Consider the following 72,089-nt stretch of genomic DNA (forward strand, 5'->3'; position numbering starts at 1 on the left):
AATATTGTTTTCTCAATTTTTAATATTTTCTTTCTTATATGTTTTTACCCCATTAATAAGGATGGGGCGGGGGCGAGTTGCTTTAGAACTTGCCCCCTACTCGGCCTCACCAATAGGGCGAGTCACTTAAGGCTGGTCTTGACTGCAGGATAACCCACCAAATACTAGAACAAACAACGGACTAAGCTTTACGAAAACAAAGTAAAGCCTCACTGCGAGTCATCATTTGAAAATAATTTAGGCATCATAAATCTCTACAGTAGCTTAAAATCAATTCACAAAAATTGAAATTTGAAGCTCAATAACTAATAAAAATTTTACAATCTATGAACAACCATTTTTAACGCAAATTCGACAGTACACTGTGTTACATTATCTACTATATTTAGCGTTTGACATTCTCTTTTTTTTTTGTTTTTTTCAACAAACATAATGGTCAGGATGATATTTGCCACCAAAATTACAGTTTTTGGTAATTTTTTGAGGTGACGCTTAACTTAGTTTGATTTGAGCGCCACCCTATAAAAACATTTTGAAATTTAATTTGTGGAAGGCGGCCTTTCTCCTGACAAGTGACGCAACTTCTAAAACCACCACAAAATGTATGAAGAAAAAGGCATTAAATATCAATTGTGTACTGCTATTGCAGCAATAATGGAGTCAAATAAGGCAAGCAAAAAAACAATAATTGAAGATAAAACAAAATAAAATAAAGGACTTTAAGAAAGAGAGGAGAAGAACAAGGGAAATAAGTGATTTTATTGTAAGATTGAGGTGCCATGAGTGGAGTGGTGGTAGATGCAGCTGCAACAATTCTGTTATGTGCTCTTCATCTTCTTCTTCTGTGTATTGTTGAATGTGCTCCTCAGGGTGCAGAGGTGCTTCGATTTCCTGGCTTTGATGGCGATCTCCCTTCCAAGCATTATGCAGGGTTGGTTCTTCTCTCCTTTTTTTTTCGTTTGGCTTCTTGAATTGTGATGAGCCTCTCTCTCTCTCGACCCTTAATTGAATTTCCATGCAACCTTTCTCTCTCTCTCTTTGCATATACAATTGTAATGGGAAAGTCTTCTCTTTCAATCATGATATTATTATAGAGTGAATTACTCTAAAAAATTTTTCTAAAATATGAAATACTCTATTTATAATTCTAAAATATGAAATTATAAGTGGAAATCACAGAGAAAGTTAACAAATTACATTCAGACCTTCTTTGATGACCTTTTTCTAAAAAAAAAAGTTCGTGTTTTTTTGTACCTGACAGCTCTCTCATACATTTCCCCTATATTTTCGAAAGAGTTCCTTTTTTGGATTCTTTCACGCATTGAACTCCCTATTTCCACTCTCTTTCTCTCTCTCTTCCCTTTCGATCTATTTGCATTTCTCTCGCCTCTCTCTCTCTAGAAAGGGCAGCTCGTAGAGATCTGAGACAACTAGAGTCTCTCTCTAGAAATGGCAGCATGTAGAGCTCTGAGACAACTAATGCACAGCCTAACCAGACCGCTGAATCCCAGGCCCACCTCCGTCTACACAAGCAAACTCCCGAAAGTTGCCGGAAAACCTGCCGATTTCCAGTGAGAAGCAAAATTTTGGGCGATTTTTGCAGCACCGAGACATTTTTAGGTGTCCACCTCGCCGGAGATCTTCTCCCTCACCTTGGGCGACATGCTCATGGAGAAGATCAGGAACCAATATCTCTCCGTCTCTGACAGATGCCAGCAGATTCGAAGATTGGAACCAAAATTGAACTTCATTGGCCTCTCTCTCTCTCAATCGAAATCCACACAAGCCTCACCTGATAATATCATGGCAGAGCAAAGAGATCAGGCTAGAAAGAGAGCCACTGGAATCCTTCTCTCTATATAACCCTATAAAACCACTTCTCTTAGATACCCCATTTCCACCAATTCCACCCACGAGTATGTTGGTACGAGTGTGTGGCCGTGGGCTTTTAAATCGTGCAATATTTCTCTTTCTAATAATTTAATGTTTATCTTTATAAAAGGAATAACTTTTTAGAGAGAAAAAGTGCCGTTATCTCATGGCTAAAACGTAATAACCCACTTTTTAAGATTACAGGAGTACAAGTAATCACCCACTTTCTAATATTGGAAAATGGCTTCCTCCATCCCGCTTTAAGAACGATTTCGAATGGCTTCCTCCATCCCTCTTTAAGAACGATTTCATGGGCATAGAGAGGTACATTAAAATTTACAGAGTTCTCATAGTTCTGGTAAAAGCCTAATTTTTACAATCGATAGTCTCATGACACTGTAAGCATGATCTTTACAATCGATAGTCTCACGACATTGCCCCTAATCCTAAAAGTGGGTCCATCTCTTCCCTCAAGTTTTTCAAAATTGGTACTAGAGCCTTTTGTGGAAGCATGGTATGCTCATAACCTACCGTTCCCAAGTTCTACTATTTATTTATTTATTTTTAATTTAATTCTTGCACATAACCCACAAGTCTCAAGATCAAAATCAATTATTTGGTTTATTGTGAGTTTGTATTTTATTGAACAATATCTCTCTTAATTTTATTTTAATATCAATTCTCTATTTACTCTGTTAAAATTTGTCATCTCTGATAAAGTTGATTTCATAAGCCATGAGTCAATTTATTATTTATTCGTTATTATCTCTAAGATAATTGTTCCCTTGTTGGGTTTATCTTATTGTTGTAAAAATTATCTGAATCCTTTGTTATCAATCTGTTGCTATTTTCTCTCATAAATTATTATACCTTTCACAAGTTAATAGGCGTACTTTGTTAAAGCAACAAAAGTAGACGCACATTGATTTAAACCATTTGCACTTTTGATATACGTACTTTGTAAATAGGGATTTAATCACATATTTTTTATTCTCTCGTGGCCTTTATTTCTTGCTCATTATCAAGGTAACATTTTTTTTTATCGCTGATTTTTTGTATTTTTTTTTTGTATGCCTCTGTGTAACCAAATTTTTTTTTTTTGAGGCGAACTTTTTCAATAGAAATCGTTGCTGATGGTTATAAAAATAAAAAAATAAAATAAATAAATAAATAAATAAATAAAAAGTTAATGAAATTTTAGAGAGAGATAAAAACACACATAATTGCTGAAATCAGTTGGCTTGCACCTTTCTTTCTTCCATATTTTATTGCTGAAAATTTGTGCATAATTTTATTGGATTATTGAAAATTGTTATGCACACAACAACTATTCAAGTAAAGGTTGTTATACCAATTGCATGCATTTTTTTTATGGCTTATAATTTAGGGATTTACTACATATTTTATTTGCATAATAATTGTCATTACATTGCATAATTATCCTATGTTTGGGTCTTTTTAAGTTATAAAATTTCTTGATCTTGATTTTGTGAATTCATTATTTTTATGATTATGCGATGCCATATTTTTGTTGAAAATATCAAAATATCATTGTAGACTCTCTCTTTTGTGCTAAAACATATTCATATATTTATAAAACTTATTTTTATGCAAGATTTGATATAAAGTAGTTGTTGCCTTACTTTATTAATTTTTTGTTGCATCACAGCAGTGCGAACATAAAATGTTTGAGAAATTTTTTTTTTTTTTGAGGTCCCTGCTCACTGAGACTCGGCAAACCTATTGAGTTAACTGGCAGACAACCTTTTCTTAAACATAATTAACTTTTTTTTTTTTTTTTTTGGAACTTTTAGGTATTATCTAAAAATTTAAAATGACATCTAGGCTAGTTATGTCAGAACTATCTAAACTGGAAAAACTCAATGGGACCAATTTTTCTATGTGGAAAAGAAAAATTGGATATATTCTTTTTCAAGAAAGGGTAGATTATGACCTAGAAACAGAACCACCAGTTTTAGAGCCTAATGCCATTGGATAAGCTAGAAAGCGACTTGAACAATGGTTAGAAGATGACAAAGTAGCTAAGACTACTATGTTGAGCTTTATGGAAGATGATTTAATTAGATTCTTTGAGGATTACACCGCAGCTCAAAGTATGATGGGCGCCCTTTCTGAAAAGTATGGGACCACTTCTGAGACCCATGTACAATTGTTGTTAGAAAAATACAATTCTTGTAGAATGAAAGAAACAGACTCAGTGACCGAGCATGTCAATAAAATGACAGTGCTCGCAAAAGTCCTTGCTGCAGCTGGGAATCCAGTCCCCGATCGCATGCAAGTGTCTATTGTCCTTAACAGTCTCCCTCCATCTTGGGAATCTGTTGTAATTGCATTGAACCATTCTGCACACGGGATAACCATGTTAAATCTTCTCATGCATCTTAATATTGAAGCTGAGAGAAGAATGAGGAAGAAGTCAACTGAGCTCCATTTTGCCCAAAGTTCATCTTCTCAAATCCCCAAGAAACCTTTCACTTATCAGAAAAATAATAGGTATAAGGGAAATGGGAAAAATTTTAAAAATCAAAAGAATAAGGTTGAGAAGACCTGTTTTTATTGTAAAGAAATTGGACACATCGAGTTTAATTGTCTTCAGCTGAAAAATAAAAATAGGAACTAAAATAACAACCTTGCTCGAAATAATCAAAATAAGAGAAAGGACTTAATCTACGTAGTCTTAGAATCAATAGTTGTCGATCATGACCTGAGAAATTGGTGGGTCGACTCAGCCTCCACTCGACATGTCTCAAGGACCACGGATGGATTCACAGAATTGAAAGAGATTGCAGCTGGTAACCAATGGATTTATATGGGAAATGACACCTACTACGATGTACTAGGTGTTGGTACTTTCAAGCTATGTTTACCAGGAGGAACAAATTTCTTATTGACTGATATATTGAATGCGCCCAATATGAGGCGCAATTTGATTTCTGTCCCCAAGCTAGACGACAAGGGTTATGAGATAAGGCTCAAGTCTAGTCGGGTTACTATTGAGAAGCATTTTAGAGCTTTGGTGTACAGTACTAAAGTTGACAATTTGTACCAACTGAATGTTAATGAAAGTTCATCATTTTCTGGTTCTATTGATGCTTCTTTTGATGTTTTTATGTGTATGGATGATCCATATTTATGGCACTTAAGATTAGGACATATAAATACAGACAAAATGAATCAAATGGTTAAAAGAGGCTTGCTCCCCAATTTAAGAGAAATTGTGTTCAAAACATGCGAGCCATGTATTTCTGGTAAATTAACTAAGAAGCCTTTCCCTAAAGGGAAAAGGTCTAGTGAGTATTGTTCACTCTGATATATGTGGCCCATTAAATGTGAAAACACATAGAGGTATGGAATATTTCATAACATTTATAGACGATTATTCACGTTATGGATATGTATACCTAATTAGCAAGAAATCAAATGCATTAGAAACATTTAAAGAATATAAAGATGAGGTAGAAAATCAGTTAGGTAGACTTATTAAAATTCTTCGAAAAGATAGGGGAGGTGAATATTACTTCGCCTTATTTTTTGAATTTTGTAAGGAGCATGGTGTAATTCACCAAACAACTATGCCATATACACCACAACAAAATGGTTTAGTTGAAAGGAGAAATAGAACTCTAATGGACATGGTTAGGTCCATGATGAGACATTCAAATTTATCACCTTATTTTTTAGGTGAGGCTCTCAACACTGCAATATATATCATTAATCGTGTTCCAACTAAATCGATAGACTTCACCCCATATGAATTATGGACATGTAGGAAACCTGATCTTACTTTCTTGAAAGTTTGGGGTTCTTGGGCATATGTGCTTATACAACCACAAAATAGAGATAAATTACGAAATAAAACTATAAAATGCTCTTTTATAAGCTATTCAGAAAATTCTAAAGGGTATAAGATTATATAACCATGATACTAGTTCATTAGTAGAGAGTCGTGATGCTCATTTCTTAGAAAATATAGATGATGAGAATATTTTAAATAAGCGTATTGATTTACATGAAATTGATAAAGATAAGGGTCTGGAAGACCTTGTTCTCATACTCCCTCTACATTTGGTGAGAATGATTCAATTGAATCAAGTATACCAGATAGGCCTCAAAGAACTAAGCCCCACCTATGACTTTAGAAGAATTTTATGTATTTATGAATGAAGATAATTACTCTTCCATGAGTGAAGATACAATAGATAAATCTCGAAGCTACAATGAAGCTATTAGCTCACATGACTCAGCTGAGTGGACTCAAGCCATGGATGATGAACTTGATTCTATTAAAAGAAATCAAGTCTGGGAGTTGGTTGACCTCCCTAAAGATGGAAAAGCTATCGCTTGCAAATGGGTCCTAAAGAAAAAACTGAATGCAAATGGATCCATTGATAAATATAAAGTTAGGTTGGTAGCTAAAAGATTTACCCAAAGGGGAGGCATAGATTATGTAGAAACTTATTTTCCAATAGCCAAATTTTCATATATTAGGATCATCCCTGTATTAGTTGCATATTATGATCTAGAATTATTTCAGATGGATGTCAAAACAACTTTCTTAAATGGAGAATTAAAAGAAGATATATACATGAAACAACCAGAAGGATATATAATTAAAGGCCAAGAAGACAAAGTATATAAACTTAAGAAATCTTTATATGGTCTAAAACAGTCTTCTAGGCAATGGTATTTTACTTTTCATAATGCAATCACTGAAATTGGTTATATAGCCAATAGGATAGACCATTGTGTATATATTTAGAATAGTGGAAGCAACTTTGTTATATTGTCACTATATATGGATGATATTTTGATAGTCGGGAATGATATTGGAATGATTAACCATACCAAATTATGGCTAAGTTCCCATTTTGAGATGAAAGATATGGGAGAAGCCTCATATGTATTGGGCATTAAGATAACAAGAGATAGAAGTTCAAGACTTTTATATTTATCTCAAGAAAATTATTTAGAAAGTGTTTTAAAGATATTTAAGATGAAAAATTGCAAGCCCATAGATACAACTGTTTGTAAAGGCTTGAACTTATCAAAGAAAGTGTGTCCATTAAATGATAGTGACAAAGTTGAAATGGGAAGAATTCCATATGCTCAAGCTATAATAAATTACGTCATGTTGTGTACAAGACCTGATTTGAGTCATGTCTATGGTCTTGTAAGTAGATTTCAGAGTAATCCTGGGATAGCTCATTGGCAAGCTATAAAAAGGATACTCAGATTTATTCAGAAAACTAAAAATTACAAGTTGTAATTCCAAGCTAACAACTTAGAGGTTACTGAGTACTCTTATGCAGATTTTGCAGGAGACGCAGATGATAAAAAATCAACCTCAGGACTTGTATTCCTCCTTGGAGGTGGATGTGTTTCTTGGTCTAGTAAGAAACAAAGTTGTGTAGCTCGGTGTACTATGGAAGCCGAGTATATTGCTTGTAACATTGCTACAACTTATGCCGTTTGGATTAAACGCTTCATAAATGATTTGAAGCTGGATATAGCCGACGGATCGGTTAAATTTTTTTGTGATAATCAGGCTGCTATTTCATCAATTAGAAATAGAGCTTATAGTTCCAAGGGTAAGCACATTGAAATTGATTATCATTATATTTATGATATTATTGGAAAGAATGAAATAACTGTAAGTTATTTGCCATCTTCATATATGATTGCAGACCCTTTAACAAAGGGATTGAGTGCAGCAATATTATCAAAGCATGTAGCTTTGATGAGACTTAGAAATATTTAAGTCAGGAACTCTTAAATGGGATATTTTTTATGTCTTGGTCATGAAAGGAAAAACCGCATTAGCGTGAAAAACCATGATATGACTTTGGATATTTTTTGTTATAAGATGTATAACCGCACTTAAGTGAAAGCCTCATGACAAAAATATGCACATAAATGTTAAATTCATTAAGTCGTAAAGACTTTATGATATTTCAATATATCTGGCCCTCATGGCCAAGTGGGAGATGTTAGTACGTGTGTGTGGCCATGGGGCCTTTAAACGTGCAATATTTCTTTCTCTTATAATTTAATACTTATCACTAAAAAAGAAAGGCTTCTTAGAGAGAGAAAGTGCCGTTATCTAACGGCTTGAAAGTAACCACCCACTTCTCAAGATTACAGGGCCACGTTTTTTCAGAAATTTCAGGAGGAAGCCGAACGTTGGAGAACGACCTCCTCTATCGCTCTTTAAGAAGGGTTTCATGGCCATGGAGAGTTACACAGAAATTTATAGAGTTCTCACAGTTCTGGTAAAAGCCTGATCTTTGAGATCGATAGTCTCACGACACTGCCCCTAATCCTAAGAGTGGGTCCATCTCTTCTCTCAAGTTTTTCAACACAGTCTCTAGCGTGTTCTTCCCATTATCCAGTCTCTAAACAAAAACTAGTTACAGAGAAGGGATTGGACCTTGAAAAAACTAGGAGGCCATCAGAGAAAACTCCACCTGATCTCTGCAAATGCATTGCGGTTTTCTTATTAAAAATCTCTGTTTTCTTCCACCTAGTTACTGTTGAATCATAGAGCCAGCAATCCAATGAACCAGACACCATGAAAATCCGATAAGAGTTTGGGGTTTGGCCTGGGATCATGGTAAGAGAAAGGAAATTGGGGTTTGGGCAAGGGATCAATCAAGACAATGGGGTTGCAGAGAAGAAAGGAAGAGCCATTGAAAGAATAAACGAAACCGGCGATGGAAAATATGGGTGGGGTGGGTTGAAAGGGCAAAAGGGAGGAGGCACCGTTGGCTTGGAGTGGGTTCGTAGAGGTGAGGTTGGGTTAGTAGAGTGATTTGTTGTAGATTGTTAAAACTTAAAGGGCAAAGCTAGCTGTCCGGCAATGCAAATGCCGACAAACAGCTTTGGTGAAGGCGCAAACGATAACCCTCGTCCGGTGTATGCATTGTCAAGGGCAACTTCGGAAAAAGATAGCAGACACCATTTAATTTACTCTCCTCAATAGTGTCTGTATGTAATTTGCTCTAAATTTTTATTTGCAAGTGTTTTCATTCGTAGGGCACTACCTTAAAGCTTGGGCATTGCCCTGCCCTGCTAACAAAACCACTAAAAAATCATATTAAAATTCAAACTGAGAATTCCATCTGTAGACCAAAGAGTAATTTGGAAAAAATACAAAAGGGCACGTTGACCAACCTTCTTTATAATTTCTACTAATAGCATAACATTTCGTATTCTAAATTTTTATTTTTAGGGTTCGTATGTAAATCACTCATTATTATATTTTTAACAAAGCACAAGTATTGTTTAACAATGGTTTTGCTAGTTTCTCTTATAACTCGTTTCATCTTATGAAATTGGTGACCCAAATTCAAAACTTTGTAGGGGTATTTTGGTCAATTATTTTCAGTAAAATATTTTTTTAATATTTTTTGTAGATTCACCTATTTTTGAAGAACACACGTTTAAAATTTCAAGTGATTTGGATTTTTAGAAAAAAAAATTAAAATTGAAACACTACTGGATACTATCGGGCACCCATGATCTTCAAATCGGCCCAGATTCAATCTGGGCCGTTGGCACATTTAGCTTATCTACACTAGGCTGCGCACCATATCTTTTTCCATATATATATATATATATATATATCTATGGAAAAAGCTAACAATAGCTGGCCAGCTATAATGAATAGTGCTATAGGTGGAATGGGAAGCGTCAGATCATCCGCATATAGTTCAAAATACATATCACTGTTTTAATTTTAATTATTTTTTTATAAATCGGATCATAATGAAATTTTGGAAATGTGTACTAAAAAGTAAGGCGCACAAAAAAAAAACTTTCTCATAATATAAAATGATCGAAATACCCCTGAAAATTGATGGGGGGCATTTTGGTCATTTTAAATTACTAAAAATAATTTTTTTATATTTCATATGGTGCGCAATAGTGTTAGGTATATATATCCAAAATTTCATATTAATTAGATTTATATAAAAAAAGTTAAAATTAAAATAGTGATGTACACTCTGAAGTGTATGATGAAGATCTGACGGCTCCCATTCCACCTATATACTATTCATTATAGCTGGACAGCTGTTATAAGGTTTACCCTATATATATATATATATATATGGGTGCGGTTTGTAAAGAGCTTATGCTCTAAACAATCAAATTAGAGCCTACCTTCAAATAGTATCGAGAAATGTGGTTTCAATACTGAAAATTTTTGTGATAGCCTTAATATATATTTTTATATTTTATTTATAAAGTTTAAAGCTTAAAAAATAGTGCAGATCCAGATCTATGAAAACTTGAAAATCTTCAAAATTGACAGTCCAAAAATAAGTTACAAAATACACTATTTCCAAAACTTGAAATCTATTTTTTTCTCATGTGCATGCATCTTGATGTCGAGATGATCAATTTGAAAATATTTGAGCATCAAAAGAACCTCTTCCAGTGAAAGTTTTGAGATAGGCTCAAATTTGTTTGTTTAGAGCCTTGGCTCTATATAAATTTTTCCCTATATATATATATATATATATATATATATATATATATATATATATATATATATATATATATATATATATATATATATATATATGGGAAAGTATGGGGTTAGCCCGCTTGCGCACCCCGTGGGTTACGCCCAACAGTTATGATGAAGAGAAAAAAAAGCGACGAGCAGGATCGTATCCAAAGTTGACCTTTTTCCAAAAAAAAGAGCACATTTTTTAAAAAATGCCAACTAACAGGATGCTATACTGACGCGTACCGTAGCATTTACGACACTCTGGGAAGCACTCTCTTTCTCTTGGGTCTCTCTCCTTCGTTCTTCCTTCTTCCCAAACAAACTAGATACACACTCTCTCTCTCTGCCTCTCTCTCTCTCGCTCTCTCTCTCTCTCTCTCTCTTTGCCTCTCGCTCACGCAAGAAGGGAAAAGCCCTCTCATGGAAACGAAAACCTCTCACAAAAATAAATGAAAAGCTCATTGCTCTCTCAAAAAATCTCTCGCTCTCTGAGGGAAACCTCTCGCGCTGTCAGGGAAAAGCTTGCTGCTCTCTCAAAAAAGCTCGTTGAGATCTGTAAAGGTATTCTTTGTCCCTGTATTTGTCTAAGATTTGTAGAATGTTGCAAAACCCCCATTGCCCATTGCTCCAATTGAGCTCTAACCAACACTAGAGCCGTAATTTTCCCACCTCTTCTTTGTCTGTTTGAACATGGGCACCTCTGAAACAGAAGATTGTGAGCAATCATCTCACTATGAATGATTTTTCTAATAGTTTATTTTAGTGTGCAATCACCTCTGATTTTTCTCAGAATAGGTTATTTTAGCGTGCTGTAGGTTTTTGCTTAAGAATTGGATTTTGCTCAGAATATTTATTTGTTAATTGATATTTATGCTGACATTTGCTCAAGAATAGGATTTTAAAAAATGCGCTCTTTTTTTTGGAAAAAAGTCAACCTCTTTGGATACGATCCTACCCGTCGTTTTTTTATCTCTTCATCATAACCGTTGGGCATAACCCAACGGAGTGCGCGAGCGGGCTAACCCCATACTTTCTCAATATATATATATATATATATATATATATATATATATATATATAGAAAAGCCTTCCCAATGCCTAAAGGCGAAATGAACAATAATTGTGCTTACCCTCATCACCATCCAAAGGTCATCGCACGGTCACGATTGTCCGGTAGTGTTTCATTTTTCATTTTTTTTATATAAATTGAAATGTCCTTAAATTTGTAGTGTATGTACATCTTAGTATCCGCACTTACTAAAAATATAAAAACCATATTTCGTAAAAAATAATTTACCAAAATACCCCCAAAACTTTTCACGGGTATTTTGGATAATTATATTCATGTAAAATATTTTTTTTATATTTTTCAAAGATTCGCCTATTTTTTATATACACATGCTTCAAATTTCAGTTCATTCAGATTTCTAAAAAAAATGGAAAACAAAACACTCCTGGATAATCGTGACCGTGCGATGAACTTTGGACGGTGATTAAGGTAGGCCAAATCACTGTTCATTTTTACCTATAGGCATTTTATAGTAAGTGGATTCAATATGCCTACTAGTTGACCGCTACAGTAAACGTCAATGCCGCATATTGAATCTGGGCCAATATGTCGATCACGACCTCTGTTTGTGTTTGAATTTTAATGTTTTTTCTATAAATCCAAATCACTTGAAATTTTAGTTGTATATTCTTCTCATCAAGGCGCACCTAATAAAAATGTATAAAAAAAATAATCAGCAAAAAATGACCAAAATACCCCCAAAACTTTACAGAGGTATTTTGATCACTGTTTTTCATGTAAAATATGTTTTTTATATTTTTCAAAGATTCACTTATTTTTTATGTACACGTTCCAAATTTCAGATCATTTTGATTAGTAGAAAAAAAATTAAAATTCAAACATTACCATACATCCATGATCGTCAGATCGGCCTAGATTCAATTTGGGCCATTGGCGTTTAATGTAGCAGTAGGCCATTAGGCTGACATGATCTTTTTCCATATATATATATATATATATATATATATATATATATATATATATATATATATATATATATATATATATATATAAAGTTCATGTATGGCAATATGCGTACCGCTGCAGTAAACGCTCAACGATCCATATTGAATGTGGGCCAATCTGACGGTCATGGTTGTCTGATAGTGTTTAAATTTTAATTTTATTTTTACAAATCAGAATGATATGAAATTTGGAGCATGTGTACATCTTAGTGAGGCGCACATAATAAAAATATAAAAATAATAATTTGCAAAAAAATGACCTAAATACCCCTGAAACATTTCCGGTGTATTTTGGTCTATTTATTTCATGTAAAATATTTTTTTATATTTTTTGTAGATTCGCCTATTTTTTATAAACACACGCTCCAAATTTCAAATCATTCCGATTTGTATGAACAAAATGAAAAATAAAACACTATCGGATATTTATGATTGTCAAATCGGCCCAGATTCGATCTGCGCTGTTCGGCTTGTAGTGTAGCGATACATAAATTGGCGTACCATAGCATCCTCCTATATATATATATATATATATTAGGGTGCTTATACTATGGAATAATTTATCATTGTACTCAACAAATTTTGGACACTTCTTTACCCTTGTTTTATACATGTTGCATTTTTTTAATTAGGAGAAGTCTACATGGGGTGTGACATCACCCATATGGAGCACATTAGTGGCATTTACAAAACAAGGGCATATAAGTGTCCAAAAATACCCTTATTAAAAAAGAGCTCTATAAACAAAACAATGGTATACAAGTGTCCAAATTTTGTTGAGTATAATGATAAATTACTCCATAATGAAGCACCCTAAAATAACTCCATATTGTAAGTATCTTAAAATAACTCCATAGTGTAAGCACCCTAAAACCTCTCTCTCTCTTTCTCTATATATATATATATATATTAAAAAACAATTGGATAAATAACAAATCACAAAGCGTAAAGAACTTGGTGATTTTTGTGAACAATTTGGATATTATCTTGATAGAAAAAATATGCTTGAAAAACTCTATAAGAAAAATAAAAAATATAAACATGACAAGAATAAATCCAAATTTACTAAAGACCATAAACAATACAAAAAATCTAAACGAAAATTGATCAATAAATTTTCTCCCCACACAAAACATAAAAGAGAACTTCCAGTATGTTATAAGTGTGGTAAAGTTGGTCATTATAAACATCAATGTAAATTAAAAAAGAAAAATAGAGTCCTTACAGTTAGATGATACAATTAAAACAAAATTATATAATATAATCAATTATGATTCTACATCTTCAGATACTTCCTCTAGTTCTTATATAGAAAATATACAAGATGATGATCTGTTATGGACAGACTCATCTGATTCTTATACTTCAACAGAGTCAGAATCATCAAATCCAATGAAAGATAATGATTGCAGCTGTCCCATACCTTCACATAACCTTCATACACTTACCCAAGAAGATAATTTCATCTCAGACATTATTGAAAAAATTACTGATCCAGATGAAAAAAGGTCTGTCATTACTCAATTTATTTCTATAACTAAAAATAAAGCAAAAACACCTCCCATCAATAAAGTTCTCCAAGTGTATAAGATGAGTATATAATGATTCCATCATGTTTTTTCTTAAGTCTTTCCTTAACCTTTTCAGCAAATAAATATGGTAGTCCGGCTATGAATTTTTCTTTCCAGTGGTCTAGTTGACAGTCTTCTCGTATTAATAATCGTGAGAAAAATACATCTTTATATCATTTATAATGAGATAATGTAAGACAACGAAGATTGGAAAGAAGATCCTCTGATCTTGCTGCTAACAGTGCTGTACTGCCTACAAAGTGAAGTGTAATGGTATATATTAAAGTGTTGACGGCATCACTTTTCGTATAGATTATTTCTTGATTTTGTTCGTTTCTGGCGGTCCATTGTCTAGTATTGTTGAGGATCCTATGTTTTGTTTCATCATAAAAATCTCACCATCCTCTTAACCATCCAGTAAATCCATTAACTATTGCTTTTGCAACCTCTTGATCTGGGTTGCCTGCTATTTTATTTGCAGAGGCAAACATTGTCATATGCTCATGACATCTAAAATTTTTAATTCAGATAAACCATCTATTGTCCAATTGACTATTGATCTTCCCGAGTATGATACTACTTGTTGTATAGCATCCTCTTCAAGTTGAATGTCAACAGGTGTAGGTCTTTTATGATATGGAAGGGCAGTAATTGGTTTCCAATTTTTTCCATAAGCTATTCTATTCATATTATCAGTTATATTAATAGGAGTGGTATCCATAAATGCATGTTCTTGATTTTGGATAGTATCTTCTATTATTGGTTCTTCTTGAAGCATCATCGTTTCATGTTCTGGAATTTTAGCTTTGCCTTTATCCGAAGATTCCGGTATTGGACTAGGTATATTTGTTGTAGGAATAGTAAGTTTGGGAGATGGTATTCCTTTAATATCTAGCTGAGCTAGTTTGGCTATTAATTGATCCATTAGGGATTTATTATTGTCTCCAATATGAAATTTATTTTTATTTAATTCTGGAGGTGGTTTGAACAAAACTGCTTTAGGAGGGGAAGGAGTTATTTTTTCCTTTGACACTAGTCTTTCTATTCTTTCCGCCTGTTTTCCTAAAGATTGCATATACAAATTTGTATAATTATTTTGTTCCACAATATGAGGTATTAACTCTTGTTTTTTACCAAGTTCTTTGGGTAAGACTTTATATGGAGTAGCAATAATATCATATAAAGATTGAGGTGGTTCTCCTTTATTAGATGGAGTGACTCCTTTAAGTATTATACTCTTTTCAGGAGGATATGTACTAGCAGTGGTAGTTCCATCTGTGCTCATATAAGTTTTTTCTTCCAAAGTTTGAAGATTATCAAATGAAGGAATATTCATTTTATCTTGATATTTTTCTTTTAGCCATATAAAATATCCTTTTGTTTCTCTTTTTTTTTTGAGAAATTTATTATATTTTGCTTGTAATAATTTTCTTAATTTTAATGGTACTGTTGTAAGATACCATTCTCTAATATGTTTATTTTCATTTGAAATATAATCTTGCTTGATATATTTAGTCTTGATTTTCTTCCTCTTTTTTTCTAATTTGGCTGCTAAATATTCATTAGTATATTCATGAGTATATATATCAGAAGCATTATTATCTTCTATATTATCCTTTATTTGTAAGGTCAATATTTGAAATTCTTCTATACTTGGCTCAGGAGTATAAGTAGGGAGAACAACATGGTCAGCTGTTCTTCGTATTCTTTGGAATTGTAAATCTGAATAAGGTATTGTTTGGAAGAAGAAGATTGAGAAGGAGGAAGTATAATGACATCAGGAGTAGTAGAACAAGATTTTCTACTTGGTATTATTGGTTTTTTATTTCTTTTCCTGTTTATATTTATGTCATCCTGTATTTGTTGGAATTTTATTTCAATATTCCCATCTGGATGTTCAATAATTTGATTTGGAATATTATGACTTGGTACTTCTTGGGGTTGATTTGCATGTTGCAATGCCCAAGACTGTGGTAAAACAATGTCTGACCATTTGATTGTTTTAGGTACAATAGTATGGGATTTTTCCATATTTGTTTGGAATAATATGGTTTGATCTTTTTTATCCATTCTCATAATATTAGAACAAAGGGTATTCATTACTTTAAATTATATTCTGTATACTATGGCTAAATTTTGGGAACCATGTATCATATTGAATCCATGGGTTTTCAGATTGATAGATAGTATATTTAATATATTTGGGTCAGTTAAAGAAACTGAAAAATTTGGAAAACAGTTAAAATATATTGGTCCACTACACAGGCTGGATTCAACCATGCCTAGGAGTGAATCAGTAAAATTATTGTCTTGTATCTCTTAGGCATACAAGCACTGAGGTGTATAACCCTAATTGGGTTAAAGGTTTAACGGCTATTTGAATAAAGCCAATGTGTAAATATTTGTACTGATTTTCCTTATGTTTATCAATAACTTTTTTGGATATTAGTTGAAAGTCTTCCTGATTCTGTGTAACAGACAAGCTTTTTTCTACTGTCTTTATAGCATAACCCATTTTAAATTTAAATGATCCTTTATGATAAATATCTGTTATTGGTACTTTGGGAATATTCCAATCCTGAATGTGATCTTCAATGTCATTTATTATGATTTGTTCCTTATTTTTAACTCTGAGTGTTTGAGATGAAGTTGCATTCTTACCTGTAAGATTCCTAATTAAATTTGCCATCTGTAGGTTGCGGATAATGACAATCTGGACGATCAAGGGTCCAACGTGTTCCCTTAAGCGGCTCTTCCTGGCCTTGGCGGGTACTTTGCCTATGCTTGTCCTTTCGTCTCTTGTCTTAACTCTCGGACCAACTTTCTTGGGTGCAAATTTAATTCGGTTTCGTTAGTGAAAATGTAACTTTTACCTCTTACAGTTTACTGTTGAGGAACAGTATTGCTGTTTGTTACAGTTTAACTGTTTACACAGTTCCATTATTTGGACAGTTCTACTGTATGGCTCTGATACCAAAAAGCCCAGGATCTACAGTCCGGCACAGATATGAAACTTAAAAAACAATTGGATAAACAACAAATCACAAAGCGTAAAGAACTTGGTGATTTTTGTGAACAATTTGGATATTATCTTGATAGAAAAAATATGCCTGAAAAACTCTATAAGAAAAAGAAAAAATGTAAACATGACAAAAATAAATCCAAATCTACTAAAGACCAGAAACAATACAAAAAATCTAAACGAAAATTGATCAATAAATTTTCTTCCCACACAAAACATAAAAGAAAACTTCTAGTATATTATAAGTGTGGTGAAGTTGGTCATTATAAACATCAATATAAATTAAAAAAGAAAATAGAGTCATTACAGTTAGATGATACAATTAAAACAAAATTATATAATATAATCAATTATGATTCTACATCTTCAGATACTTCCTCCAGTTCTTACATAGAAAATATACAAGATGATGATCTGTTATGGACAGACTCATCTGATTCTTATACTTCAACAGAGTCAGAATCATCAAATCCAATGAAAGATAATGATTGCAGCTGTCCCATACCTTCACATAACCTTCATACACTTATCCAAGAAGATAATTTCATCTTAGACATTATTGAAAAAATTACTGATCCAGATGAAAAAAGGTCTGTCAATACTCAATTTATTTCTATAACTAAAAATAAAGCAAAAACACCTCCCATCAATAAATCTCTTGATGAATACAATTTTGCTGCAATAATGAAGAGAGTAAGTGAACAACATACTTCTCAACAAAAGAAACCTTCAATTTCTGATTTAAAACAAGAAATCAAAGAAATTAAGAAAGCAGTATCTCAATTAAAAAATAGAATAAAAATTTTAGAATTACAACAGCAATCTCCACAAGATACGGATACGGATGAAATAGATTTTGATCAAATCATAATGGAAGAACCAGAAGAGATTCCAGAATCATCAGAAAAGAAACCTTATCTGGTAACTCTCCCTTCAGTGAATTTAATAGATAAAATACTAATTCAAAAATGGTTTGTCCAAGTCAAAATTATAGAATATTTGTACTGATTTTCCTTATCTTTATCAATAACTTTTTTGGATAGCAGTTGAAAGTCTTCTTGATTCTGTGTAACAGACAAGCTTTCTTCTACTGTCTTTATAGCATAACCCATTTTAAATTTAAATGATCTTTTATGATAAATATCTGTTATTGGTACCTTGGGAATATTCCAATCCTGAATGTGATCTTCAATGTCATTTATTATGATTTGTTCCTTATTTTTAACTCTGAGTGTTTGAGATGAAGATGCATTCTTACCTGTAAGATTCCTAATTAAATTTGCCATCTGTAGGTTGTGGATAATGACAATCTGGACGATCAAGGGTCCAGCGTGTTCCCCTAAGCGGCTCTTCCTGGCCTTGGCGGGTACTTTGCCTAGACTTGTCCTTTCGTCTCTTGTCTTAACTCTCGGACCAACTTTCTTGGTTGTAAATTTAATTCGGTTTCGTTAGTAAAAATGTAACTTTTACCTCTTACAGTTTACTGTTTAGGAACAGTATTACTGTTTGTTACAGTTTAACTGTTTACACAGTTCCACTGTTTGGACAGTTCTACTGTATGGCTCTGATACCAAAACGCCCAGAATCTACAGTCCGATCCCATTTATATAACATTTAGAGTATAAGGTAGTGATTATGGATCTAGAGTAACTCTAGAGTAGATATGTAAATATGAGACTATTATATTTAATAAGGTCTTGCAGGATTTTATAATAATTTAGAATGAAGAGGATTATGCAAAGGAGGGGTATAATCGATATATCAATAACAAACCATTGAGCATAATTAAAATCTCCAATTTTTACACTAAATAAGATTTTAAACTGCATGCTAAATATCTAAAACATCTGAGGCAAATTACTAAACTTCACACTGTATTAATCAACGTATATGATTACAAACTGTTACAAACTATGACATACTGTTACTATTACAAATCAACCAAGACCATGGACAAATATCCATACTCGAGCAGTACAAATAATCAAACAAAAGGTAAAAGCTCTTGTTTGTCTTTCTCTTCTTCATCCTACGGCGTTCAAAATTATAGAATGTGACGCCTCTGATATCGGCTTGGGTGGTATTCTCAAACAAAGAATTGAGAACAATGAACAACTACTCCGGTATACTTCTAAAGCTTGGAATCCCACACAAAAAGCAAGATTAGGATAAAAATCACTAACATAATTTAAACATCCTAAGAATCTTTGAAGGTTTTTCTTATCAAGTATTTGATCAGGAAAGTTATCAGCAAATTGAATTGATCTATCAATGGAAATAATTGTGCCATGGTGGATCATGAATCCTAGGAACCTAATATTCGTTTTGAATAAATTAATCTTTTTGGCTGATACAACTAACCCAGCATATTGGACTGCATTGATAAAAGTAAGAAGATGCTTAAAATGTTGCTCTATAGATTCAGAGAAGATTAAAACATCATCAATATAAACTATCATGAAATGATGATAAGCATTGAAGACATCATTCATTATTTTCTGAAATTCGGATGGAGCATTTTTTAAACCGAAGGGCACGACATTCCATTCATATTGGCCAAATGGAACATTAAAAGCTGTTTTATATTTATCTTGTTCTTGAATCTGTATTTGCCAATATCCAGATTTCATATCAAATTTAGAGAAAATATAAGCATTAGCTATTCTATCTAATAGATCTTTTTTATTAGGGATAGGGTATCTAATCCATCTTAATACTTTATTAAGAAGTTTATAATTGATAACTAGGCGAGGAACTCCTCTTTTTTTTTCAGCATTTTTATTAACATAAAAAAGCTGCACAGCTCCATGGTGAGGAGCTTGGTCTTACTAACTTTTTTATTTATAACTGATAATATGAATAGAATAGCTTATGGAAAAAATTGGAAACCAATTACTGCCCTTCCATATCATAAAAGACCTACACCTGTTAACATCCAACTTGAAGAGGATGATATACAACAAGTAGTATCATACTCAGGAAGATCAATAGTCAATTGGACAATAGATGGTTTATCTGAATTAAAAATTTTAGATGTCATGAGACATATGACAAATGTTTGCCTCTACAAATAAAATGGCAGGCAACCCAGATCAAGAGGTTGCAAAAGCAATAGTTAATGGATTTACTGGATGGTTAAGAGGATGGTGGGATTTTTATGTTGATGATGAAACAAAACATAGGATCATCAACAATACTAGACAATGGACCGCCAGAAACGAACAAAATCAAGAAATAATATATACGGAAAGTGATGCCGTCAACACTTTAATATATACCATTACACTTCACATTGTAGGCAGTACAGCACTGGTAGCAGCAAGATCAGAGGATCTTCTTTCCAATCTTCGCTGTCCTACATTATCTCATTATAAATGGTATAAAGATGTATTTTTCTCACGATTATTAATACGAGAAGACTATCAACTAGACCACTGGAAAGAAAAATTCATAGCCGGACTACCATATTTATTTGCTGAAAAGGTTAAGGAAAGACTTAGGAAAAAATATAATGGAATCATTATATACTCATCTTATACACTTGGAGAACTCTCCGCAAAAATATGTGCTGAAGGATTAGCCTTATGCACAGATATGAAACTTAAAAAACAATTGGATAAACAACAAATCACAAAGCGTAAAGAACTTGGTGATTTTTTTGAACAATTTGGATATTATCTTGATAGAAAAAATATGCCTGAAAAACTCTATAAGAAAAAGAAAAAATATAAACATGATAAGAATAAATCCAAATCTACTAAAGACCATAAAGAATACAAAAAATCTAAACGAAAATTGATCAATAAATTTTCTCCCCACTCAAAACATAAAAGAAACCTTCCAGTATGTTATAAGTGTGGTAAAGTTGGTCATTATAAACATCAATGTAAATTAAAAAAGAAAATAGAGTCATTACAGTTAGATGATACAATTAAAACAAAATTATATAATATAATCAATTATGATTCTACATCTTCAGATACTTCCTCCAGTTCTTATACAGAAAATATACAAGATGATGATCTGTTATGGACAGACTCATCTGATTCTTATACTTCAACAGAGTCAGAATCATCAAATACAATGAAAGATAATGATTGCAGCTGTCCCATACCTTCACATAAACTTCATACAATTATCCAAGAAGATAATTTCATCTTAGACACTATTGAAAAAATTACTGATCCAGATGAAAAAAGGTCTGTCATTACTCAATTTATTTCTATAACTAAAAATAAAGCAAAAACACCTCTCATCAATAAATCTCCTGATGAATACAATTTTGCTGCAATAATGAAGAGAGTAAGTGAACAACATATTTCTCAACAAACGGAACCTTCAATTTCTGATTTAAAACAAGAAATCAAAGAAATTAAGAAAGAAGTATCTCAATTAAAAAATAGAATAAAAATTTTAGAACCCTTTGATGCAGATTTAGACTGAGCTGGAGAATATATGGGATTTGAAGCATGTGCTTCGGGATAGCTTATTTGATGCATAGGAGAGTGTGAAGGGGAACGGATTGCCAAAGGCGAAGGTTCTCCTTCGAATGGTATTATATTGGTCATTGGGCGTTTATCGTGGCGAGAAGTGCTACGAGAACCCATTATAGGTGAAAGTGAAATATTATTTATAATTTATAAACAATCTACTTCCATCTGCTGTATTTAATAGTTGAGTTGTCTTATCAAAATATTTTGAAGGTATTGAACAAAATTTAGTTTCCAAACAAATATTTGCTCGCTGGCAGGCTATACTGTCCGCCTTTGATTTTACCATCGAACACCTTCCCGGGTCCTCCAATTCCTTACCTGACTTTTTAACCCGTGAATTTTTTCAGGGGGGGCAACACTGACAGCAACGACGAATCACCTTTGTCCCTTGCATTACAACTGTTCAACGAAAATAGAAATAATAATATTTCACTTTCACCTATAATGGGTTCTCGTAGCACTTCTCGCCACGATAAACGCCCAATGACCAATTTAATACCATTCGAAGAAGAACCTTCGCCTTTGGCAATCTGTTCCCCTTCACACTCTCCTATGCATCAAATAACCTATCCCGAAGCACATGCTTCAAATCCCATATATTCTCCAGCTCAGTCTAAATTTGCTTCAAAGACAAATGTACCCAGATCCTCATATATTGAACGAGCTTACCTCATGAACATTACTATTGATGAACAACACATCAATACAGACCCAATAAAACTTGCTCCATTATACCTGCTCCATCACCTAAATCCAACCAATGGTGTAAAAACCAGAGAGTACTATGAAGCCATCCTTATGGAAACGGGATCCATTTCCGTTGTCCATTATTACCAGCAAAACACCAGTCATTGCGTACTCAAAGGTTCAAATCAAAAAACTACTTTCCTATGATGAGTGGGGTTGTAATCCCGTGCAAGGAAAGAAATTGCACAACCCATATTTCTCTTATAAATACTATAAGTATGCCGAATATATTGAAGCCTGGCATAAGTTCTTTTACTACTAAAATCCAAATAACACACACAGCTGGTACATACAGTTCCGGCTACCTATTTTTGAAAGATTCCCCACATGGTTCAAAAACTGGTTCTTAGTGTGGGGCTCAACATCTTCAATCTTACCTCTTGCTTTCAAAACAGTGCAGTTCGTGGAATACAATAATATTGATAATACCATTGATGTTCACCTCTATTTCATGGCTTTGTATCAAATCCCATGGATCATGAAATGGGATTATACAATTTCAGTTAATACTACTGCTGATTATACTTATATTCTCCGATTGGGAAAAACTATCTCTGTAAAATGGTGGGACATATTCAATATGAATCCCACAACAATCACACTCAAAAGAATACCTCAATAAACACCTATATACTAGCCAAGCCCAAATATTGTCAACACCTCTTTTGATTTCCCAACCTATTTGAGAAATATGCTCCAGTCCAACCCCAATGCCTCAAAAGAAGCCTTAGAGCAACAAATGAAAGAAATATTTGCTGAAGCCGGAAGAAAACACGTTTCTTCTGAAGAGACTGTACAATCTTCACCGTTACACACCAATCAGTACTTGCACCTTCCTGTAGCAGATCCGGATGACGAAACAGATCCAGAAGAAGATGATCCGGATGAATTTAGCCAGAGACCTTGACGAATAGTCATTCGTAGCACTATCACTATCATCAGCAACAGAATATGCCAAAGGATCCTCGATACTATCATCAAATAAAGAAGAAATACCCTCACCGACATATACTCCAAAAGAAGATGCTCTCACCGACATATAAGCCAAAAGAAGATGCCCTCACCGACACAAACGCCAAAAGAAGATGCCATCACTTATAGATAGTCCAAAAAAGTTACTGTAGCCACTTGCAAAGCACTGTAGCCATAATCACTAAGCGACAAAGAGAAACACTGTACACAGATGCTTTTTCCTTTTTTGTTTTTGTCTTTTGTCCTTTGGTCCCATTTTCTGTCGTATCACCTTTTGGGCCTTTGTCTTCTTCCTTTTTCTTTGCTTCCTCATGAAGCAATCTCCCTTATAAAAGGGAGCCTCTTCCCTTTCATTTGGCAGATGTCATCCAAGCCTGAGAAGCATGTCGCTCACTCCCTCCTCTCTGCTCCTCTCTGCTCCGCTCTCTCTCTCTTCTTCCTCCGTTGCTTCACTCTACTTTTCTCTCTCTTTCTTCCCCGAAGAAACAATAGATCAATATCAACAATCAAGAGCTATCCTGACCTTCATAGCTCCATACTCACATACCAGGTTTTATCCCTCTTCTCTATTTTTTAATGTGTGACTGCAATATAAACTCTCTTCCTTCATATTGTCCGCAACACTGGAAACTCTTTTCCAGTTACTGCATCTGTAAACAGTAAGTCTACTATTTTAAACATTTCTTTAGCTTGTTTCTTGGTTGATTTGTAATAGTAACAGTATGTCATAGTTTGTAACAGTTGGTAATCATATACGTTGATTAATACAGTGTGAAGTTTAGTAATTTGCCTCAGATGTTTTAGATATTTAGCATGCAATTTAAAATCTTATTTAGTGTAAAAATTGGAGATTTTAATTATGCTCAATGGTTTGTTATTGATATATCGATTATACCCCTCCTTTGCATAATCCTCTTCATTCTAAATTATTATAAAATCCTGCAAGACCTTATTAAATATAATAGTCTCATATTTACATATCTACTTTAGAGTTACTCTAGATCCATAATCACTACCTTATACTCTAAATGTTATAGGATCGGACTATAGATCCTGGGCGTTTTGGTATCTTGTATTTTTTGTTGAACCAAAGGATTGGTTATTTTTTCTTCTATATACGTATATTTAATTTCTTGTTTTAATGTACAAAGAAATTTTTCTTTATTTTGTAATTGACTTTTGACATTATTTATTTCTTTTAATTTGGGTTTATGTATAAAGTCAAAGTGTATTGGTGCATTTTGATAATTAGAAGATATTCCTGTTTGATCTATGGTTAAAAGATATAATAGGGTAAGGAATGGGACTCCGAGTATAACCGCTTGGCTTAATCCCTTAACCATAATAAAAGGTATATTAATACATTGTTGATTATTACAAACAGAAGCATTTGATAATTTATAATTTATAAACAATCTACTTCCATCTGCTGTATTTAATATTTGAGTTGTCTTATCAAAATATTTTGAAGGTACTAGACCTTCATTGATGCAATTCAGGTCAGCGCCTGACTCTATTAAGGCTGATGTTTCAAAACTATAATCTTTTGCAACTATAATTTTGACTTAGACAAACCATTTTTGAATTAGTATTTTATCTATTAAATTCACTGAAGGGAGAGTTACCAGATAAGGTTTCTTTTCTGATGATTCTGGAATTTCTTCTGGTTCTTCCATTATGATTTGATCAAAATCTATTTCATCCGCATCCGTATCTTGTGGAGATTGCTGTTGTAATTCTAAAATTTTTATTCTATTTTTTAATTGAGATACTTCTTTCTTAATTTCTTTGATTTCTTGTTTTAAATCAAAAATTGAAGGTTCCTTTTGTTGAGAAGTATGTTGTTCACTTACTCTCTTCATTATTGCAGCAAAATTGTATTCATCGGGAGATTTATTGATGGGAGTTGTTTTTGCTTTATTCTTAGTTATAAAAATAAATTGAGTAATGACAGACCTTTTTTCATCTGGATCAGTAATTTTTTCAATAATGTCTAAGATGAAATTATCTTCTTGGGTAAGTGTATGAAGGTTATGTGAAGTATGGGACAGCTGCAATCATTATCTTTCATTGGATTTGATGATTCTGACTCTGTTGAAGTATAAGAATCAGATGAGTCTGTCCATAACAGATCATCATCTTGTATATTTTCAATATAAGAACTGGAGGAAGTATCTGAAGATGTAGAATCATAATTGATTATATTATATAATTTTGTTTTAATTGTATCATCTAACTGTAATGACTCTATTTTCTTTTTTAATTTACATTGATGTTTATAATGACCAACTTTACCACACTTATAACATACTGGAAGTTTTCTTTTATGTTTTGTGTGGGGAGAAAATTTATTGATCAATTTTCGTTTAGATTTTTTGTATTGTTTATGGTCTTTAGTAGATTTGGATTTATTCTTTTTTTGTTTATATTTTTTCTTTTTCTTATAGAGTTTTTCAGGCATATTTTTTCTATCAAGATAATATCCAAATTGTTCACAAAAATCACCAAGTTCTTTACGCTTTGTGATTTGTTGTTTATCCAATTGTTTTTTAAGTTTCATATCTGTGCATAAGGCTAATCCTTCAGCACATATTTCTGCGGAGAGTTCTCCAAGTGTATAAGATGAGTATATAATGATTCCATTATGTTTTTTCCTAAGTCTTTCCTTAACCTTTTCAGCAAATAAATATGGTACTCCAGCTATGAATTTTTCTTTCCAGTTGTCTAGTTGACAGTCTTCTCGTATTAATAATCGTGAGAAAAATACATCTTTATACCATTTATAATGAGATAATGTATGACAGCGAAGATTGGAAAGAAGATCATCTGATCTTGCTGCTAACAGTGCTGTACTGCCTACAAAGTGAAGTGTAATGGTATATATTAAAGTGTTGACGGCATCACTTTCCGTATAGATTATTTCTTGATTTTGTTCGTTTCTGGCGGTCCATTGTCTAGTATTGTTGAGGATCCTATGTTTTGTTTCATCATCAACATAAAAATCCCACCATCATCTTAATCATCCAGTAAATCCATTAACTATTGTTTTTGCAACCTCTTGATTTGGGTTGTCTGCCATTTTATTTGCAGAGGCAAACATTGTCATATGTCTCATGACATCTAAAATTTTTAGTTCAGATAAACCATCTATTGTCCAATTGACTATTGATCTTCCTGAGTATGATACTACTTGTTGTATAGCATCCTCTTCAAGTTGGATGTCAACAGGTGTAGGTCTTTTATGATATGGAAGGGCAGTAATTGGTTTCCAATTTTTTCCATAAGCTATTCTATTCATATTATCAGTTATATTAATAGGAGTGGTATCCATAAATGCATGTTCTTGATTTTGGATAGTATCTTCTATTATTGGTTCTTCTTGGAGCATCATTGTTTCATGCTCTGGAATTTTAGCTTTGCCTTTATCTGAAGATTCCGGTATTGGACTAGGTATATTTGTTGTAGGAATAGTAAGTTTGGGAGATGGTATTCCTTTAATATCTAGCTGAGCTAGTTTGGCTATTAATTGATCCATTAGGGACTTATTATTGTCTCCAATATGAAATTTATTTTTATTTAACTCTGGAGGTGGTTTGAACAAAACTGCTTTAGGACGGGAAGGAGTTATTTTTTCCTTTGACACTAGTCTTTCTATTCTTTCCGCCTGTTTTCTTAAAGATTGCATATACAAATTTGTATAATTATTTTGTTCCACAATATGAGGTATTAACTCTTGTTTTTTACCAAGTTCTTTGGGTAAGACTTTATATGGAGTAGCAATAATATCATATAAAGATTGAGGTGGTTCTCCTTTATTAGATGGAGTTACTCCTTTAAGTATTATACTCTTTTCAGGACGATGTGTACTAGCAGTAGTAGTTCCATCTGTGCTCATATAAGTTTTTTCTTCCAAAGTTTGAAGACTATCAAATGAAGGAATATTCATCTTATCTTGATATTTTTCTTTTAGCCATATAAAATATCCTTTTGTTTCTCTTTTTTTTTTGAGAAATTTATTATATTTTGCTTGTAATAATTTTCTTAATTTTAATGGTACTGTTGTAAGATACCTTTCTCTAATATGTTTATTTTCATTTGAAATATAATCTTGCTTAATATATTTAGTCTTGATTTTCTTCCTCTTTTTTTCTAATTTGGCTGCTAAATATTCATTAGTATATTCATGAGTATATATATCAAAAGCATTATTATCTTCTATATTATCCTCTATTTGTAAGGTCAATATTTGAAATTCTTCTATACTTGGCTCAGGAGTATAGGTAGGGAGAACAACATGGTCAGCTGTTCTTCGTATTCCTTGGAATTGTAAATCTGAATAAGGTATTGTTTGAGAAGAAGAAGATTGAGAAGGAGGAGGAAGTATAATGACATCAGGAGTAGTAGAACAAGATTTTCTACTTGGTATTATTGGTTTTTTATTTCTTTTCCTGTTTATATTTATGTCATCCTGTATTTGTTGGAATTTTATTTCAATATTCCCATCTGGATGTTCAATAATTTGATTTGGAATATTATGACTTGGTACTTCTTGGGGTTGATTTGCATGTTGCAATGCCCAAGACTGTGGTAAAACAATATCTGACCATTTGATTGTTTTAGGTACAATAGTATGGGATTTTTCCATATTTGTTTGGAATAATATGGTTTGATCTTTTTTATCCATTGTCATAATATTAGGACAAAGGGTATTCATTACTTTATAATATATTCTGTATACTATGGCTAAATTTTGGGAACCATGTATCATATCGAATCCATGGGTTTTCAGATTGATAGATAGTATATTTAATATATTTGGGTCAGTTAAAGAAACTGCAAAATTTGGAAAACAGTTAAAATATATTGGTCCACTACACAGGCTGGATTCAACCATGCCTAGGAGTGAATCAGTAAAATTATTGTGTCTTGTATCTCTTAGGCATACAAGCACTGAGGTGTTTAACGCTAATCGGGTTAAAGGTTTAATGGCTATTTGAATAAGGCCAATGTGTAAATATTTGTACTGATTTTCCTTATGTTTATCAATAACTTTTTTAGATAGTAGTTGAAAGTCTTCCTGATTCTGTATAACAGACTTCTACTGTCTTTATAGCATAACCCATTTTAAATTTAAATGATCGTTTAGGATAAATATCTGTTATTGGTACCTTAGGAATATTCCAATCTTGAATGTGATCTTCAATGTCATTTATTATGATTTGTTCCTTATTTTTAACTCTGAGTGTTTGAGATGAAGTTGCATTCTTACCTGTAAGATTCCTAATTAAATTTGCCATCTGTAGGTTGCGGATAATGACAATCTGGACGATCAAGGGTCCAGCGTGTTCCCCTAAGCGGCTCTTCCTGGCCTTGGCGGGTACTTTGCCTAGACTTGTCCTTTCGTCTCTTGTCTTAACTCTCGGACCAACTTTCTTGGATGTAAATTTAATTCGGTTTCGTTAGTAAAAATGTAACTTTTACCTCTTACAGTTTACTGTTTAGGAACAGTATTGCTGTTTGTTATAGTTCAACTGTTTACACTGTTCCACTGTTTGGACAGTTCTACTGTATGGCTCTGATACCAAAACGCCCAGGATCTACAGTCCGATCCTATTTATATAACATTTAGAGTATAAGGTAGTGATTATGGATCTAAAGTAACTCTAGAGTAGATATGTAAATATGAGACTATTATATTTAATAAGGTCTTGCAGGATTTTATAATAATTTAGAATGAAGAGGATTATGCAAAGGAGGCGTATAATCGATATATCAATAACAAACCATTGAGCATAATTAAAATCTCCAATTTTTACATTAAATATGATTTTAAACTGCATGCTAAATATCTAAAACATCTAAGGCAAATTACTAAACTTCACACTGTATTAATCAACGTATATGATTACAAACTGTTACAAACTATGACATACTGTTACTATTACAAATAAACCAAGAAACAAGCTAAAGAAATGTTTAAAATAGTAGACTTACTGTTTACAGATGCAGTAACAGGAAAAAAGTTTCCAGTGTTGCGGACAATATGAAGGAAGAAAGTTTATATTGCAGTCACAAATTAAAAAATAGAGAAGTGGGATAAAACCTGGTATGTGAGTATGGAGCTATGAAGGTCAGGATAGCTCTTGATTGTTGATATTGATCTATTGTTTCTTCGGGGAAGAGAGAGAGAGAGAAAAGTAGAGTGAAGCAACGGAGAAAGAAGAGAGAGAGAGCGGAGCAGAGAGGAGAGAGTGAGCGACCTGCTTCTCAGGCTTGGATGACCTCTGCCAAATGAAAGGGAAGAGGCTCCCTTTTATAAGGGAGATTGCTTCATGAGGAAGCAAAGAAAAAGGAAGAAGACAAAGGCCCAAAAGGTGATACGACAGAAAATGGGACCAAAGGACAAAAGACAAAAACAAAAAAGGAAAAAGCATCTGTGTACAATGTTTCTCTTTGTCGCTTAGTGATTATGGATACAGTGCTTTGCAAGTGGCTACAGTAACTTTTTTGGACTATCTGTAAGTGATGGCATCTTCTTTTGGCGTTTGTGTCGGTGAGGGCATCTTCTTTTGGCTTATATGCCGGTGAGAGCATCTTCTTTTGGCGTATATGTCGGTGAGGGTATTTCTTCTTTATTTGATGATAGTATCGAGGATCCTTTGGCATATTCTGTTGCTGATGATAGTGATAGTGTTACGAATGGCTATTCGTCAAAGTCTCTGGCTAAATTCATCCGGATCATCTTCTTCTGGATCTGTTTCGTCATCCGGATCTGCTACAGGAAGGTGCAAGTACTGATTGGTGTGTAACGGTGAAGATTGTACAGTCTCTTCAGAAGAAACTGGTTTTCTTCCGGCTTCAGCAAATATTTCTTTCATTTGTTGCTCTAAGGCTTCTTTTGAGGCATTGGGGTTGGATTGGAGCATATTTCTCAAATAGGTTGGGAAATCAAAAGAGGTGTTGGCAGTATTTGGGCTTGGCTGGTATATAAGTGTTTGCTGAGGTATTCTTTTGGGTGTGATTGTTGTGGGATCCATATTGAATATGTCTCACCATTTTACAGAGATAGTTTTTCCCAATCGAGGAATATAAGTATAATCAGCAGTAGTATTAACTGAAATTGTATAATCCCATTTCATGATCCATGGGATTTGATACAAAGCCATGAAATAGAGGTGAACATCAATAGTATTATCAATATTATTGTATTCCACGAATTGTTCCTGCACTGTTTTGAAAGCAGGAGGTAAGATTGAAGATGTTGAGCCCCACACTAAGAACCAGTTTTTGAACCATGTGGGGAATCTTTCAAAAATAGGTAGCCGGAACTGTATGTACCAGCTGTGTGTGTTATTTGGATTTTGGTAGTAAAAGAACTTATGTCAGGCTTCAATATATTTGGCATACTTATAGTATTTATAAGAGAAATCTGGGTTGTGCTATTTTTTTCCTTGCACGGGATTACAACCCCACTCATCATAGGAAAGTAGTTTTTTGATTTGAACCTTTGAGTACGCAATGACTCTGGTGTTTTGCTGGTAATAATGGACAACGGAAATGGATCCCATTTCCATAAGGATGGCTTCATAGTACTCTTTGGTTTTTACACCATTGGTTGGATTTAGGTGATTGAGCAGGTATAATGGAGCAAGTTTTATTGGGTCTGTATTGATGTGTTGTTCATCAATAGTAATGTCCATGAGGTAAGCTCGTTCAATATATGAGGATTTTGGTACATTTGTCTTTGAAGCAGATTTAGACTGAGCTCGAGAATAAATGGGATTTGAAGCATGTGCTTCGGGATAGGTTATTTGATGCATAGGAGAGTGTGAAGGGGAACGGATTGCCAAAGGCGAAGGTTCTCCTTCGAATGGTATTATATTGGTCATTGGGCGTTTATCGTGGCGAGAAGTGCTACGAGAACCCATTATAGGTGAAAGTGAAATATTATTATTTCTATTTTCGTTGAACAGTTGTAATGCAAGGGACAAAGGTGATTCGTCGTTGCTGTCAGTGTTGCCCGGCAAATACAGATTCAAGAACAAGATAAATATAAAACAGCTTTTAATGTTCCATTTGGCCAATACGAATGGAATGTCATGCCCTTCGGTTTAAAAAATGCTCCATCCAAATTTCAGAAAATAATGAATGATGTCTTCAATGCTTATCATCATTTCATGATAGTTTATATTGATGATGTTTTAATCTTCTCTGAATCTATAGAGCAACATTTTAAGCATCTTCATACTTTTATTAATGCAGTCCAAAATGCTGGGTTAGTTGTATCAGCCAAAAAGATTAATTTATTCAAAACGAATATTAGGTTCCTAGGACATATGATCCACCATGGCACAATTATTCCCATTGATAGATCAATTCAATTTGCTGATAAATTTCCTGATCAAATACTTGATAAGAAAAACCTTCAAAGATTCTTAGGATGTTTAAATTATGTTAGTGATTTTTATCCTAATCTTGCTATAGATTCTAAACCTTTATATGATAGACTCAAAAAGAATCCTCCACCATGGACAAATATCCATACTCGAGCAGTACAAATAATCAAACAAAAGGTAAAAGCTCTTGTTTGTCTTTCTCTTCCTCATCCTACGGCGTTCAAAATTATAGAATGTGACGCCTCTGATATCAGCTTAGGTGGTATTCTCAAAGAAAGTATTTATATATATATATATATATATATATATATATATATATATATATATATATATATATATATGGATTTGTCTAGAGTTAACAACCTCTTAAAATACAAATGTTCAAGTTAGAAGGGATTGTGATAGGTGTATTTATCAAAATAATGATTATTTTTTATTAAAAAATTATTTAAATAGGTAACTTTACTATTAAGCAAGGGTAAATTTGAAATTTTCACAAAAGTACAATGGCATTTTGGAAGTTGATGTCTTGGAACTTTATTTGTAGAGTGTCCTTGTCCTTTAGTAAAAATTACAATTTTACCCCTTATGGAGATGACAAAAGTATCTTTTGTCTTGTAGTAATATTTACAAAATTTCCCCATAAAAGTAACGTTTTTTAAAAAATAGACTACAAAATTAATAAATCCGCCCATCACAACTCTCTCTATCTTGAACCTTTACAATTTGAAGGGTTGTGAAGTTTAGAATACCCATATATATATATATATATATATATATATATATATATATATATATATAGAGAGAGAGAGAGAGAGAGAGGAGGTGGGAGGAACACATACTAATGGATTATGCTGGGATTGATTGCTTACACGAAACTGAGTAACCGAAGGGTTTTAAAAAAGGAAAATGGTTTGATAGGGCTGCAGCCCTATCAAAATAAGTAAAGCCTTACCTTGTAACTCATCGAATATTGCAATTCAAGTATCGTAAATCTTTTACATCAATCCTCTCGGCTTGAACATTATAGTTGTGAAAAAAAATTAGGTTTTTGTCTTTAAGTGATATTTACACAAACACCCTTACTGAATGAACGAGATATCATAAAAAGTAAATTTTTTTTTTTTGAAAAAAATACACCTCATATTTAGTAAATTCATCCATCACAACTCACTCTAACTTCACCATTTGTAATTTGAAGTATTGTGAATTATAGATTATCCCATAAATGAAAGAGTAATTTACATACAGGCACAAAAACAAACCTAAAAAAAAATTGAAACCAGACCAATGTTGCTAATATCAGACCAAATGACAAAAATAACAAAAATAAAAAAGCCAAGAGAGGACCGTAATTGCATGTAATTTTCAGGAAAAAAAAAACTCATTTTGTATTTTTTCAGATTTGTTTTCATGGTCATACGTAAATTATTCTAAATGAAATCCATAATTTTTCCTTATGCATGAATACAAATGTTAGGACTTAGGAGAAGGGATTCAAATACCTCAAAGGATGGCTAACCTAAAGCTCAGAATAGTTTCTCAAATAGTTGCTTGTGAATTTTAAACACAAAGTAGCTCTTCATGTGGAAGGTGGCACTTCTTGTTGCAATTGCTATGAATTTTTAATAAAGGATTACACATTTTATCATATTCCTCATTGCACTAGTTTTATGTAAAAAAATAATTTTATGATTTCCCTGGTCTAATGTTACTTCTCATTTACTTGATTTGTCATTGATGATTTCATTGAGAACAAGTTGCCTAGCTTGCATTCTGATTTTTTTGTTCTAGCACGTATATAACTGTGGGGAATCAAGTTAATAAAAGGCATTTGTATTACTATTTTGCTACTTCAGAGCGAGATACTAAGAATGATCCAGTTGCAATCTGGCTTAATGGTGGTCCTGGTTGTTCTGGACTCAATGCAGTTGTGTACTTACTGGGTTGGTAGCAAAATACACTTTTATGTTAGTTAGTAATTGTTCATTAGCTTACAATAAATATAATTTTTGATGTTTTTCCAATGATTTGTGGATTTTTCTAATTATTTGCCTTATTTTTCTATTCTTATTTTCTTTTTTTTAGATTTTCTGAATTGTTTCAATTTATTTATCGATTTTTCCATATTCCATTGTTTATATACTTTTTCCATCATTCTTACAATAAAAGGATTGTACAATACAAGACCATTTATTTTTGTTACAAGGAGGTCATAATTACTCTTAACTATTAGATATCAAATTGGATGGCGTGGGGTGTGTCACGAAGTTGAGGAATTATTTTTTGAACTTTGAGTTTAGTCAATGATAAGGATATCAGAAGTGAAAGAAGCTTAAGGAAATGCTTTAGAACCAGATGGTATCTCGATAGAGGTTTAGAAGTACATGGGGGAGGTTGGTATTGATTGGCTGACCAAGCTATTCAACAAGGTATTGAGAACAAAGAAAATGTTTGACGAATGGAGGAAAAATACCGAATTGTTCAGGTACCTATTTACAAGAACAAAGGAGACATATAAAATTGTGCGAAATATCGAGGAATTAAACTTATGAGCCACACTATGAAGCTCTGGTAGAGAATGATTGAGCAACGATTAAGATATGAAACTAGCGTCAGGGACGGTGAACAACTGAGGCTATTTTCCTACTTAGGCAACTGATTGAGTAGTTTAGGGCGAAGGCTAAATGCCTCCACATGGTCTTTATTGATCTAGAGAAATCTTATGATAAAGTACCTCGATATTTGATTTGGTGGTTGTTGAAAAATAAAGGAGGCTCTAGATACTACATCGACTTAGTGAGAGATATGTATGATGCAGGGCTAACTAGTGTACGAATAACTAGTGGAGAGATGTGTGAGTTTTCAGTGACAATAGGTCTACATCAGTGGTCAGCAATGAGTAAATAACTCTTTGTCTTAGTTATGGACTGCTTAACTAGGCACCCACAAGATGAGGTACCATTGTGCATGTTGTTCACAACTGACATAGTTTTGTTCGATGATATTCAAAACAACGTCAATATAAAGTTACAACTTTGGATGGATGCTTTAGAATCTAAAGGTTTAAAAATTAGCCGGACTAAGACAGAGTAAATGGAATGCAAGTTTAGTAATAATAGGAGTAGAGACAAGGAAGTTGTTAAGATTGACAAGCCATGAATTGCCGAAAAGAATATATTTTCGATATCTTAGGTTGATAATCCAGGAAAATGAAGAGATTGAGGAAGATGACACACAAAATTAGAGCTGGGTGAGAAAAGTGGAGATGTGCAAGCTGAATTTTATGTGATTGCTGCATACCAATGAAGCTGAGAAGCAAGTTCTATAGGACAGCTATAAGACCAACTTAGCTCTATGGGCTGGAATGTCGGGCAGTCAAAACATAATTTACCTATAGAATGAGTAGTGGAGATGAGGATCTTGAGATGGATGGGTGACAAGATAAGAAGGGATAGAGTTCGAAATAAATATATTATAAAAATTTTAGGTATGACACCAATAGAGGATAAGATGAGAGATAGTAGAGTTAGGTGGGCTGGTCATATGTAGTGCAGATCTAGTACAACACCTATTAGGAGATGCGAGTTAGTTCAATTGGAACGTTAAAAAAAAAGAAAGGGATAGGCCCAAAAGAATATGGTTGGAAGTAGTGAGAAAAGATATGATAACTTATGATCTCACCGAGGGCATGATCCTTAATAGAGCAGAATGACAAACCAGGACTCATGTAACCATCCGTGATTAGTTGGGAAAAGGCTTTGACAACGACGACGATGAAGATAGAAGTTGCAAAGGCAATGGGATATGTAATTAAGACATTCTATCGAAAAGCAACAGCCTTGGAAAATGGTTCTTATCAGTGTTCTAAAAATCAGATTGGTGTGGTGGATCCTTCGCCACCGATTCCGCTCAAATCGGCAAAACTGGTGATCCAACCAAATTAAAAAAAAAGAAAAAGAGAATGGAAATTGTAATATGTGATGTATATAATATGATTGAGTTGAAATGTTGTATTGGTTAGAGTGAAAGGCTATAGAATTGATAGTGCAGGGGTAGAGGTTTTGGTTCGAGTGAAAGACGGTAGAAATGAAGTTCAATTCTTTCCCTTAATTTTTATGTTTAAAATAAAATATTTATATAAGTTTCTCAATTTAAAAATAAGTTGGCAACCTCACCGGAAGGTTCAAGCGCTATAACCATTATCACTTTAATGAGCATTGTTTATAGTGTATATAGCTCTAATTACCAAAACCCATGTCTCGGTTTTATTAGGGTACTCCTATATATACAATATTTTTTTAATGTACTCGACATTATTTGGATACTCAATATCATTGCTTTGTAATGTAAAATGTTTTTGAAACCTGGTGTTTATCATCATTTAGAGTAGTAGAATAGATATTTCTTTAAGAAATTGGTTGCACTCTATGAGCGGTTTAAAAGCAATTAATATTCTATATGGGTGATATCACACATCATGTGGATGATGTCATTGTCTACTATAATTAATAAATATTTTTCTTTCCATAAAGAACTTCTACTTTACCTGTGATTAATTACCTAAAATACCTCTAGACAAAAAACTACTCCTTTGTGAAGTGGATATCAAGTGTCTAAAAATGGTGAGTACATTAAAGAAATATTCTATGTATAGGAGTACCTTAGCAAAACCTTGTTTGCAACTTGAAACCATTTTTTTTTTTTTATATCCATACATCTTGATGTTGAAATGATCAATTAGATAGTTCTCCAATGTCAAAATAGCTTTCTCCAATGGATTTTTTAGTGTATATTGTTGATTATACTAGAAAGCAATATCATTAATCTGCTTTGGAGGAATCATCTTCTGGGGAAGCATTTGGATTTTTTGGCCGATTTGGAGAATGTCTTCGGCTTCTTGGGCTGGATCAATATATACACTATAGTTTAAACAAGGGTTTAATATATATACAAAAGTGCTCAAGAATCCATTGGAAAATGCTGTTTGACATTGGAAAACCATTTAATAGATCATCTTGATATCTAAATGTATAGATAGGGAAAAAGAAAAAGACTCCAAGTCCGAAAAATAGTACATCTTGCAACACATTATCTAGACTATCTATTTTCAAGATTTTCATGCATTTATATATCTACTTGAATCAAACTAATTTTGGAGTTCAAAATTTTATAATTAGAAATGCAAATAGATTTTAGGGCCATCCTAAAAATTTATAACAAGTTTGGAGCTACGCCTTAATTTGATTATTTAATGTTACACTTCTTGTTAAATCCCTTGTATATGAGACTTGTAGACATAAAACAATAGATGAAGCGTAATGCCACCAATGGGTAAGGGTGCTAACTGGCCTCCTTTGACCCCGAAAAGGTGGAAGGTAGGCCTCGGCCAGCCTAAACCCAAAAATTTAATTTTAGTATTGGCTTGAATTCATGATGACAAGGTCTAAGCTGGTTTGAGAGTGAATAAATGGCAGGTCTAGGGTGAGCCTTATTTAGGTATAAGAAAGTTTTCTAATATATGCTATATATAAGGAAAAGGTTTGTATAAAGTTGAGGCCCTAAACAATCAAACTAAGGCACAACTCAAAAATTCATCAGAAGAAGTTGTTCCGATGCGGAAAGACCTCAGATCCGATCATCTTGATCTCCAAATTCAAGTTTTGGAAATGGTACCTCATATAATATGCATTATCTAGAGCAACAGTTTTCAAGATTTTCAACTTTTCATAGATTTGCTTGCTCTACATTGCTTTTGAAGCTTTAAATTTTATAATTAGAGATGATAATAAATTTTCACACAATTCCAAAGATGTTTTATACTGAAACAACATTTGCGTGTTCTATATAATGGCTGCCAAAACATTGTTTAGAAACAAACAGCGAAAATGAATGGAAGCTTGCTGCACTTTCTTTGCTTGTTGATGGAAAATAAGGGGGTGTAATATTGAAACTTGTGAGGGAGAATATCAAACGGTGAATAATATGCCACTATCGTTCTTTAAGTATTTTATTTCTGGGTAAGAGTATTTCTTTGAGTATATTATTTCTGGGTAAGAGTATTAAAGGGGATGCTTAACTGGATTCCTTTGGTATTTTTCTATATATTAGGTGTTGGGCTCACCCAGTTGAGTTCTCTCGCACGAATGCCGATATGCGCAGTGGAACCCGGATATGGGACATAAAATATACCAAAAAGATGTGTGTGAGTGGGAAACATGCAATAAAGTTATTTTCAGGCTAAATTCATGGGAAAAAGAGACAAATTGATTATTAAAGTAATGGTTACAATATTCTTTCAAGAAACAAACTTTCTTGGACACCCTGATTTCTTATTGATGGTTTTTTTCTCTCTAGGTTTTCCCTCTCTGAGGTTCTTCTCTATCTCAGAGGCTTTTTTTTTTTTTTCCGGAGGTTTTCCCTCTCTAAAAGAAAATATTCTTTATTTTCTCTCTTTAACAGACTTCTCTCTCTTCTTCTTCTCTCTCTAAGAAGAAAGATTACTTTCTCTCTCTTCTTATTCTCGCTAAGAGAAGTCTTTTTGTGGATTACTTTCTCTGTTTCTTATTTTCTCTCTAACAAGCTTCTCTCTCTAAGAAGGGTTATTTTCTCTTTCTTCTTATTCTCTCTAAGAGAGAGAAGAAGAATGGTTACTTTCTCTCTCTTCGTATTCATTCTAAGAGAAGTCTTTTTTGGGGTAACTTTAAGGGTTACTTTCTCTCTCTTCTTATTCTCTCTAAAAGAAGTCTTTTTGTGAGTAACTTTTTCTCTCTTCTTATTTCTCTAAGAGAAGGCTTTACGTTTTCTTAATGCAGCAAGAAGAGGTTTTGGTTAAAACACCAACCCATAGAGTACTCCAACGACCAATATGAGGCATTTTATAATGTTCTAGGTGGAATTTTTGACAACTTTATTTAACTTTTTATCTTCTCATGTGGTCCCTCATGTAGGGACCACATGTAGATATCTCTTTTGAAAAGCGCACAACCTCTTCACGTGAGGTTATCTCTTGTTAATAAGTTTATGACTTAGCATCAAGTCATTTAATATTGTTAAAATCATATACCCAATTATTGGGATATTTTCATTGGTGACCATCGATAGGACGCCCAACATAAAGGGGTTCGAGAGCAGAAAAAACATGGTGAAAATTACATAGGTTTGGTGCATTTAGAAAGCTCTCTCTCTCTCTTGTGAAAAATACTGCCATGGGATTCCTCCCATGAAAATAGGTAGGGAGCGTAAGGCCCTCATGGGCAAACGCACCAAGATCATTTCTACTTTGAGTCATCTATTAAAAGAGTACATGAATATGATCAATTCAATCAATAACATGGATGAAGATGAGCTAGAAACATGTTTATTTTTGTTCAAACAATGAATTACACTAGTCAATGTAAACCAAACAATGCTAACCTCAACTATGGAAACCTCTTAAAACTGAATTTTGCAATACATATTATGAGAACATTTTGTTTTGATTAAACAGATTATCAATGCCTATGCATATTTCTGTTCCAAATAACCAGAAAACTTAGTTTTGTGTCAAATCCTTTATTTTTTTGCTTAGTTTTTCTCTGGTTCAATTCTATGATAATAAGAGTAAATAAATTTCAAAGCACTTACATGATGCTATAGAGATTAGAGAAAATCATGTTTGGGCATGTAACAATGCCTGTCGATGTGAATCGATCTGAAAAAGAGCATAACTCCCTACTATAGGATATCTCCTAGCTTTAAAGTGTTTGGATAACTGCACTCATCGTCATCTGAACTGAAAATACCACATTAACAAATGAGAAAATACCAAGGAATCACATTTTCCGGCAATGAACCAAAATTGACTTGACTATGAAATGAAAAAGTATGTAGTATTGACTTTAGTACACTTACACATTGATTGAACTAGTGTCAAAAGTAAATGGAATTTGAACTGCTGTTGTTCTTAAGACTGTTACTTACCTGAAGGCTAATATTTGCTGCATTTAAATTCTCTTCAAACGGCATTATGAAGAAAGATACTCTTCAAACTGCAGAAGCCACTGGATATGTTTCTAGTTCCTGATTCCATCTGATTGCAGGCCCTTTCAAGGTTGATGACAATGAAGATTACCTTATAAATGGGGCAAGGGTCAAGCTGAATCCATATTCTTGGAGTAAGGTAGCACTAAATTGAATGGTTTCTATGTGCAGTACTTCTGGTTTAATCATGGCAATTTATTATCTATTCGTCTAAGGAAGACTTTGCGAATCAACCTGTAGAATGTGAATACTTAATAACAAGAGACATTATTTCAGTCTCTTTGATTTGAATATCAAGTTAGTGTTGATTGAGTTAATGTGCTATAAACATGCTTGCACATTTGATCAAATATAAGGAATCATTTCCTATGGTACGTAATCATAATAGGCATGTCTGTATTTGAACATTACTTGTTTGCATCTTAATTAGTAGGTATTCTTTAGGTTATATCTCTCATAATTAACCATTTGGACCAGTATGCAAAGAAGATCATTGTAAATTGCTTCCTGGTTATACCTCATTACCACAAAGCCTCATAGGATGTAGGCATTTTCAATTTTTAATTCAAAATGTACCATGCCCTTAAAATTTTCTTTTTGGCGATAATTAATTGCAGTTTCAATTGATTCATAAATATAGTTTGATTGTTATCCCTCTTGGTTTGGGTTTTCTATGGGTTCCTTCGATTGGTTAACCATTCTCTAAATCACACATGCACAAGGAACTGCCGGAGTGGGTCTTGGCCTCCATCTTTAAATTTTGTTATGATTGGGTGTTTTTTTCATTAGAAATCTTTGAATATTTTGTTTTGAGATTCAGATACTTTGACACATAAAAAATTCAATATTGCTATCTTAAATCCACTTTGACGCTTGTTTATTGTTCTCTTTCAACTCTGTCATTATATATGGATCCCATATAGTCGTAATCTTGTGATCTTTTGCTACGATAACTAGCCTTCTTGAGTAATGGCTTGGCAATTGGGATCCCTTTTTATTGCTGTCAGTCCCCCCACAAGCTTGACAAGACAAAGTAGTTTACACTCTTAATTATTATCTGTTGTCAATCCTCCATATATGTTTTCTGAAAGGGTGAGATATCTTGAGCTATGTTGCTGGATCTTTCACAATGCCTACAGAGCAAAAAGGCAGTAGCTCAATGGGATGTCAGAGAAAATAGGATTGCTTTATAGATGTTCAGTTCCTTGGAAGTTACTATGAATCTCATCTTGTTTCTGTGGCCAATGAAAGTACGATCACCTCAAAAAGGTTACTCTGTCAAATTAAGCTTCTTGTATCAATTCGAACCTGATATCATGGCAAAGAATCATGTAAATCCCATGAGCTAGGATTTTCAAGATGTCTTTTCTCTCGTTTGAAATGATGTGTCCCTGATGTACTTTATGATTGCAACAAAATTAGAAGTGGCTGTTCTGAAATCCAGCGATTGCACAAGATTGTTTAAGTAATTTAATTATTAATGACATAGTTTGAGAATGTTTGGGTATCCATCCTGCTATTCTGATGTTCCCGTAGCTGTTATCACCAGAAGGGGTGTGGATCAGATATATTTATAGGGCTTTACATTCTTTTATTTATTGGTATTCTCTTAGCTCTGAAATGTATTATTTTAGATACCATTTCCTTATTGTTGTTTTCCCTTGATGGATTGTTGTCCTTGTGACCCTTTCTTTAATTTTCCTTGAGGGAATTTTATCATATTTCATGATTAATACTTTCTCTGCCTTTCTCTCTGTTGTAGGTATGGTTTGAAACTTTTCTCTCTGTTGCATGTACGGTTGAAACTTATTTTTTAGTTTAATTTACATTGGTGTCCAATATGATTTAACTGGATTGTTGTTCTTGTGACCCTTTCTTTAATGGTTCTTAAGGGAGATTTTATTGTAGTTCATGATTAGTTCTTTCATTCTCCAATACTGATATTGCCTCTCTCTGTCGCATCTATGATTGAAACTTAACTTTTTAGTTTAATTTACTTTGTAGGTGTCCAACTTGATTTATGTTGATGCACCCGCTGGGACTGGATTCTCATATGCTGATAACTCAGATGACTACATAGTTGATGACCCTGAGATCAATGCAGATATATATGAATTAATTTTAAAGGTCAGAAAGTATTAATATATAAGTAACCCAAAGAGCTGTACATTAATTGTATCTGATGATGTTCTGATACAGTGGTTTCTTGAGTATCCTGAATTCCTGCCTAATACATTTTATGTTATTGGAAGCTCATAAGGTGGAATGCTTGTACCAGTAGTCGCACTACTAATAGATGAAGGTAGAATTGATTCTCCAATGTTATTTTCTTCAATTATCTGATAATTTTATTGTATTTTTTTATGTTCTAAAAATTTATGTACCCTTTAGTATACATTGTCATTTATCTTTCTGACCTTTCCCATTGTACATTGAATATATGCTTTGGTACGAACAACACTACTTTTGATTAATACATATTTACTTCATGTCTTTATGCAGGACTTGAGGCAGGAACTAAACCAATGATAAACTTTAAGGTGATCAGCTGTTCATTTGGTTCTGCTAAGCTTTTCAAAGAAATTGGTGGTGTTTTCCTGATAACACAAAGACTTTGTATAATAAGTGACAAATCATCATGTAAAGAATAGATTTGGTCAACAGAGATGCCTAGAATAGCCAATTATCTGGGAACAATGACCATTGATCGGGTACAAGGTTGTAATATTTTCACAAGGTTGTGAATTGCTGGGATGAATGCAGTCTTCCACATGTTACTTTATTTGGTTATAATACATTTTCTTTTTTTCTATTATGTCAGGGTTACTCAATAGGAAAAGAACATGGAAGATTATATGAAAGTAAGCTGGTTTTTCTACTTTACTTTGTGAGGTCATCCATTCTGTTATTATGTTCTAAGCAGTCATTATTCCCACACTGAAAGTGCAGACTGCAGGCGCGATCAATAGATACCACGTCCTTTGTCTCCCCTGCCACTTTGTGATGGGCATCACCACCACTACAAACCTCAACAACAAAATAACTCAGAGGAACTCTACATATGGGGAAATGGTGTATGAAACTGATTGTGGTGGTGCAGTTGCTGAACATGCACATGGGCGTCGTCGCCTCCCAGAAAGGCAACATCCTCCTGATAGTATCTATTGTTGTGTGAGTGCTTGTATATTTTTTGGGAGAATGATTTTAGTCAAGATTCAAGAAATTGTGATCATATCAGATACATATTGTTGTGAGGTCCAGCCAATCATGATACGATGACCATCATGGGGTATTTGGTGAATATCAGGTCATATAGACTAAAGTTGTGCTTGTTTTAAATTTATCTACTTTTATAATATATTGATGTATTAAATATGAATCCATTATTTCTAAGAGATATTGAAGAATTCTCAGAAAATAAAAACTCTACGCCTAATTTTCCTGATTTATCGACCAATACCGCTAATTGATGGTAATGGCTCCCCCCTCAAAGGATAGGTAATTATATCCTTTTCTTCAACATTGGCTTTGAATGTAACTTGGAATCAGTAAGTAGCTTTTTTATATGTTAACCTTTCATTCCCTTTCCGGTTAGTTGTCATGTATACCTGAACTAATTTAGGATGTCTAGTTCTGCTCTGATTCTTCATATTATTTCACTACATATCATGTGTAAAACTGTGAATTCCTTATCATAATGCTTTGGTTGCAGGATTACAATCGCCGGCCTAGCATGCTTTTTAACTCGGAGTCAGGAAGGAGGGATATGCATGCACAACCGGTATTTTTGACTTCTTATAATTTTTCATTGTCATGTTCTGGTGTTCCCATGGGTTTAAATATTCTCATATGCAGTTTGGTAGTCTTGTGATTGCACTGCCTGCATGCAACCATTAAAACATCTTTTATTATTTGCCTAAATTCCCTAGCTTTTTCCTTTCATAAATACTTGATGAAGTTTAAAATTAGAATTCGTCTACATTAGGCTAGTACATTTTGCATGCATCTGATGAAATGTGAAAGAAAATGTAGGCAACAAAATATGAGTTGCTATAGCGGCTTTGTCAAAAAAAAAGAAAAAGGAAAAAAAAAAACAAACAAAAGAGTAGCTATAGCGGCATTCACATTCAAAACTCTTCCTGTTCCACTGTTTTATTATTCTTATCATATTAGAAGCAAGAGTGTTTTTTATGTAAGTCACTTTGGTATGGATGGGGAGTATATCAAAGTGAAATCTCTTGGTTTGATGAAATTTATGGTGTAATCAATATGGTGGAAGAATTCAATGAACATTAGAGTTGGAAAGGGAAAAAAAAATGAATAAAAGCTCTATTTATTATTATGGTAAATCAGTGCATCAATATGTAAATCTGAGTTCTTATGTCGCTTCGATGTGTTGACCTACGAGACAAACCTTTGGCTTTTGTCTCGGTAGGTGTATTATTCTACATTTCCCCAGAAGGACATTAATTCATTTCTTTTTTCCTAACAAGCGGAAACGATTCTACAAATCAAGACCGGACTATTCCAATAGAAAAAAGTATTGGCTCTGACTTTTATTTGATACTCAAGATAATGAAAGATAAATTTATCAAGGTTGAAGCTTCAGATTGATCAGTGAAGTATTTGGCATGGAAGATTTATATCATACAAATTTCTTGTCAGAGCTAGAATCATCTTAAATATCTTTGATGATCCTTTCTATTAGACATGCATTTCCTTGAATTCTCTTCACTTTGTCAATTGTGTTTCTAATAGGTCTCCACACATCTAGAAACCATTCTTCCTCTTACAGTTTCATAATTCACCGATTCAAATTCTTGTCTCATTTCTTAGTGCAAAACCGATACTAAAAAGTATAGATCTGAGGGTAATTGTGCAACAACCTGGCTTCCTTGATCTCAATCAAGGGAATGAAGAGAAAACGTATTTTTGGTCCACAACTCTTACCAAACTCAAGGTACTTGTAATACACAAGGATGACCTTCCGACTCAATGTATTCTCGGTACACAAGGATGGCAATTCTCTCTCTACACCAAGGAGGAGGAAGAAGATTTCATTATCAAATTATCAACAAAAGTAACTAGCAATTACAGCTATGTTCCATACATATAAACCAGTTTGCTGAAACCATAGTTAGCAAGTTTATATTTAAAACACGATTTTTTTTAAAAATCTTCGATTTTTTGAGATCTGTTAAGAACTCCGAGTTTTTCAAAAGATCTTCAAAAAATCGTGTATTTTAATGGAACCGATATAAATTCGTATTTTATCTTTTTTTAGAAAATTTCGCCCTTTATAACTTTGTTTCTTCATTAAATTAATATTATTGAATTTTGGTTTAAAGATAAATACATTAACAGTGGGAGTAAATTAAAAATTTTGATATAACAAAAAATTCCGTAAAACATTTTCACCATTGAGTTCCCAAAACAATCGTATATCTTAAAATAATATGTAGAATTAGAAGAAGAGTAACCCAATGGAATATATATATATATATATATATATATATATATATATATATATATATATGTATATATATATATATATATATATAGACACATATATATATATATTTTTTTTATTTTTTTCCCTTTTAATTCATAGCATATTTGTAAAGAGCAAGTGAAAGATTCAATGATACTAAAGACTTACGTAGCTGGGAATTCAACGCGAGATTCGAATTTGCTTAAGCATTTTGTGTTTTTATCCATAGAGAAGTTGATTAATTACATGTTTTATTTTATATTTTTTATTTCATTGGCATATACAGCATAGCATTTTGGATGGACTACTATTTTATATATTTGGGCCGTTCCATGTTCTTTTAATTAACTACAATCCTATATTGAGGGTGTTTTTTGTTTTTTTTCTTGAAAAATAGTCCCATACCTCGGTTCACAGTTCTTGTTATTTTCTAATTAGTTCTTTTGTTTAGTATTGTTGTTGTCGTTTCATTTTATGCTCCCAATAAATCTACGATATGCTTTGTGTTGTGACAACATAGCAAGCATTGTTGCTGGATTTATTTAAAGTTTTAACAAAAAATTGTCAAGTATTACTTCATGACGTAAGGATATAAAATTATTGTTGCATGGCTTTAATATATCTATACAGCTGTAAATCATAATCCTATATTGTGTCATCTTTACATACCTGATTTTTTCACTATGTTTTTTGAAACAAATCTGAAATGTTCACAATTCCATAACCTATCTTTTTGTTTGTGGTGATCCATTTTTTTACTCAATTTTTTCTCCGACTTTTTGAAATAAAAATGATTTATTACCGATGTTTTGGTCTGTTGATATTTTATTATTCCCCCACTTGCTAACTATGGCTAGAACTAGAAAATAATCAAAATGCCCCTAACAAAGTGTGAAATTTACTAGATTACCTTTATGACTTATTTCCCATACTTGCATGCAACCTTCTTGCACCCAAGTTCCCGGGCATGAAGCTAAATTCCTATTCATTGAAACTACATAATTTTGACTTTCGGACTCATAAAAATTTTCACATAATAAATAACTTGTCTCTATTGTCTACACCAAATTCCCTAGACCTTAGCAACTCCCAAAATGACCAACTAACAAAGAGAAAATGACAAACTCATCTTGTGGCTGAAAAGAAAGATACAATGACAAATACATCCTGGAGATTAAAAAAAAAGACTATGAAAATGACAATCTAGTCTTGGTAACCAAACAGAACTTGAAAATGACAAACACGTCCTGGGAGCCAAAAACTCCTAGATGCGATTTGTATCGTTCTCCCCGAGTTGGAGAAGGCTTGCCTTCGTCGAGTTGCCATCACCATGATACTTGAATAGGTCTTTCACATTGAAGACTGGGGAGATATTCTATCCTCTTGGCATCTCTACTTCATAGGCATTGCCATTGATTTTCTTTTTGACTTTACAAGGGCTAATCTTCTTTGCTTTTAGCTTGCCATAGGTACCAACAGGAAATCGCTCTAGCCTGCGATACACCATAGTAAGTTCTCCAATTTTGAACAACAGTAGCCATTGGTGTCGATTCACAGCATCTTGATACTTAGTGTAACTTTCTCCAACTTCTTTCGAACCTTTTCATGTAACTCCTTCACATAGTCAGCCATGTTTGAAGCATCTCGATCAACATGCTCACGCATCGGTAGAGATGTTAGATCATGAAAATTTAAAGGTAATATTCCATAGACCACATTAAATGGAGCTTTCTTGGTTAGTTGATTTAGAGAATTATCATATGCAAACTCAGCCTGTGGTAATACCAAGTCCCATACTTTCAAATTCTCTCCAACCAAGCTTCTTAACATATTCCTAACACTCCTATTAACCACCTCAGTCTGTGGGTAGTATGCACTAGTAAACTGCAATTTGTTTTCCATTTTACCCCTCAAAGTTCTCCAAAAGTGGCACAGGAACCTAGTGTCTCGGTCGAATGTGATGGTTTTAGGAAAGCCATGCAAGCGTACAATCTCTTTGAAGAAGAGATTGGCTACCATAGTGGCATCACTGGGTTGTCTACACGGTAAGGTGTGCCATTTTTTAAAACCTATCCACTACCACCATAATTGAATCATGGCCTCTTGCTGTCCTTGGCAAACCCACTATTAAATCCGTTGATAAATCAACCCAGCCTATTTGGAACTGGCAATGGAGTGTATGATCCTGTGGTTTGAAAATGTCCCTTTGCCTCTTTACATTTCATACACCGGTCGACAAATCTATACACATCTCTTTACATAGAAGGCCAAAAATACCTCTCCTTCATTTAGGAAAATGTTTAAACCCTTCCAAAATGTCCACCAAGACGACCAAAATGCAAATCAGCAATTAATTGCTCCCTCAAAGAGGTACTAGGGACACGTATATGGACACCATAGAACAAATAGCCGTTGGATAAAAGCAATCGGTAGTAAGAGTTACTGTTGCTTGTTCGGCACCTCTCTGTTATGTCCTTGAAGTATGGTTAATCTTAATAGGCTTCTCGTACTGCTTCTAAACCCACCACTTCAACTGCTAATGTCTTCACCAAATGAACTTGCCGACTAAGAGCATCAACCAATTTGTTTTGCTCTCCTGATTGGTGACTTAGAGTGAATGTATACTCTTGCAACTAAGCCATCCACTTAGCATGTCTTGCACTCAACTTCTTTTGGCTATTATTGTGCTTGAGTTTGTCATGGTAAGTGTAGAGAACAAACTCCCGATGAATCAAATAATGTCTCTAATGGTGAAGAGCTTGGATGACAGCTTAGAACTCAATGTCATAAGTCGAATATCATTGCTTCATGTCATTGAGTTTCTCTCTGAAAAATACATAGGTCTCTTCTCTTGACTCAATACAGCTCCATTTCCTACATGAGCGGCCTCACACTCTACCTCAAATGCCTTATTGAAGTCAGGCAAGCAAGGACTTGTGCAGGTATCATCCTCTCCTTAATCTCCTTAAAATCCTTTGTAGCAATGGGAATCCACTGATAGCCTTCACCCTTTAAACACTCGGTGCTTGGTGCCATGATGGTGCTGAAATTTCGAATGAACCGCCTATAGGATGTGACAAGTCCATGGAAACTTTGCACTTCAGTCACTGTTTCAGGTATTGGTCAATCAAGTATTGCCTTAGCCTTCTCGTAATCCATCTTAACACCATCCGAAGAAACCACAAAACCTACGAACACCAAACTGTTCATCATGAAACTGCACGTCTCAAGGTTAACATACAATTTCTCAGCCCTCAAAATAGTGAGCTCTTGGCACAAATGATTAAAGTGTGCCTCTGAAGAAACCTTCTCGGGATATACCTTAACACCATCCGAAGAAACCACAAAATCCAAGAACACCAAATTCATCATGAAATTGCACTTCTTAAGGTTAACATACAATTTCTCAGCCCTCAAACAATAAGCTCTTGGCACAAATGATTAAAGTGTGCCTCTGGGTCAGTATTATATATCAAGATATCATCAAAATACTCGACTACAAACTTGCGAATGAAATCTTGAAAGACTTGAGTATTCAAGTGCATGAAAGTGCTAGGTACATTGGACAATCCTTCTGGCATGCCAAACCACTCATACAAGTCTTTGTTTTTCTTAAAGATTGTTTTTCAGTCATCCCTTTCTCGAATTTGAATTTGATAATACCCACTTCTCAAATCTATTTTCGAGAACACCGAAGAATTAGCCAATATGTCTAACATTTGTCAAGTCTCGGATTTGGAAACATGTACTTAATAGTAATCTTGTTTATGGCTTGACTATCAACACACATGCGTCATGACCCATCTTCCTTAGGTGTGAGCAGTGTCGAGACAACACATCGGCTCAAACTTGGTCGAATCAATCCGTTAGACAGCAATTCATTGACTTAGTGTTGTAACTCCTCATGCTCCTTAGGACTCATTTAATGTGCTGGTAAATTTGGCTCATTATATCCCAGAATAAGGTCAATGCAGTGCTATATACTCCTTATTGGCAGTAATCCTTCTGGTAATTCTTTCGGCATAAGGTGAACAAATTCATCTATTAGACGCTTAAGGGTTTTGGGCGCCATAGAACATTGTCCGAACTTTTTTTTTTTTACCACCATGAAAACTTTGCCTACTTCTTCACTAGCTTCAATAAATTGAGCAAGGCCACACGCTCTTCCTTGATGGATTTAGGTGAAACTTCTTCTCACAACGGCAATGAAACAATCTTTCATGCATCTTTCCAAAATGTATTAGTGTTACGCTCACCATTATAGAATGTCTTGTGATGACATTGTCATGGGAGACCGAGCAATATATGGCATGCATCCATTGGAGCAACATCACACCACACATCATCTTTATAAAAAATTTCAAAAAAAAAAATAACAAGACAATGGGAATTAATGGGTACCTCAACTCCTCTTTTGAACTAAGCAATCTTGTAGGGTTGTGGGTGCTTTACCTTCTTTAGCTGCAACTTGTCTACGGCCTCCTCTGACACCATGTTCTCACAACTGGCACTATTGATGATTAGGTTGCACACTCCCCATCACAAGTACATCGGGTGCAAAATATATTTGATTTGAACTAACTATCATCTTGTGGGGCTTTAGGAAGAGAGAAAACCCTTTGGACCAGCAACATGTCTTCTTGGTCTGCAGACACCTCCTCACCTTGTTCATCTTTACCAAACTCCTCATCATACAACGGCTCCCCAAAATCAGCAACTGCCACCTTTTCGTTTTCACTACTTTCCTCGGCTTCATCTAGATTAGCATGCTGTTGGGCAGCAGCCAATAGGCACTCTACTGCCCTATGACCCATTTTATTACATTGAAAACACCATACACCAGATACCTCAGTTTTTCGGGCTTTCAATCGAGTGTTGTATGGTGGTACAGCCCCCAATCGATTACCCGATGTCCTTTCCTTACTGGGCTAGCAACTCCCCAGGTTGGAGGCGTTACCCTTTTGGGTTGTGGCGTACCTACTCTAGGCCTCCAACTAGTACCCCTTATTTGTCTCTCCTGAGCTCACAATGCAGCCTGATATGCCATTTCTAGTTGGGGCAGGTGCATCTTGGATTTGAAGCCACAAACCCAAGATATACCTTGCCACTCGTTGGTCTTCCATCTCATCCAACCCCGTGCACAAGGACAAGTAATAGAAGTCTTTTATATACTCACGGACTGACTTCGATCCTTAATGCAAATGATGAAACTGTTTATACACGGTTTGTGCAATCTTTGGATGAAGAAATTGCTCACACAACTTAGCCCTCATTTTTGCCCAAGTTCAAATCTTATCTTTTCCCTTTCTCAATCTTGCTTCCTAAACTTCATCCCACCAAACAGACGCAAGTCCTTGAAGCTTAATTGCAATTAAATTTACTTTCTTTGAATACGACAAATCCTTCTCTTCAAAGTTTCTTTCTACCATGCTCAACCAATCTAAAAACTCTTCCAGTGATAAACTACCAGAAAATTTAAGTTTAACTTACTAGGGCCAACAACCCCGTGGTTTGGAGGTGTCACCCTTTTGGGTTGTGGCGTACCTACTCTTGGCCTCCAACTAGTACCCCTTCTTTGCCTCTCCTTGGCTTGCAATGCAGCCTAATATGCCATTTCTACTCGAAGCAGGTATGTTCAAGGAGTGTTCATCTTGGATTTGAAGCCACAAACCCGAGATATACCGCAAACCCGAGTTGGTCCTCCACCTCATCCAACCCCATGCGCAAGGACAAGCGATGGAAGTCTTTCATATACTCACATATTGACTTTGATCCTTAATGCAATTGATGAAACTATTTATACACAACTTTTGCAAAATTTGGAGGATGAAATTGCTTACACAACTTTGGCCTCATTTTTGCTCAAGTTCGAATGTTATATTTTCCCTCTAGGTGGATAAGTGCTATTTGGTTCAGCCGGTGAAAATTGAGTCGACCATCCTTGGATTTTTCAAGACCCTCTACACTGCCCCTCTGGGTCACAGACCAAGGATGACCAACCTCGATTTCTTAATCCTTCTGGACCACTAGGCATTCTGGCTAGAACGCCCTTTCTCAGAAGAGGAAATTTCCAAGGCTATTGACAACTTAGCCAAAGACAAAGCATCGGGCCCAGACGGATTCCCCATTGCCCCTTTCAAAATCTTTTGGGAAACATTCCAACCAAACTTCAAAAGCTTGTTTGAGGAATTATTCCAACGGGGAATCCTTCATGAAGCAATCAATGCCACCTTCATTGCTTTAGTTCCTAAGGTCGAAGGGCAAAGGAATGAAAGGACTTTCGTCCAATTAGCCTGCTCAACTCATCCTACAAAATTCTAGCCAATGTTTTGGCCTCAAGGCTAAAACAACTACTTCCCCTAATCATATCGTCGTCTCAATCAGCCTTTATCAAAGATAGGCAAATCCTAGATAGGGCTTTAGTGGCACACGAGCGCGTACACTCTAAGCACATTTCCAAGCAGCCTGGTCTTATTTTCAAAATTGATTGGGAAAAAGCGTATGACCACGTAGACTGGTCATTGCTGGACGAGGCAATGGCAAGAATGGGATTCGGGAACCTCTGGAGAAAGTGGATGAGAGGCTGCTGTTCTCATCCCCACTCCCCCTTTTCTCTTTGCCATCACAAAGAAGTCTTTGCCATCACAGAGAAGTCTTTAGTCGCTCAATCGCTCGTATGTACCAGGAAGGTCTCCTCACTAGCTTCAATTGTAGTCCTCAAGGCCCAATAGTCTCATCTGCAATACGCAGATGACACCTTGGTGTTCTTAGACGCTTCTCCAGAAGAAATTGAAAATCTACGGCCTTTTCTCAAATGCTTTGTGGCAACTACAAGCTTCAAAGTCAATATGGATAAATCAAAGATGATGGGGGTGGCACTCACAAATGCCGAAACTAGGGCACTAATTCCAAATTGGGAATGCTATGTGGAGGACTTTCCAACCACCTACCTGGGTCTACCCTTGGGACTAGGAAAACCTAAAAAGAGACAGTGGTCCCAAGTCATAGACAAATTTGACAAGCGTTTAACAGGTTCGAAAGTGTGATACCTCTCTCTGGCAGGCCACACTACACTAGTTAAAGCAACATTGGCAAATGCTCCGGTGTACCTAATGTCTATCTTCTACATGCTAGCCTCAGTGGCCAACTGTCTAGACCAACTAATGAGGAAGTCAAGATAGGTCGAGAAAACCAAATGCCACCTCATCTCTTGGGACAAGGTTCCACTACCCAAACTCCAGGGAGGGCTAGGGATTAGGGACCTAAGAAAATACAACCTAACCTTACTAGGGAAATGGTGGTGGCGCTTAGCCACCCAGACTAACTCCCTCTGGGTTCAGGTCATACACAGCAAATACAGGATTTGGAAAGAAACTTGGGTGCTTTAGAGGAAATCCCCGAGTAGGGACTCAGGAGCGTGGAAGTCCTTCGCCTCCTCCCTCTCACTGTTCAAACAATCCATCCGATTTCATTCTAGAGAAGGTACAAGAGTACGCTTTTGGTCAGACCTCTGGATAGGACACACTCCTTTAAGGGACCTCTTTCCGTACGTGTACCATCTTGCCTTTAACAAAGACTCTACCATAGCAGATGAAATGGTCCTGTCAGGTGGTCAAAGAGTCTGGAACCCCTCTTTCAAAAGAAACCTAACTGAAGAGGAAACTAGAATTTTCCTCTCACTTTCGGCTGCTTTGGATCCCATCTTCATAGTTCCACTTGGGAGGGACTCTCTAGTCTGGACCCTTGCTCCCTCTGGCACCTTCTCAGTGGCCTCGTTGTACAAAAGGCTTATTCAACCCCCCACCTTCGCACTCAATCCTATCTTTGTCCTTTCCAAGGTCTGGTCCACCATTGCTTTTCCCAAAGTGCAGACCTTCAATTGCATTGCTTGTTCTCAACAGGCTCTCACAGTTGACCAGCTCCAAAAGAAAGGGATTCCAATCCCCAACGGATGTGTTATATGCTTGAGTGAGGAGGAATCGAATCCACACCTCTTCATTCACTGCAGTCTTGTTTATGACCTGTGGAGCCAAGTGCTAAAGCTATTCCACCTTCAATGGGTCACTCCACCCTCAGTCACGGCTCTTATCTCCTCGTACTACGATTGTCATTGGACGAATGCCTGTAGAATATTGTGGAAGGATGCCATCGCAGCTACTATCTGGGTCATCTGGTTAGAAAGGAATGCCAAGGTCTTAAATGCCACAAAAACGTAGTCTTAGTTCTCTTCCACAAGGTCACTTCTCTACAGGGCCTTCTCAGGGATTTCAGCAAACTCTTTTCTCAGCCAATGTGAAAACATCCTCTATCTCCAACCACAGAAGCTCCAAAGACCCAACAACTGGCTGCCACCTCCAGAAGGCATCATTAAACTTAATTTCGATGATTGCTCTCTAGGGAACCCTGGCCCTGTTGAAGCCGGAGGTGTCTTCCGAGACCATCATCGCAATATCCTGTTCACTTATTCCGAGCACTTAGGATACGAAGACTCTCAGTATGCTGAAGCCATGGCTCTGCTCTTGGGTCTTAAAAGCTTCAACCATTCATGAGGATCACACTTGCTGGTGGAAGGAGACGCTCAAAATGTCATCTCCTGGGCAGGAGGCCCTTTACCACCTCCATGGTACCTATCTTCGAATTTTGATGAGATTGCTTACACTTGCAAGGATATGGTCGTCTTATGAAAGCATACCTAGAGGACATCCAATGAGTTCGTTGATCTTCTGATGAAAGATGGAGCTAGGGCCCAAGCAGAAGACCCCGCCCTGTCCATTTCCTTTTTTTCTCTGGACCACAGAGGGCATACATGAGTTTAGTTACACCTAGTACAGATCTTGTAATCGGGCAAATCTTAAGCACCATTTTTTGTAACTCACAAGTATACCTATTGTGATAGGACAGGTCTATAAACCCAATTTTTGTACAAGGTCTCTTGAACTATTTTTTCACCGAGAGACCCGACTTGTGGGTACTCTCGGATCCCTCTTCTGTACTCTAACACTCTACAGCAATACAAAGTTAACTTTACTCAAAAAAAAAAGTCTTGCCTCTTGAAATTAATCCTACCAAGGGGATGCAAGTCCCAGAAGCTTAATCGCAACTAATTTTGCTTTCTTTGTATTTGACAAATCCTTCCATTCTATGAATCTTTCTACTGCGCTCAACCAACCTAAAAACGTTTCTGGTGATAAAGAATAAGAAAATTCAAGTAAGTCGACTTTAATACCTGAGTCGTCTTCATGGCATCGTGTTCGCCTACTGCTCTCAATTTGGACACTTGAGTCACTATCCAACTCATGCTTTTGTTGATACCTTTGTGAACCCACGCTTTCACATGAATCAGTCCTTGCTTCTGAAATAAGTGAAGTTGTCTCCATCTCCGATTCACAGTGCTCTCCAAACAAGCTCTCATGGATGGAATCTACAGCCGGGGATCTTCTTGCATTTCGCTGAGTTCTATCTTCCAAAAGTACAGACACCAACTCCTTTAAATTGTGCACAGTCGCCACCTACCTATTGAGTTCATGACCTACATTTCTTCGGCCACGACCTCTACCATGAGCAGCCATACCCGCAAATATTCTTTGATACCAAATGGTGCAAAACTGGCAACATAAAGTATAGATCTAAGGCTGATTGTGCGACAATGACCCGGTTTCCTTGAACTTGAACAAGGGAGTGAACAGAAAGGGGATTTTCGGTCCCTAATCTTGTCAAACTCAAGGTTCTTGCAGTACACAAGGATGACCTTCCAACTAAAGGTACTCTTGGTATGCAAGGATGGGAACTTTCTTTCTACACCAAGGAGGAAGAACATTTCATTATCAATTATCAACAAAAGTAACTAACTATTACAATAATGTTCCATACATATAAACTAATCTTGAATTAGAAAATGATCCAAATACCCCTAACAAAATATGAAATTGACTAGATTACCCCTGTGCCCTATTTCCCATACTTACATGCAACCTTCTTGCACCAAAGTTCCCATCCATGAAGCCAAATTCCTATACATTGAAACTACAATTTTGACTTTTGGACTCATGAAAACTTTTACACAATAAATTACTTGTCTCTACTTCAAATTCCCTAGGCCTTAACAAATTCCAAAATGACAAATATATCCTAGGGCTGAAAACAAAGAGACAATGACAAATACATCCCTGCGACAAAAAAAAATTTATGAAAATGACAATCTAGTCCCAGTGACCAAAAAGAACTTAAAAATGACAAACATGTCCTGGGAGCCAAAAACTCCTAGATGCGATTTGCATCATTTTTTGTTTCTGGTTATGACCACCTACTATGAAAGCCTAACCAATGAACTAGCAACCTTTAGATGCTCTTAAATCGGATTTTTTGTAACCATACTAGCATCTAGAAAACTCATGCCCTTACAACAGAACAAGTTGAACCTCTTGTCTTCTTCAACGCTATCATTCCACAAGAAAACCCTAGATTTCCTACCATTTGGTATGTGGCCCACTTTGGATGCGTGTCGTCCCTTTTCAAGGAAGTCCAAATTTCATTTATTTCTGAAATTGGCTGTCTTGGAGTCCCATCTATTTAGAGAAACCCTTAACTATGAAGAATCTCATTCTATTATAGTGAAGTTTGTTTATATCCTCTACAATGAAGTGCACATTTATTTTGTTTTAATATAACACGTGATCTAAGATTCTCTTTGGGTTTCATGACCTTTAGCAAATTGTTTATGTTTTCACTTTTTGTGAATCATTAGCCGTAGCAAATTATTGCAACCCATAAATACTTTGTGACAATGTTATAATCTATGATTAATCTATACTTATGTCTATCCTCTTCAGTGAAGGTAAATTTTCTTTTCTTTATATTCACAGATAGAAGTATCTGGAATTTGGGAAAGGTGCACAAAACGTCTGACACATCGTGTGGAAGAAAGAAGCTTGGTTGAGTACCACTTAAACCTCACCATGAAAGGTTATCAGGCCTTTATATACAAGTAATTTTGTTTCTCTATCTTTGAAGTATGGTTTGTTGGTTTGTTGTATTTGAGATCTAGTGTTTGCCTAAATAGCTTTCTCACTGTTCTGAGACTCGCCCGAGGCAGCTCAGACTCGGCCAAGTAACTCAGCACGAGTTTTGGCCGAGTAGGTTGTACATGTTTTTAAACTTTAAATATATTACTAGCTTAATTTTATGTCAGATATGCTTGAATGGTTTACTGGTTAGCTCAATGAATAAATTTTGGCCTTGTAAAGAGGTCCATTTATGTAAGGGGGACCAACCAGCATCTAGTTTACAACTTCATTGGTAAAAGTGGCACTCATATTTTATATAATCATTTTTTTTCTTCATCTTCTTTAAAGAAAAATGAGCTGGACTCGGACGAGTTACTCGGACTCGCCCGAGGAACTCAACTCGGTCAGGTCTCGAGTACCTTGGTTTGTAGTATTTGAGTATGTTTTATTGGTTTGTAGTATTTGAGATCGAGTGTTAGCCGTTTTGTTGGTTTGTAGTATTTGAGTATGTTTCGTCGCTTTGTAGTATTTGAGATCGAATGTTTACCTAAATGGATAATTAGATGGCTCTATACTTATTTTCATGTTGAAAAAGGAGCATCTCAAATAAGAGAAGGTGATTAATGTGTTTTTTGCATGTACGTACAGCTTTATTTTAATACTTTAGTGTTTCACTTGCTTTTCCATTGCTTAAGGTTTTATTTATTTAGAATTTTAGTGAAAAATTGTAATTTCAGGGAGAGAGCATGTGCACTGCATTTTCTTGTATACGGATAGGAAGGTCGAAAAAGTCTGTTTAGGAATTCCGCAGGTTAGTTCTGGCGTTTGCAAAGTTCATCGAGGGTAGTCATTGATCAGGTTTAGATATCCTTGGTCTGTTAAGACAAAAAAGGTCTACCTTGTATGCATTTGACATGAATTTCAAAATTCACTTCTTGCATCTTAGATTTTTTTTCCCCTTTTTTGTTAAGTCTTGTAGTTAAATTTGCAAATTGCAATTGGATTTTAAAATTTGAGAGTTGACTACTAGTTAATTATTATTTTGAAAAAGTGGTGCGCATGGATTTTAACATGTAAAGGAAAAGAGGAAATTTTGTTTGAGTTTCTACTTACTTATATCCTTGATTAGTGAATGAATGGATGAGATTCATGTTTTTATCTGATTTAGTGCTAAAAGGAAGTATCTTCTCATTCAAAAAAAAGAAGAAGGAAGTATCTGCTCATTTTATGGGTTCCACATCATACTTTTTGAATGATTAAAGAATCTTTTATTGCTGCTAAATCAATGGGCTATGCAATTGTAGTACTATCTCAGAATTACCCTTCTGTCTGACACTGTAATATAGAGAGCTTGTGTCTATCATGGGTGAAATTATGGAGCCTTGCCTGGTTGTAAAATTCTTGATCATCTTTGATGTTTAAATCTGTTTTTTATTGTGATATTTTCATCACAATGTTTTTCTCCAAATAGTGATGATCATTGTAAGTATATTCCTTCCTGGACAGTGTTATTGTAATATGTGATGACTGAATGCTTTATCGCATTTTTATTTAGTTTTGAAGTGTTTTCCCATCATTGCATTGATTGCGGATAGTGGCTCACCGCTCCTGCCACTGCTGCCTAATGTGTTGCCTGATATTAGCATTTATCGCCTGATTGCTTTTCATTCTTTAAATTTGTTGATGCCTATTTCCAAATATGCATCGGCCTTGATTCATTTGTCTTGCTTAGTATAGACCTCATGTGCTTTGTATAGTGTTCATTTATTTGTTAGTTTGGTCTCGAGTATATTGGATTTTGGATGGCCATTTCATACATTATTGGCACACCCTCTTCTCAGTGAGCTTGTTACTAGATCTCCCAGACTGTACTATAGACAGCTGCCTTGTTTTTAACAGTTGAGTGAAAATTTAAAAAGCTTCTATGTATTCCATCTTATGTGATTTCCTGGAAACTCCATGTGGGTATTTTCTAACAAGTTGCTTTCTATATTTGTTTTCAGTGGAGACCATGACATGTTTGTTTCATATCTCGCAACCATGGAATGGATAAAATTGTTGAATTATACAAAGATCGAGAAATGGCGACCATGGTTTGTAGGCGACCAAATAGCAGGGTATATAGTCTTAATCTATTAACTAAACAAACATGGTAACATGATCTAGAAGGGCATGCTGACCATTTGATTTTCAGCTTTTTATTTTGGTGTTCTTGGATAAGCCAGGGTCATCTATGTGGACATGAGTGTGCGACACTAGATGGGTTAGGCTGATGGTTTCCATTGTCATTTATGAGGCCAGTGAATCATGGTTATTCATACAAAGCAACAAAGGAAAAATGAAATTTTTATATATGTTCAGTAAATGGTTATTCATGCACCCCACCTTATCATACTCGTAGAGGAAATTTGGTTACTGAAAAATGACTGGCAGTGACAAATTTGTGTTTGGTTTTCAGGTACGCAATTCGATATGAGCATAATTTACTGGACGCCACATTCAGGGTATCATGTTACTCAAACTGTTAATCCCATTGAACGTCATCAATATCTTTTATTTATTTTTCTTCTTAAATAAGTGGATTTCAAACTTACAGCCTTGTGGTTTGTGATGATGTTCATAACCCTGGAAACTGCATTTTCTTCTTTATTTCAACTAAGATTTTCTCAGAACCACTTGCTACTATGTGAGTTCGACAGAAAATGATTGGTGTGACAATTGACAGGGATCAGGCCATACTGTCCCAGAATACACACCTATCGAGGGTTTGGAGGCTTACAGACGATGGATTGATGGCAGTGATTCCCTATGAAATAAGTATTCATTCATGTCTGGAAATTCCAGATGATTTCAGATGCTGAGTTTCATGGTATGTGATCAGATGATGTCTGATGTTCTTAATGGGAGACATCACGATTAGGACACATAATTGATGCCTTTAACCTTGTGAGAAGTATGTGATATACATATTATTTGCGCAAGTAATATTTTCTTGCCAGTAGTGTGAACTTGTACTGCTCAAGATAATACTTAAATTTTTCTTATAAACAACAACTCTAGTAGAATTTCTATGCAAATGATGCCCTTGTCCTTGCTGTGTAGAATGATAAAAGTAGTGCCCAACCAAATCCATAGAATGGATGTGTTTTCACCTTTTCAATCATATCACAAGTAATGGAAGTTTTTCCCAATGATGAAAATTTAGGTGACTGTCCTTTGATTTTGATAGGGTGCATTGTTTTTAAGAAAATAGTACATATTCAATGAATTTCAAAAGTGATCATGGAAAGTCATAACCATGGTGACATCTTTACGGCAACAAATATTTGCTAAAATGCACTTCTAATACAAAGTGATGTTACGCTGTATAAAGAAATGAGAAACCAAAACCGAAACCAAAGTGTCATTTGGATAGCTTTGAAGTTACATAAAACCTCTTATGCTCAGGGCCACTGAATTTCGTGTTTGGTGTGGAACCGATAGCTATCGAAGATTGCCCTGCTTGAATGGAAAAAGGTTGTTTGGTGCAATAACTGAGACACCAATCCAAATTGGACCTCAGTTTCACACATTATATTGAGTTCTCTTTAAATATGAAATTAATTTCAGCCTAAACTCAATCATTCTGTAGACTGAAAGTGCGGTGTTTGGAGCTTGCTGACTGTAACCTTAATTCGGGAAAACATTTAGCAGGCGGACAAGAGAATGTCTCTGTTTTTCATGTAATGAGGGGGGAACTGATATTACTCATGAATAGTGGGACATACCAAACATTACCTTGTATCATTAATGAATAAATATAAGAATGAGACCTTTGAATGATTGGGATTCCCGATGTTTTTAAGGAGAAGGGAAAGTTAAAAACCAAGAAAAACGACAATAGGGAGGGAAATTAAAAAGCTTAGAAAAGTGCATATCCTATGTGGAAATAAGAGAGAAATGGGAAAAAAAAAAATGAGAAGAAACGATTTAGAGAAAATAATAATATTCAAATAGAAATACAATTTTTCTATTTCAATAATAATATTGTTATAAAAAGCTCACTGGCCTTGGGAGATTCTATCATGCAGGAACATAAATGCCACGGTCGCTAAGATAAAATGGAGGGAACTAGTAAGCTAAGATAAAGGGTACAGTTTTTATACGTAACAACTGCATTGTTCATTTTGGTTAGATGATGTAGATTTGACATATCTACAGTTTTTATATAGTAACAACTATATTGTTTATTTCAGTTAGATGATATAGGTTTGACACATCTTTTAAAATAACATTGAAAATGACACATTTTTTAAAATAATGTCATACCTACACCATCCAAATAATAGACGACATTACTACCACCTTACTCTATAAATTAGGTTGTAAACTTAGACTTTTTCCAAACTACAAACTCCTCAAACCTCCATGCCTGTATATTACTCTTTTCAAAAATAAAATAGTAAAATAATGAAAAATCCTAACTACATCTCCATTGTTCATTTTCATAACAACTTGGATTTACATCCCATATTTCCTATTACAAAGACTCATCTAGCCTTACTAGGACCAGGCATATGAATGGCTCTAGTAGGGTAATGGATAAGTTCCTACTGGGTTTAAGAACTCACTACCTAGGTCGAACCATGTGAGGGCCCGGAGGCGACCGGGAGGGCTTGGATTGTCTTCTCTCTCTCTATCTCTCTCTTGAACTTTCCTTCAGCCCATTTGTTCGGACCTCTTCTTTGGTTATAAGGAAGAAACCATAACAATGAAGAAACCCTAATTTTGTTTATGAGGACACACATAAGCCGTGCAATATCACAATTGAGGCCAAACCCAATCATCCGGTCATCCTAAAGCCAAACCCTTAGAGGCTCTATCTAGATAAGAGAGTATGAAACTTACTTTTTTTTCTTATTTAAATATTGTTTGAACATCAAGTCACAGTATGCAAATAAGGGTCCCTTGATTTGATCTGAAGTTATTTCCTCTGACATAGGATATGAAGGAGGGTATTGAGTTGAGCGTAAGCTTTTATACCAGTAGTGCTTTTCGAAAGTGGTGCAAACAGCAAGGGTGTGAAGCATGAATAACTATTGTGCATCCAGTCTACATAAACATACAATAGAAGCTATATGAAATCTCGGACAATGAAAATAATGGGAAAACAATCAACTATGAAATGACACAAGCTTCAATGTTGTTTAGCGACAAATAACGATCTACATCTATTAGCTAATGGTGCGAGACTTTATATACTAATTCAAAAAGATTACAAGGTGAAGCATACCCAAAAACCTTCAACCAAAGGGGTTTCTCTCTACTAAGTCCGTTTACAACGCTGACAGGCTTCCTCCATATGACTTCCTTACACTAGAACTGGTTTTACTTCAAACCCACAACAGCACTCTCTCATATTACCCACTCTCTCTTCAAAACAGGGTAAAAGTAGGGCCTCAAAATCTCTAACGTGAGCTCTCTCTCTCCTTCATTTCTCACAGTCGTCCTCTTACTCTCTCTCTCAAATAAAATACAAACAAGTCCGTTGTATATAGGACTATCAAAGCACCACAGTCCTTGGATAGATCTAATTCAATGGTCTAGAAAATATGAGAGAAAAGTAAAAAAGAAATATAAATGAATTACATCCTTTTCACGAATTACCTCATTTTTGTGAACTACCTCCCTTTTACGAACGACGTCTTGAATTACCTCTTTTTCACGAATTACCTCTTTTTTATGTAAATTACCCTTTCTACTCTTTATAACACAATAAAATAGAACATGAGCTACCTCTTTTTTTGTTTGAAAACTGGGTAACAACAAGGCACAAAACAGGGTATAAGAAAACTTAAGTCTTACATATGTGATTTGGCTTCAAAAATAACAATCTTATACTTGAAGATAAATCACCAAGTCTCTAAAATCACCACAAATGCACTATTATCCATCCATATCATGTTATTCTTTTTTTAAAAAAACTAGATAACATAGCCAACACTGCAAGCTCTCCAGATAAAAAACACATCCATGAGAATGCCTTGCTCACCCTGCTTTGTGCTTGTGGTTCTCATGCAAACTCCACCTTCTTCAACGCACTTATCCTTCTATTCTTGGGGCCATCTTGCCTTCGCATTTGCTTTTGGTGAATTATTTCTTCTACACCTACGAGCACAATCCTTGATCTCATATCATCGATATCATTTGCATAAGTCATTCCGATAAAGTCTCACATAAGATCAAAACTTTGGCAATACTTACCTATACTTCTTAAATTTCCAAGTGCCCATCCCACCATTCCAATATTTTCTTCCTAAATTAAATACAAGTCAATCGAAGAACAAACAAATGAAATGATAATTTTAATACAAATCATGGCAACATCAGCCCTTTCATCACCAAATTTAGATTATTACTTTGAAGAGAGGTGCTTCTGGCTTTATATCCTCTTGTGAAACTCCAAATTCTTAATTTGTCTACTTTGCCGAATATAGAACTTGCTTTGCCCCATCAAGTTTTTCCATTGCCAAAACCATGTACCTCTTGCCGAACTTCTTCTTCTACAACTAAATTTACATTTTCATTTCCAGTTGTATTTCCTAACAATATATATGTTTTCTTCCTGGACTTCCTTCATTATCAATAGAGCCCCATTTGAAACTTTGAGTACTCCACCTTGCCTGATGGAGGCCACATATTGAGATAAGGAAGTCAAATAAGCTCTTCTTCAAATTCTACACATGTTTCACATTTTTAAATATCCAAACAATAACATCATACTTTTTTTATATGTGTTTCCACTGCCCAAAATCTTACGTGCACGTTTATCGCTAAGATAGACAAAAATGCCTATCTACACTTGTATATGATGAAAATTATGATCTTTCAGGATAAACATTAAATGAAGCACCAGAGTACAAAAACCAAGTATCTTCAGTAGATAATGTTGTGGATACAACACTAAAGTAACCCCATCATAAATAGCACTTACTTCATCATGGCTATCATTTCTCTTAGCCATCTGCTTATTTTTTAAATCATAACAATCTTTTGTATAACCAGATTTCTTGTAATATAAGAAGTAACCTTCTTGTCTTGTGACAAGGATTTAAATTAATAAATTCCAAGGATTGGCCTCTTTGTTGTATCCTTCATCTGTATTCTATTGTCAAGGGTGTAGAGATAGAAAAATGGTGGTATGTGGGAAGAGAGGTGGTGTAGATAGAAAAATAGTGATAAGAGGAAGGAGAGAGAGATGGTGGAACGAGTGAAAGAGGGGGCATACAGAGAGAAAAATGGTGCTACGGGGAGGAGGCACTTTGGTCATGAAAAGATGACCTGGTGGGTGGTGTGGAGGCACTTTTAGCAAATATCCAGTTTAAGTTCATCTTTTTTAAAAAACAATTCGTGAGGTTGTGGTGGTGTGATGTCCCAAAACTTGGACCGGCAAGGTTTAAGGGTTCTGAGGTTCAGGACGTGGACCAGTACTTATGTGCCTTATTGCTACAGAATAGCGATTAGAGCTCGCTTATTGGACAAGCGGTCCAAGGTTTGGGATATCGAACTGGCCCTAAGTAAAAATAAAAAATAGAAATTTAAAACCATGTCAGTAACATTGGACTAATGGACAAACTGGAAAAGAAAGACAAGACACGAGTCGAACCTTTCACCTAATAATTATCAAAAATAAAACTTTTTGTATTGGGTGTGGTTTGTATAGAGCCCAGTCTCTAAACAATCAAATTAGAGCCTATTTTCAAATAGTATCGAGAACTGTGGTTTCAATATTGGAAATCTTTGTGATAGCTTTAAAATATATTTTTATTTTTATTTATAAAGTTTAAAGCTTTAAAAATAGTGTAGATCGACAGATCTATAGAAACTTGAAAATCTTAAAAATTGACGGTTCAAAAATACATTACAAAATACATTATTTTTAAACCTTAAAATTATTTTTTCCTCATATCCATGCATCTTGATGTTGAGATGATCAATTTGAAGATATTTGAGCATCAAAATAACCTCATGAAATTTTTGAGATAGGCTCTAATTTGATTATTTAGAGCCTCGGCTCTTTATAAAATTTTCCCTTTTGTTTTTGTGTCATGCATAAATAACTCTAGTTTGTTTTTCTCATTGATTTTATGACTTTCTATTCACCAATTATCAAATCAACAAGTGTCCAATATCATCACTCTAAACTTTTCGGTACAAGAGAGAAGATGATGGACTAGTGTCTAACCTTTCTCGTATTCAAACAAACAAAATTAATTCACCATTAATCTACTATTTGATATATTGTATGGCAATGGCAGCTGTTATGCAAGAATGGGGCTTTGAATAATCCCTTTTACTCACACACTCTTCACAGTTGCAGCGGCCATGGCTCCCCTCACTCAAGTTTCATCATTCTTCTTCTTCCTAACTACTGCAGCTCTCCTATGCTTTTACTTTGTGATGTCAGCGCCTGATGGTGCAGAGGTGCTGCATTTTCCTGGTTTTGATGGCCAGCTCCCTTCTAAGCATTATGCAGGGTAATCATCAAGATTCTCACAATAGAACTCTTGCTTTTTACTGTTAACTGTTGTTGATCATGGAATGCTTTAGGGGTTTTGAATTGTTGTGGACATGCATCAATGTCTTCTCATGATATTGTAATCCATCAATTATTTCATTGTGTGTGTTTGTTATTTCTACTAGTAATATGTGAGACTACTGTTGGATTCATCAAAGAACCTTTGAAAATGGGTAACTATGTTGCGATGATGCTCATTTTAAAACCTTATTTAGGAGTATTATGGGAAGCCTTTGGTACTTAACATGTACAAGGCAGGTATTTTATATGGAATTAGCTTAGTATGTATATGCAAGGTCCAAATGAAGGTGCAAAAAGAGAATTCTCTGGTTAATCATAGATATTTTATTCTTGGGTTAATAATTTTGATCTTGTAGGGTTTAGGGATAGTAATCGGGATGGAGACTTCAATTGAGAGAAAATTAACTTCTGTTTATGCTTTCAACAAGGAGTGTACAACATTTACATAGTTATAAAAAATCAATTGATTGTAACACTCTCTACTATTGAAGACGAGCATGGAAGAATTTGTCGTGCATTGTGGCAGCAAAAACCTTCTTAAAGAATTGCAAAATCCTCAAGAATTTCTAATACGGATCAATGTTGACCACAAGTCGGCAATTGCCTTGGCAAAGAACCCGCTCTCACTAAAAGAGGGAGTACAACAATACTGGTTTCATTTCATTCAAGATCAAGTAAAGGAAAAATAAGGTAGAGCTCGTTTGCACGAGGACTCAAAACCAAGTTCCCCACATTTCTCCCCTAAAAAATGAAGTATTTCAGATTTGCAGGGTATGAGAAACATGGAATATCAAACTTATAAGGGAGGGTTCAAAAAAATAATTGATTTTGGGATCATTTTTGGTATTTTAAAAATATGTGATCGTTATTTTTTGGAATCTTTAGTGTAGGAAATTTGAAAAATTCCTTAGAAGGTTGAAGTTTAAATTTGTGTAGATTACTTGGGTGATAATTTCCTTGGACGAGAGGGTGTGGTCCAAAGCATGCGTGCATAACATGCATGTTTGGTATATATTTTTCCAGAGCATTCCATGCGAAATTCGTATAAGATTTATGAATTCAGAGAGGAAAAAAGTAGTTGTAAGGATACAGTGTTTGAAGTCCTCAAAGGTCTTTACATACATGTACTCTGTTTTTGTGAAGAAAGGAGTGAAATTTCAGTTTATTATATTCATAATATTGGCCATTAATAAAGCATAATGGCGGATCAGGATTCATTAGCCGATCCCAATAAATTGGGAAAAGACTATGATGATGATAATGGTATTCATAATATTGGTTGCTTGCATAAATATAGAACAAAAGCCTCCTTGCTCCTTCTCCTTCCAAGTAAAGATTGCTCCATGGTCTTTCTTCTTTTTTTTTTTTACAAAAAAGCAAATATAAAAAAAAAATGGAAACACGGGAATCCTAATCCAAGTTGGCAATTCGTTGAAAGAATTGTAGTATTTTCTCATTGATTCAGGCGAATCAAATAGGAGGAGGTTGATTCCCGTCTCTGTAATGAGACATGCCTAGTTACTTGTAGATTCAATTTGAATCAGTGCTTCTTAATTCTGATCGGCAGTTTTTAAGGGCCTAATACAAACTAATAATTGGGAATTGTGGCACTTTTATGAGAGGAACCCAAATAGAGTTGATAATGGATCGGATTGGGTCAGGATCCAGGGTCGGATTGGGTCTGGATCCATTGGGATCCATATTTGGATATGAAAAGTATACATGGGATCCCGATCCCGATGTAGACCCGATCAGATCCAGAATATTTGTATCTGGAACCGGATCCAAAAAGGTACATGGGATCTAGATCCAACCGGATCCAATATATATATATATATATATATATAAAACAAAAACATATTATATAAAATATATGTATATATAAAAGATAATATATAATATTTTAATAACTAGGTCGGATCTAGATCGAATCCACCTGTACATAGCTCTGATCAAAATTACCACTCAGATCCAAATTTTGGATCTAAATCTGACCCGTCAGATCCAAATCTTGGATCCATACCTGGATCTGCATAGGTGTAATAATCCTAAAATTTCAAAAAATAAAATAAAATAAATAAATAAATAAATAAAAATAAAAATATTTATTAAGAAATTAATAATAATCATAATATTAACGGTGCTAACAGAAATAAATACAAAATAAATAAATAAAATGATAATTATATATCAGTAATGATAATAATAATTTTATACCATTAAGATATTACTATTTTTTTATATATTAACAATATATAAAACTATATTATTGTTAATATACTTGAGGGTTTAATTTTATTTGGGTGGACCTTAGGTCCACCATCTCAAAGACTTTATGTTAAACTCCTTAAAACAACACCTTGAGGTGCCTTTTTTTATTCGACATTCTCTCTCTCTTAAAACTATAACCCAACAACGGGTTTCTCTTTCTCTCTCTTAAAACTAAAACCCATCAACGGGTTTCTCTCTCTCTTAAAGTTGAAACACCATCATCAGTAGTTTTTTTTTTTCCTCTCAAACAAAAAACTCATCAACGGGTTTCTCTCTCTCTAGCATGGTTAGAGTTTATGTTTAGGTAATTCTCTCTCTCTAGCATGGTTAGAGTTTATGTTTAGGTAATGATACTTATATGCTTCCTTTCACTGGAAAAGATTATTCATTCAGATCAAGTATCTGAAGAAAGTACCGATATTTGTGTGTGGGATGAAAATGATGCTCTCCCAATTTCGGAGTTAATGTAAATGACTTCATTATCTTGAAAAATAATCCGTTCTTTTTAAAAATGAAATGAAATAATTATTTTTACTTATTATCATGAATTTTAGGAGCGATAAATTTTATGCGCAAGCAAGCTCATTATTTTGAAAAATAATCCTTTTAATAAAATTGTGATATTAGAAATTTTAAATGCTGTAAATTCTTATAAATAAATTTATTTATTTATTTTTCTTGCCTATTGTTAGAAAATTTTAGAAATAAAATTATTAAAAATAAATGTGATAGTTCTGCTTTTACTAAAATTGTGAGATTTCTTTCTACTGTTTTTGAATATTTAGACATTGTAAAATTCATGTGCAAATGACTGCCTTATTATCTGAAAACTGATATTTTTGCAATTGATTATAGCATTGTCTGTGAAATGTTTATTTGTGAATTGACATCCTATAAATTGTGATAATTCTGTATTCTTGAATTTCTATAAGAGTTTTCTATACATTGGCAGTTATGCTAGAATGTCTTTACGAATTGCTACCTTTCTAAATTTGAGCCCAAAATATTTGATTGGTTATTTTTGAAATGTTATTGAAAGTGACTCTTATTAATGGTTGTAATGAAATTCATATTAGTGATTTCAGTGATATGTTGAGTACATGATATTGCTGCTTTCAGATGTTTAAAGAGATTTAGAAATACTTTAAGTATGCAAGTGGACTCATCCGGTTCGCCGGTGAGGTATAAGTGGACCTATCTGGGATGCCGGTAGGGATTAAGTGGACTCATCCGGTACGTCAGTGAGGTATAAGTGGACCTGTAGGAATTAAGTGGACCTATCTGGGACACCGATAGGGATTAAGTGGACCCATCAGGACGTTGATGGGGTATATAGGTGACCTACTTGGGACGTCAGTAGGGTATTTTGTGAAATCATTTGAATTATGCACTGCCGTTAAAGTGTTATATGCATTTCAATTATTCGGATTATACTTAATTATGCATTTATTGAAAGTGAAACTGTTGATGCATTTCTGTTAATAGATCTCCTTTTTGAAAATATTGATATCTTTCAACAATGATTATTTTTAAGATTATGATGATCACTTACTGAGTAGCCAAACTCATCAAATTATGGTAAACATTTTTTTTCAGGATAAATGCGGATTCATTTTGAGTGCTAGTCAAGATCAACCTTACAAGATATTGTTGTTGTGCTAGCTTTCTTTTGTTACTTTGTAAGATCTCGCCACTGTAAATTTGTCCTATCAAGAGATGTATATATGTTTTGACTGTTACATCTCAAGAATATCTGTATTATAAATTCTTGAGGTGTGACAATAGGGTTTGAAATTCAAATTTTAGATCCAAACCGAGTAAATTCTCAGCCCTAAACCCAAAGACCTTCTTAACATAGCACCCATGTCACAAAACTTGTCGTTAGTTTCCTTCGCTTATGGATTCATCTCTCCAGCATTTCGATGCCCAGGATATTGAACCCCATTTGTTCCCTCAGAGTTCGTGAGACTATATTCATGTCTTAATACCAAGAAGTAACCATGTATAAACCAGTTTTGTTAGACCCTACTTTAGTTTGATCGGAAAAACAAAGTAATTTGGTGTTTTGAGGGATTCAGAAGAACACTTTATAAATTAAAAAAAAAAATCATTAAAAATAAATTTATATAGTTATATATAAAAATATATTAGAATAATAACTATTTTAAAAATAATTTTTTTTTAAAAAAAAATGATTTGGTGCTTTGTTCCGAAGATGCTGAATCAGACTAAAATAGGCTGAAGGGGCCCAAAGCGTTGAAATGGATGCACGGGAGCTTTGTTTCACTTCGGTCTAAGCCAAAACTGTAAAGACGTCGGCCTCTTCTGCCAAAGCGAAACAAATCTGATCACATTGGTACAAACCCCAAAAAAAGAAGAAGTTCATGTATACCTGACCATACTTCATAATTATGGGAAGGTGATACAATTGGGTGGGGATGTGTTTGATGAATAGATAATAAAAGATCTTTTAGATTCCATTTCTTTGATGCATGCTTTATCTACCAGTATTACAATCTAGAATTAATTTGTTTTATTTTCTTTCAGTAACCATAGCTACAAGTTGCCAATTATGCTATATGCTAATGGCATTGAGCTTGCAGGTATATCACCTTGGGTAATCAAGGGAATAGAAGGTACCTGTATTACTACTTTGCAACATCAGAGCGTATTCCTTCAAAAGATCCAATTGTATTTTGGATTAATGGTGGTCCTGGTTGTTCAGGAATGAACGCGATTGTATACTTCCACGGTTGGTATTTTTTATTTATGTTTTCTATTTGTGATTTACAGAAGAAGACTATATTTCATCCTTTCATCTGCTCATCAAAATGTGTGTTATAAATCACAACTACTTCATAGATAGATGAGCAATGTAACTGTCTTGTTTTTTTTTCTTCTAAATATAACTGTAATTGGTGGATAAAAATATTTTATTATATTTTATTTGAGAAATACTTGGTATTATTTCAAAATATTGTCATTTTAAATCATAGTTTTGTAAATGGAGAGAAGCAGTGAGATTTTTGTGCTGCATTGGAGAATGAAAAATAGAAAATGATTTATTTATAGGGTGTGGTTTGTATAGAGCCGAGGCTCAAAACAATCAAATTGGAGTCCACCTTCAAATAGGGTCGAGAAATGTGGTTTCGATATCGAAAATCTTTGTGATAGCCTTAAAATATATTTTTATATTTAATTATAAAATTTAAAGATTAAAAAATAATGTAGATCAATCAAATCTATAAAAACTTGAAAAATCTTGAAAATTGACTGTCAAAAAATGTATTACAAGATGCACTATTTTCAAAACTTGAAATCGATTTTTTTCTCATGTTCAGTGATGATCACTTTGAGGATATTTGGGTATCAAAACAACCTCTTTTATTGAAATTTTTGAGGTAGGCTCTAATTTTATTGTTTAGAGCCTCGACTTTATATAAGCTTTTCCCTTATTTATATGTAAACAATCTCTGTATTCATATAATATGTTGGACATTCAGTTACAATAGTTAGTGACTATTAGGGGCATCATAACAATCCAAATGAGAAGTCACAACTCTCAAGTTAACATTCACTTTCTCAACCTATTAATGTGGTTTCAATTTCTCATTTACTGTTTATGTCTTGTTTCCGATGCAGTCGAAATTATCTTGCCAGATTTTTTTTGTGTAGGAGTTAGATTGTGATCAATGGAATAATAAATACAGATGATGTTATTTTTTCTTCTTTTTTTTTTTTTTTTATTTGTTTATTTTAAATAGTCTATCATTTTTTTCTTAGGGGCGGTAACTTTATTTGGTATGTCTATTTATTTTCGCTTTTGTATGAGTTAGCAAGGTTTATCATATAGGAGGTTACCTTTTTGGAAACCTTCCGTCCTTGGAAGATAGCTGACGTGCCTCCTTTTATTTATTATTTATTTTTTATGGGTGTGCTAATCCTTAGTTAAAAGGAAAGTGAGAGAAACAACGTAAATAGTAAAAAAAAAAAAAATTTGTTTTTTGGACGGCGTGAAGTTTTGATGTTAAAAAAACAACAATAAGTTCAAGAGAGAGAGAGCCTTGCGGGTTCTCTAAGGAAAATTACAAAAAGAAACCCCACGACTACACTTTTTATGTACCTTATCCCCAACCTAGCTTTTTCTAACTTTTTTTCTTAAAAACAAACTTTCTATACAAATATCCCCCTAAGAGAAAAAGTTCATTTTTTTTAGATAGAAATACTCTTCCTCTACACAAAAATTAATTTGGCCAGATTTCACGTTAACTTTCGGAGCACATTGCCGGAGCGCACATACACAGTGACGGAGTGTTGTGACTCCAAAGTGTTCTACTGCCGGAGCGCACTTACACAATGTCGAAACGTATCATCCACTGTCGGACCGCACGTACACATTGTCAGAGCTCTGGGATTCCAGGGTGTTTCACTGCCAGACCGCACTTACATAGTGCCAGAGTGTTGTGATTCCAGAGTGTTCCACTGCTAGCACTTACGCAGTGTCAGAGCGTACATACACAGTACTAGAGCCCTGGGACTCTAGAGTGTTCAACTGTCGGACCGCACTTACACAGTGTCGGAGTGCTGTGATTCTAGAGTGCTCCACTGCTGGACCGCACTTACACAGTGCCGGAGCACTGTGACTCCACAGTGTTCCACTGCCAAAGCGTACTTACGCAGTGCCGGAGCGCTGTGATTCTAAAGTGCTCCACTGCCGGACCGCACTTACACAGTGTCGAAGCACTGTGACTCCACAGTGTTCCACTGCCGAAGCGTACTTACGCAGTGCCGGAGCACCTGATCCACTGCCGAAGCGCACATACACAATGCCGAAGCACTGTGACTCCAGAGTGTTCCACTGCCTGAGTGCACTTACGCAATGCCGGAGCGCCTGATCCACTACCGGAGTGCACATACACAGTGTCAGTGCGTTGTGACTCCAGAGTGTTCCACTGCCTGAGCACACTTACATAGTGCCGGAGCACTTGATCCATTGCTATAATTATCATTTTATATTTTTTCTTTGCTTTAGGGTGATGTTACATATTAGTTAATAATAAGGAGAACTGGAGTTACGTGTTGCT

At 34.6% G+C, this 72,089-nt stretch overlaps 1 protein-coding gene across 20 annotated transcripts; it reads left to right on the top strand.

Annotated features, from left to right (window-relative positions):
- Positions 1–735: 735 nt before the first annotated feature.
- LOC18429989 (serine carboxypeptidase 1) lies at positions 736–59,233 on the top strand. 20 transcript variants are annotated; one of them, XM_088870730.1, is made up of 17 exons: positions 736–931; positions 15,673–15,818; positions 16,706–16,779; positions 18,325–18,398; positions 27,517–27,666; positions 28,548–28,621; positions 39,722–39,801; positions 41,667–41,789; positions 41,915–41,964; positions 42,165–42,202; positions 42,484–42,523; positions 42,619–42,833; positions 43,375–43,443; positions 56,016–56,137; positions 58,160–58,273; positions 58,615–58,660; positions 58,882–59,233. In XM_088870730.1, the coding sequence occupies exons 9-17, from the start codon at positions 41,928–41,930 to the stop codon at positions 58,966–58,968; spliced, it is 768 nt and encodes a 255-aa protein (XP_088726856.1). In that variant the 5' UTR covers positions 736–931; positions 15,673–15,818; positions 16,706–16,779; positions 18,325–18,398; positions 27,517–27,666; positions 28,548–28,621; positions 39,722–39,801; positions 41,667–41,789; positions 41,915–41,927; the 3' UTR covers positions 58,969–59,233. The 20 variants fall into 20 exon arrangements, 19 of the variants coding, with proteins under 19 accessions (XP_088726856.1, XP_088726853.1, XP_088726854.1 ...); XM_088870727.1 differs by lacking the exon at positions 15,673–15,818; XM_088870728.1 differs by lacking the exon at positions 15,673–15,818 and having other exon boundaries at positions 41,923–41,964.
- Positions 59,234–72,089: the final 12,856 nt, after the last annotated feature.

The sequence above is a fragment of the Amborella trichopoda genome, chromosome 6 (assembly GCF_054954075.1).
Source record: "Amborella trichopoda isolate Santa Cruz 75 chromosome 6, AtrichopodaSantaCruz75HAP2 v2.0, whole genome shotgun sequence".
NCBI lineage: Eukaryota > Viridiplantae > Streptophyta > Magnoliopsida > Amborellales > Amborellaceae > Amborella > Amborella trichopoda.

Excerpts from the sequence above, each read along its gene's own strand:
- LOC18429989 (XM_088870730.1), top strand. The coding sequence starts at position 41,928 with ATGCTTGTACCAGTAGTCGCACTACTAATAGATGAAG. Across the intron at positions 43,444-56,015 it reads GGGATATGCATGCACAACCG|ATAGAAGTATCTGGAATTTG; the intron begins GTATTTTTGACT and ends TTATATTCACAG. Across the intron at positions 56,138-58,159 it reads TATCAGGCCTTTATATACAA|TGGAGACCATGACATGTTTG; the intron begins GTAATTTTGTTT and ends ATTTGTTTTCAG.